At 40.3% G+C, this 72,089-nt stretch overlaps 3 protein-coding genes across 3 annotated transcripts; all 3 read right to left on the reverse strand.

Moving 5' to 3' along the window:
* Nucleotides 1-23,035: 23,035 nt before the first annotated feature.
* ORYCUNV1R1518 (vomeronasal 1 receptor oryCunV1R1518) lies at nucleotides 23,036-23,983 on the reverse strand. Its single transcript, NM_001167207.1, is given in 1 exon segment — nucleotides 23,036-23,983. A coding segment is annotated over 1 exon segment (948 nt).
* Nucleotides 23,984-40,074: 16,091 nt separating this feature from the next.
* ORYCUNV1R1515 (vomeronasal 1 receptor oryCunV1R1515) lies at nucleotides 40,075-40,980 on the reverse strand. The gene is given in 1 exon segment (NM_001167204.1): nucleotides 40,075-40,980. A coding segment is annotated over 1 exon segment (906 nt).
* Nucleotides 40,981-59,102: 18,122 nt separating this feature from the next.
* On the reverse strand, nucleotides 59,103-59,975 carry ORYCUNV1R1522 (vomeronasal 1 receptor oryCunV1R1522). The gene is given in 1 exon segment (NM_001167211.1): nucleotides 59,103-59,975. A coding segment is annotated over 1 exon segment (873 nt).
* Between the last annotated feature and the right edge of the window lie 12,114 nt (nucleotides 59,976-72,089).

Consider the following 72,089-nt stretch of genomic DNA (forward strand, 5'->3'; position numbering starts at 1 on the left):
AAGGTATAAGGTAATGCTTCATACTTCTGCATGTGGAAATTCAGTTTTCCCAGCATCGTTTGTTGAATGGACTGTCCTTGCTCCAGGAATGGGTTTTAGATCCTTGATTAAATATAAGTTGGCTGTAGATATTTAGATTGATTTATAGTGTTTCTATTCTGTTCCATTGGTCTATCCTTCTGTTTCTGTACCATTGCCATGCTGTTTTGTTTATAGCTGCCCTGTAGTATGTCTTGAAATCTGGTATTGTGATGCTTCCAGCTCTTTTTTTCTTGTACAAGATTGCTTTAGCTATTCAAGGTCTCCTGTGCCTCAATATGAATTTCAGCATCATATTTTCCAAATCTGAGAAGAATGTCTTTGATATTTTGATTGGTATCGCATGAAACTTATAAATTGCTTTTGGGAGAATGGACATTTTGATGATATTGATTCTTCTAATCCATGAACATGGAAGATTTTTCCATTTTTTGTATTCGTCTCTTTCTTTCTTTAAAGTTTTGTAATTCTCATCATAGAGATCTTTGACATTCTTGGTTAAGTTTATTCCAAGTTATTTGATTTTTTGGTAGCTATTGTGAATGGGATTGGTCTTAGTAGTTCTTTCTCAGCTGTGGCATTATCTGTGTATATAAAGGCTGTTGATTTTTGTGTATTGATTTCATATCCTGCTACTTTACCAAACTCTTCTATGAGTTCCAATAGTCTCTTAGTTGAGTTCTTTGGATACCCTAAAAAAAGAATCATATCATCTGCAAAGAGGGATAATTTGACTTCTTCCTTCCCAATTTGTAGCCCTTTGATTTCTTTTTCTTGCCTAATGGCTCTGTCTAAAACTTCCAGTACTATATTTAATATCAATGGTGAGAGTGGGAATCCATGTCTGTTACCAGATCTCAATCAGAATGCTTCCAACTTTTCCTCATTCAATAGGATGCTGTCCATGGGTTTTTCATATATTGCCTTTATTGTGTTGAAGAATATTCCTTCTATACCCAATTTGCTTATAGTTTTCATCATGAAAAGGTGTTGTATTTTATCAAATGCTTTCTCTGCATCTATTAGATACTCATATGGTGTTTTTCTTCTGCAGTTTGTTAATGTGGTGTATCACATTGACTGATTTGTGAATGTTGAACCATCCCTGCATACCAGGGAAAAATCCCACTTGGTCTGGGTGAATGATCTTTCTGTTGTGTTGTTAGATTTATTGGCTAGAATTTTATTGAGGATTTTCTTGTCTATGTTCATTAGCGAAATTGGTCTGTAATTCTCTTTCTCTGCTGCATCTTTTTTAGGTTTAGGATTTAAGGTGATGCTGGCTTCATAGAAAGAATTTAGGAGAATTCGCTATCTTTCAATTGTTTTGAGTAGCTTGAGAAGAATTTGAGATAGTTCTTTATTTTTTTTTTTATCTTTTATTTAATGAATATAAATTTCCAAAGTACGTCTCATGGGTTACAATGGCTTTCCCCCCCATACCGTCCCTCCCACCCACCACCCTCCCCTTTCCCACTCCCTCTCCCCTTCCATTCACATCAAGATTCATTTTCGATTATCTTAGTATACAGAAGATCAGCTTAGTATACCTTAAGTAAGGATTTCAACAGTTTGTTCCCACACAGAAACATAAAGTGAAAAATAATAGATGATTTTTTTAAATGATGATGAAATCAGATCAGACCTATTGTCATGTTTAATCCCAGTGAGAGTCAAGTTGGGAATTGATAGTTTCTTTTCTTTTCTTTTTTTTTTTAACAGAAGATCAGTTTAGTGTACATTAAGTAAAGATTTCAACAGTTTGCACCCCCATAGAAACACAAAGTGAAATATACTGTTTGAGTACTCGTTATAGCATTAAGCCTCAGTGTACAGCACATTAAGGACAGAGATCCTACATGAGGAGTAAGTGCACAGTGACTCCTGTTGTTGACTTTACCAATTGACACTCCTGTCTATGGCATCAGTAATCTCCCTATGCACCAGTCATGAGTTTCCAAGGCTATGGAAGCCCCTTGAGTTCTCCGACTCTTATCTTGTTTAGACAAGGTCATAGTCAAAGTGGAGGTTCTCTCCTCCCTTCAGAGAAAGGCACCTCCCTCTTTGAAGACCTGTTCTTTCCACTGGGATCTCACTCACAGAGATCTTTTTGCCAGAGTGTCTTGGCTTTCCATGCCTGAAATACTCTCATGGGCTTTTCAGCCAGATCCGAGTGCCTTTAGGGCTGATTCTGAGGCCAGAGTGCTATTTAGGACATCTGCCATTCTATGAGTCTGCTGAGTATCTCACTTCCCATGTTGGATCACTCTCCCCTTTATTTATTCTATCGGTTAGTGTTAGCAGATACTAGACTTGTTTATGTGCTCCCTTTGACTCTTAGTCCTTTCATTATGATCAATTGTGAACTGAAATTGATCACTTGGAATAGTGAGATGGCATTGGCACATGCCACCTTGATGGGATTGAATTGGAATCCCCTAGTATGTTTCCAACTCTACCAATTGGGGCAAGTCAGCCCGAGCATGCCCCAAATTATACATCTCTTCCCTCTCTTATTCCCACTTTTATGTTTAACAGGGATCACATTTCAGTTAATTTTCAACACTTAAGAATAACTGTGTGATAATTACAGAATTAAACCAGTCATATTAAGTAGAACAGACAAAAAAAAATACTATGAGGGATAATGTATTAAGTTGTCCATTAGCAGTCAGGGCTATGCTGATCAAGTCACCATTTCTCATAGTGTCCATTTCACTTCAGGAGGTTTCCTTTTTGGTGTTCAGTCAGTTGTCACCGATCAGGGAGAACATATGGTATTTGTCCCTTTGGGACTGGCTTACTTCACTCAGCATGATGTGTTCCAGATTCCTCCATTTTGTTGCAAATGACTGGATTTCGTTGTTTCTTACTGCGGTATAGTATTCTAAAGAATACATATCCCATAATTTCTTTATCCAGTCTACCATTGATGGGCATTTAGGTTGGTTCCAGGTCTTGGCTATTGTGAATTGTGCTGCACTAAACATTAGGGTGCAGACCGCTTTTTTCTTTATCAATTTAAACTCCTTTGGGTAAATTCCAAGGAGTGGGATGGCTGGGTCGAACAGTAGGGTTATATTCAGGTTTCTGAGGAATCTCCAGACTGATTTCCATAGTGGCTTAACCAGTTTGCATTCCCACCAACAGTGGGTTAGTGTCCCTTTTTCCCCACATCCTCGCCAGCATCTGTTGTTGGTAGATTTCTGTATGTGAGCCATTCTAACCGGGGTGAGGTGAAACCTCATTGTGCTTTTGATTTGCATTTCCCTGATTGCTAGTGACCTTGAACATTTTTTCATGTGCCTGTTGGCCATTTGGATTTCCTCTTTTGAAAAATGTCTATTGAAGTCCTTGGCCCATCTCTTAAGTGGGTTGTTGGTTTTGTTTTTGTGGAGTTTCTTGATCTCTTTGTAGATTCTGGTTATTAACCCTTTATCTGTTGCATAGTTTGCAAATATTTTTTCCCATTCTGTCGGTTGTCTCTTCACTCTCCTGACTGTTTCTTTTGCAGTAAAGAAACTTCTCAATTTGATGCAATCCCAATAGTTGATTTTGGCTTTGACTGTCTGTGCCTCCCGGGTCTTTTCCAGAAATTCTTTGCCTGTGCCAATATCTTGAAGAGTTTCTCCAATGTTCTCTAATAACTTAATGGTGTCAGGACGTAGATTTAGGTCTTTAATCCACGTTGAGTGGATTTTTGTGTAAGGTGTAAGGTAGGGGTCTTGCTTCATGATTCTGCACGTGGAAATCCAGTTTTCCCAGCACCATTTATTGAATAGACTGTCCTTGCTCCAGGAATTGGTTTTAGATCCTTGATCAAATATAAGTTGGCTGTAGATGTTTGGGTTGATTTCTGGTGTTTCAATTCTGTTCCATTGGTCTATCCATCTGTTTCTGTACCAGTACCATGCTGTTTTGATTACAACTGCCCTGTAGTATGTCCTGAAGTCTGGTATTGTGATGCCTCCGGCTTTGTTTTTGTTGTACAAGATTGCTTTAGCTATTCGAGGTCTCTTGTGCCTCCATATGAATTTCAGCATCATTTTTTCTAGATCTGCGAAGAATGTCTTTGGTATCTTGATTGGGATTGCATTGAATCTATAAATTGCTTTTGGGAGAATGGACATTTTGATGATATTGATTCTTCCAATCCATGAGCATGGAAGATTTTTCCATTTTTTGGTATCCTCTTCTATTTCTTTCTTTAAGGTTTTGTAATTTTCATCGTAGAGATCTTTAACGTCCTTGGTTAAGTTTATTCCAAGGTATTTGATTGTTTTTGTAGCTATTGTGAATGGGATTGATCTTAGCAGTTCTTTCTCAGTCATGGCATTACTTGTGTATACAAAGGCTGTTGATTTTTGTGCATTGATTTTATATCCTGCCACTTTGCCAAACTCCTCTATGAGTTCCAATAGTCTCTTAGTAGAGTTCTTTGGATCCTCTAAGTACAGAATCATATCGTCTGCAAAGAGGGATAGTTTGACTTCTTCCTTCTTGATTTGTATTCCTTTGATTTCTTTTTCTTGTCTGATGGCTCTGGCTAAAACTTCCAGAACTATGTTAAATAGCAGTGGTGAGAGTGGGCATCCCTGCCTGGTGCCAGATTTCAGTGGAAATGCTTCCAACTTTTCCCCATTCAATAGGATGCTGGCTGTGGGCTTTTCATGAATTGCTTTGATTATATTGAGGAATGTTCCTTCTATACCCAATTTGCTTAGAGTTTTCATCATGAAAGGGTGTTGAATTTTATCAAATGCTTTCTCTGCATCAATTGAGATAATCATATGGTTTTTCTTCTGCAGTCTGTTAATGTGGTGAATCACATTGATTGATTTGCGAATGTTGAACCATCCCTGCATACCAGGGATGAATCCCACTTGGTCTGGGTGGATGATTTTCCTGATGTGTTGTTGTACTCTATCGGCCAGAATTTTATTGAGGATTTTTGCATCTATGTTCATCAGGGATATTGGTCTGTAATTTTCTTTCAGTGCTGCATCTTTCTCTGGCTTAGGGATTAAGGTGATGCTGGCTTCATAGAAAGAATTTGGGAGGATTCCCTCTTCTTCGATTGTTCTGAATAGTTTGAGAAGAAATGGGATTAGTTCTTCTTTAAATGTCTGGTAGAATTCAGCAGTGAATCCATCTGGTCCTGGGCTTTTCTTTGTTGGGAGGGCCTTTATTACTGTTTCAATTTCTGTTTCAGTTATGGGTCTATTTAGGTTTTTGAAGTCTTCATGGTTCAATTTTGGTAGATTGCATGTGTCCAGGAATCTATCCATTTCTGATAGGTTTTCCTGTTTGCTGGCATACAGGTCCTTGTAGTAATTTCTGATGATTCTTTTTATTTCTGTGGTGTCTGTTGTTACGTTTCCTTTTTCATCTCTGATTTTATTGATTTGGGTCTTTTCTCTTCTTTTTTTAGTTAGTTGGGCCAATGGGGTGTCAATTTTGTTTATTTTTTCAAAAAACCAGCTTCTCGCTTGGCTGATTTTTTGTAATGTTTTTTTGGATTCAATCCTGTTAATTTCTTCTCTGGTTTTAATTATTTCTCTTCTCCTACTAGATTTGGGTTTGGTTTGCTGCAGTTTTTCTAGGTCCTTGAGGTGCGCTGAAAGCTCATTTATTTGGTACCTTTCCAATTTCTTGATATAGGCACCTATTGCTATAAATTTGCCTCTCAATACTGCTTTTGCTGTATCCCATAAGTTTTGATATGTTGTGTTGTTGTCTTCATTTACTTCCAGAAAGTTTTTGATTTCTCTTTTGATTTCTTGAATGACCCAGTGTTCATTCAGGAGCATGTTGTTCAGTCTCCATGTGTTTGCATACTTTCTGGGGTTTCCTGAGTTGCTAATTTCCAGCTTCATCCCTCTGTGGTCTGAGAAGCTGCATGGTATGATTCTAATTCTTTTAAATTTGCTGAGATTTGCTTTATGTCCTAGTATGTGATCAATCCTAGAGAAGGTTCCATGCGCTGCTGAGAAGAATGTGAAGTCTGTAGATGTAGGGTTGAAAGTTCTGTAGATATCTGTTAGATCCATTTGGGCAATAGTGTCAATTAAATCTGCTGTTTCCTTGTTGATCTTCTGTCCGGATGATCTGTCTATTTCTGAGAGTGGAGTATTGAAGTCCCCCAGTACTATTGTATTGGAATCTAAATCTCCCTTTAAGTCCCTTAACATATCTTTTAAATAGACCGGTGCCCTGTAATTAGGTGCATATACATTTATAATAGTTACATCTTCCTGTTGAATTGAACCCTTAATCATTATATAGTGTCCCTCTTTGTCTCTCTTAACAGTTTTTGTATTAAAGTTTATTTTGTCTGATATTAATATGGCTACACCTGCTTTTTTTTGGTTTCTGTTGGCATGGAATATCTTTTTCCAACCTTTCACTTTCAGTCTGCATGCCTCTTTGTTAGAGAGATGTGTTTCTTGTAGGCAACAAATAGTTGGGTTGTGTTCTGTGAGCCAGTCAGCTAAACGGTGTCTTTTCACTGAAGAATTCAGACCATTAATGTTCAATGTGACAATTGATACGTAGTGACTTTGCCCTGCCATTTTCCCGGAAATATTTTCTAGTATATGCTTTGAGCTTCCCATGCTCTTTTACTGGTAGGTGTTCTTCCTTTCCCTTCTTTCATATTGATGGCCGTGTTTCTGTGTTTCTGAGTGTAGCACATCTTTAAGTATCTTTTGCAGGGCCGGACGAGTGGCCACAAAGTCTTTCAATTTCTGTTTGCTATGAAAGGTCTTTATTTCACCTTCATTCACAAATGAGAGCTTGGCAGGATATAATATTCTGGGCTGGCAATTTTTCTCTCTTAGCACCTGTGCTATGTCTCGCCATTCCCTCCTAGCTTGTAGGGTTTCTGATGAGAAGTCAGCTGTGAGTCTGATTGGAGATCCTCTGAGAGTAATCTGACGTTTCTCTCTTGCACATTTTAGGATCTTTTCTTTATGTTTCACTGTGGTAAGTTTAATTACCACGTGTCGTGGTGAGGATCTCTTTTGGTCATGTTTATTGGGGGTTCTATGAGCTTCCTGTACTAGGATATCTCTGTCCTTCTCCAAACCTGGAAAGTTCTCTGCTAGTATCTCACTAAAAAGGCCTTCTAATCCTTTCTCTCTCTCCATGCCTTCAGGAACTCCTAGAACTCGAATGTTGGTTTTTTTAATAGTATCCTGTAGATTCCCAACAATATTTTTCAGGTTTCTAATTTCCTCTTCTTTTCTTTGGTTTGACTGTATGTTTTCCTGTGCTCTATCTTCTAAGTCCGATATTCTCTCTTCTGCTTCACCCATTCTGTTTTTAAGGCTTTCTAATGTGTTTGTCATTTGATCTATTGAGCTCTTCATTTCATTTTGATTTCTCTTCACTATAACACTTTCCTGTTCTACTAGTGTCTGAGTTTCATTTTGACTCTTCCTTAAAATTTCGTTTTCACGAGAGAGATTTTCAATCTTGTCCATTAAGGATTTCTGTAGTTCAAGGATTTGCTTTTGAAAACTTCTAAATGTTCTTATCATAAATTTTTTGAAATCCGTATCTTGCATTTCTTCTATCTCATCATCTTCATACTCTTGGCTTGGGGTGTTTTGCTTATTTGGAGGCATCATAGTGTCATCGTTGATCTTGCTCCCTCTATTTCTGTGTTTGTTACTCGGCATAGTTAATTCTTCTTGCGTCACTGTGCGCTTTTTTTTTCTTTTTTTTTTTTTTACTGTGTCCGTGTTAAGTGGACTGCCTGCTGTTGGAGGAGCCTTGGAGGCTTGAGATGGGTGGGGCCTGAGAGCTCTGCCTGGTTCTTCCAGGTTAAGGGTGTGCAAAGGTGACACCCTCAGGTTATGCGTGGTAAATCTCTCTCTTTTTATTTATTTATTTATTTTATTTATTCAGGGGGTAAATAACACTGCAGGGCAGGGCTGTGCAGAATTGATGGTATTTAGCTTCCAGTCTTTGGCTCCTCTGGACTCCCACTGGGTTGCCTAGGCTACTGAATTGTAGTGACTCAGTTCCTTAACTCTCCCCCACTGATATGTAAATCCAAAGAGGAGGCCTGCTCTTTGTCTCTTGGGAATTCTTCAAGTCTTGCAGGCTTGTAACCTTTGCAAGGTTAGGGGGAAGAGAAACCCCGAAGCTTTTTTTTTTCCTTCTTTCCGGTAGTGAGTTTGCTGCACTTTCTGGCCCCCCTCTAGATTCTGACCCCCGTTTCCCCACCAATGCCTCGGGTTATTGAGCTCACCTCCCCTTCCAGCGCCGATGTGTGGACTCGGAGCCCTGAGCGTCTCAAGTCTCCCCGCTGTTTTCTGTGTGGCGTGCACTCTCCTTGGAGCACTGTCGCGCAGACCCTGGGGCTTCTGCGGCTGGGTCCCGCGACTTTGCTTCCGTGTGGTGGGCGACCTTGTTCTCCCAGTAGGTCGTCCGATTCACGCCTGCTCCATTCAGAAGGGTTTCCCCTGCAATTTTTGTTTGGTTCTATTTTCTGCGGCTACCGTAACTCCCCTTTTATTAAACTAAATTTTCCCGGACTATCGGTGCGCGCCCTCACTATTCCGCCATCTTCGAGATAGTTCTTTAAATGTCTGGTAGAATTCAGCAGTGAATCCATCTGGTTCTGAGCTTTCCTTTTGGGAGGGCCTTTATTACTGATTCAATTTCTGACTTGGTTATGGGTCTGTTTAGGTTTTCCAAGTCTTCATGGTTCAATTTAGGTAGGTTGCATGTGTCCAGGAATCTATCCATTTCTGATAGATTTCCCTGATTGCTGGCATACAACTCTTTGTAGTAATTTCTGATGATTCTTTTTATTTCTGTGGTGTCTGTTGTTACATTCCCTTTTTCATCTCTGCTTTTATTGATTTGGGTATTCCCTCTCCCTTTCTTGGTTAGTTAGGCCAGTGGTGTGTCAATTTTGTTTATTTTTTCAAAAAAGCAGCTCTTCATTTTACTGATCTATTGCAACTTTTTTTGATTCAATTTTGTTGATTTCTTTTCTAATTTTAATTATTTCTCTTCTCCTACTGGTTTTGGGTTTGGTTTACTGTAGTTTTTCTAGATTCTTAAGATGTATTATAGTTCATTTATTTGGTGCCTTTCCAATTTCTTGATGTAGGCCCCTATTGCTATAAACTTTCCTCTTAACACTGCTATTGCTATATCCCGTAAGGTTTGATATGTTGTGTTGTTATCTTCATTTGCTTCCAAAAAGTTTTTGATTTCTTTTTTGGTTTCTTCTATGACCCAGTGTTCATTCAGGAGGATGTTATTCAGTCTCCATGTGTTTGCATAAGCTCTAGAGATTCCTGAATTGCTGATTTCCATCTTCATTCCATTGTGGTCCAATAAGATACATGGTATGATTTCCATTTTTTTGAATTTGCTGAGACTTGGTTTATGGCCTAGTATGTGGTCAATCCTAGAGAAAGTCCCATGCACTGCTGAGAAGAATGTGTATTCTGCAACTGTAGGATGAAAAATTCCATAGATATCTGTTACGTCCATTTGGTCCGTAGTGTTGACTAAATCTGTTGTTTCCTTGTTGATTTTTTGTCTGGTTGATCTGTCCATTGCTGAAAGTGGTGTATTGAAGTCCCCCCAGTACTATTGTATTGGAGTCTAAGTCTCCCTTTAAATCCCTTAACATATCTTTTAACTAGCCCAGTGCCCTGTAATTAGGGGCATATAAGTTTATAATAGTTACATCTGCCTGTTGAATTGCTCCCTTACTTATTATATAGTCCCCCGTTTGTCTCTTTTAACAATTTTTGTGTTTAAGTCTATTTTATCTGATAGTAAGATGGTTATGCCAGCTCTTTTTTGGTTTCTTTTTCCAACCTTTCACTTTCAGTCTGCATGCACCTTTGTTGGAAAGATGTGTTTCTTCTAAGAGGCAAATAGATGGGTTTTGTTCCTTAACCCATTCAGCCAATCTGTGTCTTTTACCTGGAGAGTTGAGGCCATTTACATTCAGTGTGATTGTTAATAAGTAGTGACTTTGCCCTCCCATTTTTCCAAAGATATTTCTAATTTATACTTTGAACTTCCTGTGATATTTTACTGAGAGATTTTCTTCCTTTACCTTCTTTTGTATTAATGGCTATGTTTCTGTATGTAACACATCTTTTGCAGGGCTGGATGAGTGGTTACAAATTCTTTCAATTTCTCTTTGTTATGAAAGGTCTTTGTGTCACCTTCATTCACAAGTGAGAGCTTTGCAGGGTATAATATTTTGGGATGAGTTTGTTTTTCTCTTATGACTTGGACTATATCTCGCCATTTTCTCCTAGCCTTTAGGGTTTCTGATGAGAATTCTTCTGTGAGTCTAATTGGAGATCCTCTGAAAGTAATCCTGCATTTTTCTCTTGCACATTTTAGAATCTTTTCTTTATGTTTCACTGTAGTGAGTTTGATTACAATGTGTCTTGGCAAGGATCTTTTCTGATCATGTCTATTGGGAGTTCTGTGTGCTTCCTGTACTTGACATCTCTTTCTTTCTCCACACCTGGGAAGTTTCCTGCTAGTATCTCACTAAAAAAGCCTTCCAATCACAGGTGGCAGGTTAACTGTGATGCTATCATAGTTTTCTTCTTCCATGGTAAGAAGCAGCCCATCTTTAAATTTATTTACATAGCAAACTTTCTAGGATATAAATTTGGAGTCATTTTCTTTCACTAAGTGGTCATCTAGAAGTACCCTTCTTAAGTTTGAACATATGGGGATGTGAGATATGAGTAATATTTCTTAGTCAATTATTTAATAATTTATAACTCACTATGATTATATTCACATAACAGTCTGCATAAATTAGTCTTGAAACTTGTGAACACCCACTAAATGTTCTCTGCATGTATGCTTTTTTTAAGTGCTTCATCTGTGCTAGAGAAAGAAAAATGAGTATTTTTTCAGCAAGTGAGTAAATTAGTAGTCTAGGCAGTTAGGTCAAGAGTGTTAATTGTGGGGCTGGTACTGTGACCTGGAAGGTTATACCTCTGCCTGCAGTGCTGGCATCCCATATGGGTTCTGGTTCAAGTCACAGCTGTTTCACTTCAGTTCGCTGCTAATGCACCTGGGAAAGGAGCAGAAGATAACCCAAGTACTTAGGCCCCTACACCCACTTGAGAGACCCAGAAGAAGCTCCTGGTTCCTGGCTACAGATCAGCCCAGCCCCAGCCATTGGGGCCATTTTGGTAGTGAATCAGCAGGTAGAAAATTTTCTCTCTTGCACACGCATTCTCGCTCACTCTCTCCCCATTCTGTCTCTGCTCACTTTGCTCTCTCTCCTGCTTTTCACATAAATAAAAAAATTTTAAAAAAGAGTGTTAATTTTCTGCTCACACTTTCTTGTAGCCCTGACAGCCATGTGGTATATCTGGTTTGATTCCTGGCTCCCAGTTTTGGCCAGGCCCATACTGGGTGTTGTGGGCATTTGAGGAGTGAAACAGTGAGTTTGAGCTCTGTCTTTCTGTTCATCAAATAAGAGAAAATCTAAAACTTACAGAATATAGAGTCAAGAAGAAATAGAAAACCAGAATATTTGGATGACCATCTAAGAAGTAATCTATATGATTTTTAAAAATCTCTTCAAAAATAGTGTTATTCACTTATGAGTTCTAAAAACTTAGAAACATATGAATATTGAAATATGATGAGCTTTGTTCTAAAGCACATAAATGACAACAGTATAATTAAGACATGAATAATGGGAGACCCGGAGGAAGTTCTTGGCTCCTGGATTCAGATCAGCACAGTTCTGGCTGTTGCAGCCATCTGGGGAATGAACCCCTCTGTCTCTACCACTCTCTGTAACTCTGTCTTTCAAATAAATAAAATAAATCTTTAAAAAAAGACATGCATAAGACAACTATACGTGTTCCTAGTTGCAAAAATCCAAATAATATGTTTGAAAAAATATCCTATCCATTGCATTTTGCCATGATTTCTCCATTTATTCGGAAGCACAGTGATTTCTGAAACTTGTTTTAGCTAAATTCAGATTCTTCCACCCCTGGGAATTATCAAGGTGAACTAAATCAAACAAACAACAGGAACCAATTATCAGGGATTTCCTAGGTGCAGGGGAAGAAATCTGTAGACATACTCCAAGGACTTGGTTCACTCATAAAATGTTGCCTGAAGAAGCAGCAGAAACCATTTATAAAGAAAACAACCTTCACTCCCCCAAAATCCCCAAAAGGAGTGGATAAAAAGTTACATCTTTAAATATGAATATACAGCAAGATTCAAATGGTATAAAGATTTATAGATAGCAACGGGATCCCTTCTCCTAATTTTTACAATGACCTTCTCTCAGTTACATAATGATCATAAAGTTAACCCTGCACTATGTATAAGAATTCAACAAATAGTGTGAAGGAAAAAACACTGTTCCTCAACAGAAGAGACAAGAGCTGCAAACAATCTTAGCATCTCAAAATGTGCATTTCACTCCAATACATTACATTTCAGGTACTCTATTAGTTACTTCAGATCAAGGAAAACATATGGTATCTGTCTTTTGGGACTGGCTTATTTCACTAAGTATAATGGTTTCAAGTTGCATCCATTGTGTTGCAAAAGACAGGATTTTTTTTATAAAGATTCATGTATTTATTTGAGAAGTAGAATTACAGAGAGAGGGAGAGACAGACAGAAATCTCTTCCATCCACTGGTCATTCCACAGATGGTCACAAAAGCTGGAGTTGGGCATATCCAAAGTTAGGAACCAGGAGCTTCTTCTGGGTCTCCCATGTGGGTACAGGGGACAAGGACTTGGGGTCATCTTCCACTGCTTTCCCAGACAATAAGCATAGAGCTAGATCAGAAAAGGATCAGCCAGGATACGAACTGATGCCCAAATGGATTGCTGGTGCCACAGGTGGAGGCTTAACCTACTATGCCACAGGGCTGGCCCTAGGATTTCATCTTTTTTAACAGCTGAGTAGTACTCCATAGTGTATGTATACCATAATTGCTTTATCCAGTCAATAGCTGATGGACATCTGGGTTGATTCCTTATCTTCTCTATTGTGAATTAAAAGCACAAATTTAAGAGCTTGTGGAGTAAACTGAGTTTATTCATAGAAAGAGCCTCTTCTGGAGTTAGATAGTGGGTTTAAACTACAGAAAACTGAAGAGAGTGGAACGGTGAGCTCCTGAAAGACTGGGACCCAACCCTCAGAATCTAATGGTGATGTGAGGTGAAACCCATCATCCTTGGGGAATCCTAGATGTGCTAGGATTCAAGCTGCAGGGTACATGGATGATGTCCCTGGGGAACAGGCTGAACAAGTCAAGTGGCTTAGAGACTTTACGACAGTGAAGATGAAAATAAGGAAAATAATGTTGGGTAAAAAGATTTTATAAAGTAAATATACTGAAAGTCTCTACACCCCAACCACTGGGAAAGCCTCAGGCCATTGCTGGTGGGTATTTAACTGCAGAGATGCAATTCGTAGACATCACAAAGGACTGGATCCTAATAACAAAGACATGAGCATGAGAAGTGGAGGGGATCTTTATGGAAGGATTTATGCACACTGGCAGACATCCCTGCATTTCATTGTTTGTTAATGAACCTCCAAGATTTCCCATCCTGTTCATCAGCTCTATTTTCTGAGCTCTTTACACAGGAGGTCTATATTTCCTGCATCCCATTCTGTAGGAATTCCTGTGTTTCATCTCCTGAGGTCACTTGATGCACATCCAACATCTAGCTGAGTCCCTGAAATATGAGACCTGGGTATTAAGATTTGTTGATTGAATAAGGAAGTTCTTATGAGCAACATGGCTCAGAAATATAAGGCAAGCCCTGAATAAAATTTTGCATTTTCTAGTAGCTACATTAAAAAGCAGAGAAAATTAGCTTTAATGATATACAACATATTAATTTCACCCAAACATTGTAACTTAAACATAGGTGTTAGGAAACTGGCACAGTTTTATCTATGGCGCAATCTATACCCTGATTTACATCCTAGGCTCTATCCCCTGCCCCCATTGATGGAAGCCAAGTGGCCACATGGCCCAACCGCTGTTGTCAAGCTCCACCCCCATCCTAAAGGGAATAACTGCTCCTGCTTCCCTGCCTGCCCTCCGGCAAAGTTTTAGAAGGGCCTGTTCCTGAACACGTGCTCTCTTGGCTCTTCTCTCCTGCTCTCTTGCCTCCTCTCATCTGCTCTCCTCTCCTCCTCTCATCTCTCTTCTCTCTGCTCTATCTTATCTCCTCACTAGCTCCTCTCCTCTGTCTCTCTCTTATACTCTCTCTCTCTTATCCTTCTTCATCCCTCCCCTCCAGTCTGCTGGGTTTTCCCCAATAAACCCTTTCCCTTACTCTGGTGTTCGGTGTGCTTTGTGATGGCTAACAATAGGCTCATTGGGAAATTAATGTATTTATATACTTTGACTCAATTTAACATTTTGAAATGTGTTTTTAATTTTTTAAAAAGATTTTATTTATTCAATTGAGAGGTAGAGTTACAAACGGAGAGGGAGAGAGAGAGAGATCTTCCATTTGTTAGTTCACTCCCCAAATGGCCGCAATGGCCAGAGCTGGGCTGATCCAAAGCCAGGATCTTCTTACAGGTCTCCACACAGATACAGGGGACCAAGGACTTGAGCCATCTTCTACTGCTTTCCCAGACCATAGTAGAGAGCTAGATTAGCATAGGAGCACCCAGGATTACAACCAGCACCCATATGGAGTGCAGGCACTGAAGGCAGAGGCTTAGCCCACTAGACCACAGTGCCAGCCCCAAAATGTGTTTGTTTTTTTTTTTAATTGACTGGATAGTTCCACTGAGACTAGCCCCATTATAGGTACTCCATGTCACCTACTGCCTTTTCCTCATAAAATATTTATGAAAACTGCTCTGTGGTAAAGGATGTTGAATCAGCCACTGAAAGCTCTTGGAAAAAAAGGCATTATCATCATTGAATGGAAATAAGTCAATTTGAGAAAATTTTCATTATTTTAATCAGCAAAAATGGGCAGAAATTTGGGTAAGCTTGTATTTTTAGCTAGTATATTGGGATGATTTGATATGAATACTACCTCTAAGTTAATTAACATAACACTCACCTTACACAGAAAGCAGGTGTATGCCACATAATATTGGAAAAACGAGCATTTAGGGAACAAAGAAGCTAAATATAAAGAAGTGTGCAAGGCAATAAAGAAGGTTGTAAATCTGTGAGAATCAACACTGAATGTGCAAACACATGAAAGGATCAGAACATGGAGGGGAATCCACCATCATAGTGACACGTAAGCAAACGCTTCCACAACTTCAGAACCACCAAGCAAAAGGTGAGACAGATAATGAAGTGTCGAGTGTGTCAGATCATTCTCTGCACTGAACTCCTTGATTAATACATGAGTCACTGTCAATGCCCTACCTCCCTTCTCAGCTGTAACATGCACCATGTAATCCACACAGCCACCGCTCTACACTGAACTGAGAACAAAGTGCCAGAGCTGAACATAACAGAACAACTTACCTTAACACAATTGTAATACATTTAAAAAGGGGAGGATATTTTACATTAACACTAACTTTTCACTATGTTGAAAAGAAAAAGTTTTTAATAAGAACAAAGTGAAAAAAAAACCTTTGAGTATTTTTAAATGCATTATGGAAATGTACAATGCAGTTAATTCTAATGAATAAAAAAGTAACCTCAAGAGAGATGGTAGCACTTCCTAAAGAGAAAACACCAATAATATCTGACTTAAAATGTTAAAAATCATAAAAACTGAGAAGTAAAAATAATTTTAAAACACAAGATCATGACTATGGCAGATTTGGAAGATTGAGACACATGGACAAATCCCCAGAAAACATGACTCATGAAAATTACATTAGAATTGTAGAAATATACCAATGTGCAAAGTTCACCATGATGAAACTGAGTTGCAGGAAAAACTATTTCACAAAGAATCCCAAAGAATTCCTAATGGTGAGGAATAAACAATGTCTGCAAACTTCCTATGGACAGAAAAAGAGCATTTTCTTAGTCACATAGTGTAGTGAGCACAACACTGATAGCAACAGCTAATAAATCAAGTCTTAAACATATAGAGATGGGACTATCTACTCCAAAGTCAAGTGGAGAATACCTACACAAATTCATTATAAAGTGGATCAGTGCTCTCCAAAATGAGTCTACCAAAGACCAAGAGAATTACCCAATTGGAAAAGTAAGGTGGGAATCATTTTACTGAAAAAACAGAGGCTCAGAAACCACTAAGACTTCTGAAGCTTCCCAGTAGTTTGCACAGCTTCAGTTCAAAGACCTTCAACTCCAGATCTTTTGCTATTATCAACATTACACAGAGGGCGGAGCCAAGATGGCAGAATAGTGAGGGCACGCACCGATAGTCTGGGAAAATTTAGTTTAATAAAAGTGGAGTTACGGTAGCCTCAGAAAAAGGATCAGGAAAAAATCACAGAGGAAACTCTTCCTGATCTAGTGGCTGTGACTTGGAGGACCTACGGGGAGAGCAGGGTCACCCACCATGTGGAAGCCGAGCCGCAGGAGCTGCAGGGTCTGTGCACCAGTGAGGGAAGGGGAGTGGATGTGACACAGACGACCAGCGGGGAGAGCAGGGATTCCCAGGGCTCTGAGTCCAAACATCGGCGCTGGAAGGGGAGGTGAGCTCAGTAACCCGAGACATTGGCGGGGACACGGCAGTCAGAATCTAGAGGGAAGTGGGCTTGAGGTGGGAAAGTTCACCAGACTGACTACAGGAGAGAAGGAAAAAAAAAAAAAAGGTTGGGGGTACTGGTACAGATGAGTTTCTCTCTCTGCCAACCTTGCAAAGATGAGCAAGAGACAAAGAGCAGGCCCCACTCTGGATATACATAACAAAAGGGTAGAGCTAAGGAACTGAGGCGCTACAATTCAGTAGCCTAGGCAACCCAGTGGGAGTCTGCAGGAGAAACTGAGCCCACACAGACTCTTTGGGTAGAAGCCAGAGATCAGAAGATAAATACCATCAATTCTGCTCAGCCATGCGGTATTACTTACCTCCTGAATAAAAAAATAAAGTAAATAAATAAATAAATAAATAAATAGAGAGAGATTTACCACACATAACCTGAGGGTGTCACCTTTGCACACCTGTAACCTGGAAGAACCAAGCAGAGCTCTCAGGCCACACCTATCTCAAACCTCCAAGGCTCCTCCAACAGCAGACAGTCCACTTAACACAGACATAGTATTAAAAAAAACTCACAGTGAGGGAAGAAGAATTAACAATGCAAAGCAAGAAACACAAAAATCGAGGGAACAAGATCAACAATGAAACTATGATGGCTCCAAATAAACAAAACACCCCAAGTCAAGATTATGAAGATGATGAGATAGAAGAAATGGAAGATACGGATTTCAAAAAATTTATGATAAGAACATTTAGAAGTTTTCAAAAGCAAATCCTTTAACTACAGAAATCCTTATTGGACAGGATTGAAAGTCTCTCTCGTGAAAATGAAATTTTAAGGAAGAATCAAAATGAAACGCAGAAACTAGTAGAACAGGAAAGTGTGATAGTGAAGAGAAATCAAAATGAAATGAAGAGCTCAATAGATCAAATGACAAACACATTAGAAAGTCTAAAAAACAGAGTCAGTGAAACAGAAGAGAGAATATTGGACTTAGAAGACAGAGCACAGGAAAACATACAGTCAAACCAAAGAAAAGAGGAGGAAATTAGAAATCTAAAAAATATTGTTGGGAATCTACAGGATACTATTTAAAAAACCAACATTTGAGTTCTAGGAGTTCCTGAAGGCATGGAGAGGGAGAAAGGATTAGAAGGCCTTTTTAGTGAGATACTAGCAGAGAACTTTCCGGGTTTGGAGAAGGACAGAGACATCCTAGTACAGGAAGCTCATAGAACCCCTAGTAAACATGACCAAAAGAGATCCTCACCACGACACGTTGTAATTAAGCTCACCACAGTGAAACATAAAGAAAAGATCCTAAAATGTGCAAGAGAGAAACGTCAGATTACTCTCAGAGGATCTCCAATTAGACTCACAGACGACTTCTTATCAGAAACACTACAGGCTAGGAGGAGAAGGCGAGACATAGCACAGGTGCTAAGAGAGAAAACCCAACTATCTGTTGCCTACAAGAAACACATCTCTCTAACAAAGATGCATGCAGACTGAAAGTGAAAGGTTGGAAAAAGATATTCCATGCCAACAGAAACCAAAAAAAGGCAGGTGTAGCCATATTAATATCAGACAAAATAAACTTTAATACAAAAACTGTTAAGAGAGACAGAGGGACACTATCTAATGATTAAGGGTTCAATTCAACAAGAAGATATAACTATTATAAATGTATATGCACCTAATAACAGGGCACCGGTCTATTTAAAAGATATGTTAAGGGACTTAAAGGGAGACTTAGATTTCAATACAGTAGTACTGGGGGACTTCAATACTCCACTCTCAGAAATAGACAGATCATCCAGGCAGAACATCAACAAGGAAACAGCAGATTTATTCGACACTATTGCCCAAATGAATCTAACAGATATCTACAGAACTTTCAATCCTACATCTAAAGACTTTACATTCTTCTCAGCAGTGCATGGAACCTTCTCCAGGATCGATCACATACTAGGCCATAAAGCAAGTCTCAGCAAATTTAAAACAATTAGAATCATACCATGCAGCTTCTCAGACCACAGCGGAATGAAGCTGGAAATTAGCAACTCAGGAAACCCTAGAAAGTATGCAAACACATGGAGACTGAACAACATGCTCCTGAAATTATGGGATATGTACTCTTTAGAATACTATACCGCAGTAAAAAAAAAAAATGAAATCCAGTCATTTGCAACAAAATGGAGGAATCTGGGACACATCATGCTGAGTGAAATAAGCCAGTCCCAAAGGGACAAATATCATGTGTTCTCCCTGATCGGTGACAACTGACTGAACACCAAAAAGGAAACCTGTTGAAGTGAAATGGACACTATGAGAAACGGTGACTTGATCAGCATAGCCCTGACTGTTAATGAACAACTTAATACGTTATCGCTCTTAGTATTTTTTTGTCTGTTCTACTTAATATGACTGGTTTAATTCTGTAATTAATACACAGTTATTCTTAAGTGTTGAAATTTAACTGAAATGTGATCCCTGTTAAACATAAAAGTGGGAATAAGAGAGGGAAGAGATGTATAATTTGGGACATGCTCAAGCTGACTTGCCCCAAATGGTAGAGTTAGAAACATACCAGGGGATTCCAATTCAATCCCATCAAGGTGGCATGTACCAATGCCATCTCACTAGTCCAAGTGATCAATTTCAGTTCACAATTGATCATAATGAAAGGACTACAAGTCAAAGGGAGCACATAAACAAGATGAGTGCCTGCTAATACTAACCGATAGAATAAATAAAGGGGAGAGTGATCCAACATGGGAAGTGAGATACACAGCAGACTCATAGAATGGCAGATGTCCTAAATAGCACTCTGGCCTCAGAATCAGCCCTAAAGGCATTCAGATCCGGCTGAAGAGCCCATGAGAATATTTCAGTTATGGAAAGCCAAGACACTCTGGCAAAAAAAAAAAAAAAAAAAAAAAAAAAAAAAAAAAAAAAAAAAACAACGCAACAACAACAACCACTAAATGAAAGATCTCTGTGAGATCCCAGTGGAAAGAACAGGTCTTCAAAGAAGGAGGTACCTTTCTCTGAAGGGAGGAGAGAAACTCCACTTTGATTATGACCTTGTCTAAGTAAGATAAGAGTCGGTGAACTCAAAAGGCTTCCATAGCCTTGGAAACTCATGACTGGAGCATAGGGAGATTACTGATGCCATAAACAGGAGTGTCAATTTGTAAAGTCAACAACAGGAGTCACTGTGCACTTACTCCTCATGTAGGATCTCTGTCCTTAATGTGCTGTACATTCAGGCTTAATGCTATAATGAGTACTCAAACAGTATATTTCACTTTGTGTTTCTATGGGGGTGCAAACTGTTGAAAGCTTTACTTAATATATACTAAACTGATCTTCCGTATATATAGAAAATTGAAAATGAATCTTGATATGAATGGTGGGGAGAGAGAGTGGGAAAGGGGATGGTTGCGGGTGGGAGGGAAGTCATTGGGGGGAGGAAGCCAATGTAATCCATAAGCTGTACTTTGGAAATCTATATTCATTAAATAAAAGTTAAAAAAAAAACATTACACAGAAGTTGAAACTTGAATTTTCTCAGTATGTGACAATTCCCTGAAGCACTTGGTGAAGTGATTGTCATCTAACTTTAGATTAGACGAGTGTCTATACTACCTCAATAGGATATTTTAATTTCTGTAAATAAAGTGTGCTTTCTCCAACATTATACTATGGAGTAGAATAAATAAAAAAGTGAAGGGTAAGGTTAGCATTATGAAGATATGTATAAGATTAACCACAGCTGTAATAGAGGAGAAAAATGGTTAAAATTTATACAACAGAGCAAAAAAGAAAGGCTTAGCATTACATGATAAAAGATGTACAAAGTCAATGTCTAACATATAATGATTATGTATTGGAAATCCTTGTTTTGAAATTGGATATGAGTAAAAATATATGCTATTTCCACTTTTATTCATCACACATTTGCAAACATCTATTTTAAAAAGATAATAATATTAGTATCATTAAAAAGAAATTAACAGTCTTTTATCTTTGAGTGAGTGAATGTTTTCAGAAAGACATTCATAGAGACAAGGACTAAATTACTTAAATGATTAAGGAAGTTTCAAGGTTACTGACAGCAAAGTCTGTATAAGTACATTTAGATTTCTAAAAAACTTAGAGGCTGATACTGCTTACATAACATAGATATATGAAAATATCATAGTTAATATAAGATAAAAAAAAACCTCTAAGGAGAAATATCAATTGATCTAAGTGTGACTGAAACCTTTTTAAATAAAAATGTGCATACATTATTTTGAAATAAGAACTAATAACTAAAAATGCAAAATGCCATAAAAACAAAAGAAAATAACACTAAAATTATAGGGGAAATTATGACATGAAATTAGAGGCATGTTCATTCCAGTGTCATAAACATCCAGGTGGGTACTGAAGCAAAGAGCAGAGCATAGGGCAGAAGCAAAGAACTCAGTGGACAGGGGCAGTGAGGGATCTGGAGAGGTTCAGAGACTGAGAAAGAAAAGAATGAAGGAGTGAAAACAACTGCAGGGATGACAAGAAACATAGTGGCAACAAAAATGACAATATACAGGTAAAGTCACAAAAAAGATGCCGGAAGGATGAATCTGAGTGAGTAGGTGCAGTTGGGAGTGGGCAGGAGGAGAGGCCTTGCCACCCTCCCACCCCAGGCTTAGGGTGCAGGATCCTTCTGGGGGCGTCCTGCACAGGCTGGGGCTGCCCAGCACTGACTGTGGATCAGGCCTGGACCAGCAGGACGTCTCCTCCCGGTGGACACCGGTCACCTTGTCACTGCTGCCGTGTTTATCGTCGTCACTTTGACACTCCCAAGAGAGCCCTTAATCTCTCTCCCAGATACACATCGAGTCTCCTGGGGGAGTGAACAGGGTTTCCTCCAGGACAGCATGAAGTCAGCGCTTGGGGCTGCAATTTACTTTCTGAGGGTGCTCAGCTGGAGAAAATTCAGGATGACACAGTCATCAGAAGTTTGGCTCCATGCATCTGGTGGCAATTGTGATCTCACTGGTGGCTTCTTCTTTGGTTGTTTTGAGGGATAGTATCCTAAGTTCATTATTTTAAAGATTTAACATTTTTTGGGCAAGTGTTGTGACAAAATGTGTTAAACTTCTGCCCACAATGCTGGCATCCCACTTCTCAGGGTTGGTTCGAGTCCTGGCTGCTCAGCTTCTGATCCAGCTCCCTTCTAATGCCCCTGGAAGGCAGTGGAGGATGTCCTAAGTACTTGGGCCCCTTCTCCCATGTGGGAGACCATGATGGAGTTCTTGGTTTCTGGCATCAGCCTGGCTTCTTTTTGCTGTTGTGGCCATTCAGCAGGTAGACCAGAAAATGGTAGATCTCTTTCTCTGTCCAACATTTTGTCACTGTGCCTTTCAAATAATGATGAGGTGGAATCCATGAGCCTTGGGGACAAAGACATGTTCATGGATTCAGGCTGCAGAGCCATGTGTGATGTCCCTAACTACTGGAACTCATCAATGACTTCAGTGGGCCACAGGCTTAAGATCGGAGAAGATGAAAATAAGGAAAAATAGTATTGAAAAAAAAAAAGACTTGCTAAGTAAAGACACTGCAAGCCAATGCACCGCAGAGCACTGGGAAAGCCTCAGGCCATTGCTGGTGAGTAGTTAAGTGCAGAGACCCATCTCAGGACATCACAGGGGACTGGACCCTGAGAAGGGGAGGGGATCATTGTGGATGGATTTATGAAGATGCAGAGTCAGCACTGTGTTTTATTGTACATTATGGATTGAACCCCCCAAGACTTCCCATCCTCTTGATCCAGCTCTATTTTCGTAGCTCTTTTTATACATATGTTTCCTGCATCACAGACATTCTTTAGGTATCTCATTAGTTCCTTTGTTTTTTGGCTATAGTTCACTGATGCTATCCATCTATGTGAGTCCTTCAAATGAATGATTTGAGAATTGTGTTTTTGTTGGATGGATTCATAGGAACAGAAATATAAAGCAAGCACATGTGGTAATTTTGTATATTCTAGTAGCTGAATTAAAAAGTACAAAACTAACAGATACAATTAGGTTTAATAATATATAACACTTTAATTTAACCTAAAATATTATAACTTAAATATATAATCAAACTTAAATATATAATCAATCAATATTTGTATATTTGTATCAAATATATTTCTAAAAGTGAATGTATATAAAAGTACTGCATAGTTAACTCAAACTAGCCCCATTTCCAGTGCCCCATGGTCACATGATTCATTTCCTCATAAAATCTATGTGGAGACCTCTCTGATGAAGATGTCAGATCAGCCACTGAAAGCTCTCCGAAGAAAGGTCATTTTCATATTTGAAAGGAAGGAGAGTAATTTGGGAATCATTTTGTTATTTTTCATCAGAAAAAAGGGACAGAGTGTCGGGTAGCATGTTGATAAAAATCCACTAATGCTCTCCAATCTTGTATTTTTCTCAGTTCTATAAAGCACAAAAAGGGTCAAAACGTTGTGTAAAAAATAGAAGAAGACAAAGCAAAATACCAGCAAAAGGATAGTGTGGGTGGCTCTGTTTTCTGGAGACGTCTGCCTGGATAGGCTGGAGCTGTGGATATGCCGGGCTCTCCTGTGGTGTCTGTAGAGGAACTCCACCATATAGAGGCTGGACATGATCATTAGTGCCACAAACAGGAGATCACGAATCACCATGGAACTTACAAATGGTCCTGGATAGCGCATGTTCATCTTCTTGCTTTGACAGTATGCATTGACATATCCCTGGCCAACCATAGTGAAATTCAATTTGGCTCCCATGGCTCTAATGACCTGGATATAGATCAGCATGTTGATGACCCAGAAGAAAAGGAAAGAGGGGAAAATCCAGGTGGACAGTTTAAACTTCAGCCTTGCCCATTTGGAATGACTGGGACTGATAGTGATGGCTTGAAATACACTCAGAAGAGAGGTGGTGCAGATGGAAAGACCCCGGGTGACTCTGTATATGTACAAAAATATTTGACAACCAATATTGTCCAAGAAACGTTTGACTCCGAATGATGACATGATTTCTGGCACTGAATGGAAAATAATGTTTAAAATATTGGCCATTGTCAGGTGCATGAAAATCCAGTCTATGGGCTTCTTCAGCTGAGGCTGGATGAGGAAGGTGTAAATATAGATCGTGAAGAGCAGTGAGTTGGCCGTGACACTGGTGGACATCTGAGCTATGAGAAAAAAGCTATAAATTGTGTCACTTGGAACCATTATCTCAGTGATGTTTTTCTAAGATTAAGTTAGGTAAGTTTGGCCTTTTCTTAAAGATATAGATTGTACTGTGAAATTATAAAAAATGGAGCCCTTTGAAGAATATGATGAGTAGCAACTTGGATTGAGAGATGGGTCCTGAAATGTTCAATTCTTCTAAGTTTCAGATACAGGGGTGGGATTTCCAGGAACTGGTTTCCAGTCATCCTTTGAACTGTGGCATGTAGAGATAGATGATAAGAAAGTAGAATTCAAATGCTTACATCCTTCACTCTTCTATTGACACAGGGACCTGTTGGCCTCTGTGAATGAAGAATTTGCATGTGATGTGTTCCTCAGAATTTTAGATTGCTTGTTATCGCTAAACCTATGTGTATAGTCACCTTTCTTAAGAATATTCCATGTCTATTGCATTAAAATAGTGTGTGTCTATGAATTGCTTTTTTAGAATTTACAATGCAGATAATTATTTCAAATAAGACACATTTTAACATGTTATTTAGACTACTTTTAAAATTAAATAATCATATGTCATGCCAATCAAAAAAGGAATTGGGGCAAGCATAGGGATGTAGCAGGTAAAGCTGCTGCCTGTGCCTCCTAAATTCCATGTAGGTGCTGGTTTGTGTCCTGGGTGCTCCACTTCCTATTTAGCTCCCTGCTAATGCACCTGAAAAGCAGCAGAAGATGGTTCAAGTGCTTGGGCTCCTGCACCCATAAGGGAAACTCAGCAGAAGCTCCTGGCCCATGGCTTTGGCCTGGCCCATCCCTGACTACTGTGGTTATTTGGGGAATTAAGCAGCAGATAAAAGATTCTATCTTTCTCTTTCTTTCTCTCTTTCCCTCTCCTTCTGCCTCTCCATATCTATTTTTGACTTTCAAATAAATCTTCTAAATATGGTAACTATTTTTAAAATATTTATTTATTTGTTTGAAAGGCAGATTTATGAGAGGCAGAGGCAGAGAGAGAGAGAGAGAGAGAGAGTCTTCAATCCACTGATTCACTACCCCAGTGGCCTCAATGGCTGGAGCTGGTCCAATCCAAAGCCAGGAGTAAGGAGCTTCTTCTCTGTCTCCCACAAGATTTCAGGGGCCTGAGACCTTGGGCCGTCTTCTAACGCTTTCCCAGGGCATAGCAGAGAGCTGGATCGGAAGTGGAGCAGCTGGCACTCGAACCAGCACCCATATGGGATGCTGGCACTGCAGGCAGTGGCTTTACTTGCAATGCCACAGTGCTAGTCCCAGTGGAAACTAATTTTTAAAACACAAAAACAAATAAAGTTTTCCACATGGGGCTTTTGCCTCTACTCATCTAACCACGGTGTTTGGAGATGTTTCTGTTAGCAAATGTGGTGCAGAGTTCCAGACAGTGTGAGTAGGGGAAGACTGATGATAAATTTCACCAGTGCACAGGACAGATCTCAAACTTTCTGTCCCCAAGAGGCAGTCACGCCATGATGGATGAACTCAGTCTAACAAGCATCCCTGTGTCTTACTCCTCAGCCATCTTGAATTTTTACCCAATGTTTTCTTACATACAATCATTATGGAAACAGTTTGTCAACACAGTGACCAGGAGTGATAACATTCATTGAGGTTGACATTCAAACAAAGTTCACACTTCATCTCTATTGAGTGGACAATGGAGTTTGCTTCTGGTATTCTCTCAGAGACTATGTCTTTGTCATGTAGGCATCACCTTCCTTCCTACACAGATCTCCAGTGAGTTTCATGTGTGTTTGTTCTATGCTGACAATGGCCATTGAGTGTCTGAACTCCTTCAACTCTATTCCCAGGTTCACCTCAGCTCTCTCTCCTGGCATCCTCTCTACTACAGCAATGGCATTCTCGTTACCAGCACAGAGGAAGGAACCTCAATGTGTAACAAACAACAATGATTCGAAAATATTCTTCCTCCATGGTCCCTTTTGTTCCTTCTAGTTTCTTTGAAATTTATGATTCATTGATTGGTTTTATTTAAAATTGTGATACCTGATATGATTGACAATTGTGGTCTATTCTATTTTGTAAAAATGCATCCTGGGGTTGGTACTAGGGGAAATGGTAAAGACTCTGGGATGCACGCACCCATATTAGGGTGCCTGGGTTCAAATCACCACTCTGCTTCTGATTCAAACTTCCTGCTTGCACATCCTGGGAGGCAGCAGATGACGGTTCCAGGGTCTTGGCTTCTGAAACCTGAATACAAAATGAGGATGCAGTTCCTGATACCTGGCTCCTCCTGACAAGGCCCCTGCTGTTTCCGATACTTGTGGAGTGAAACAGTGGGTGCACTCTCTCTCTCTCTCTGTCTCTCTCTCACTCTCATTCTCTCCCCTCCCTCCTTTATATTTCAAAAAATATGATTAATCAGTGAAGGAAGTGTTTGAAGGCATCGTATCTTTAATTTGTGGGATGATGGTTTCTGGTTCATGTTCCTGACCAATCATCGCTCATCCAGTATCACTGAAGATGGTCCACTGCATTCATAACCATCAGCCACAGCTCTTGTGCAGCTGAATTCTATGCTCATGACACATGCCTGTTTTTAGCAACTTCAAATTGTGTCATTGAGCTGAATTCCAAAAAAATCCCTTCTGTTCAGTTCTCTTTCTGCCAAGAGTGAGAGGCCCTGGCTAATAAATAGGAGGCACTTGCTTGCACACAACCATCTCCAAATCTGGACATTTAAGGAAGGTTGGATGCCATAAGTTCTGACTGTCACCAGAAGAGGCAAAGGGAAACCAACTACAATGGAGATCACACCATCTATAACTTTTATAGCTAAACATTCAAGAAAATCATAGAGAAATGCATAGTGGGTCAGAAAGCCCTTGATTGTAATGTACATTATAAAATGTTATATCAAAAACTAAAAAAGAAGGAAGGAAGGAGGAAGAGGGTATCATTATATTGTTAGAATCGTATCTATGAACTACATTGAATATTCTCTTTCTAAAAAAACCATTGAAATCAAATAAAAAGAAATTCAGGTAGACAAATGATTTCAAACATGACAGAAAAACACACTTTGAAAATGCCAAAACTGAACAACAGGTTTTCTGGGTGTAGAATCAGCACATAGGGAATTTTAAATGTCCATGTTAATATTGCCTGATACAACATTAGGAAAAGAGAGTCTTCACATGGAACAACAGAATCATTCAGGAAGAGAGAGTTAGAATGGGCATCAGAACTTGTAAAACTGTGGGAGGTGCTTAAAGTCTACAAAAGGCAACCTGAAGAACAGAGAAGCTCACCAAACCAGTTCCTGGGAGCACTCACTGGGAGGGCAGGGGGAAGCTGCTGCGAACATCCAAAGGCCAGGAGACCCTTCAAGGTTGGCTTGTATAGGGGGAACTTGTGGAAGTATCAGAGAAGCTGAGACAGTTGAAGACTCTGTAGCCACGTGCATCGGCCTAGAATGGGGGCTCGGTGGGAAGACACTTTGAAACTGTAGCCCTGGGGAGCTTCTGTGTCTGTCATGGAGTCTGATGACTTACTATTTAAAACACAAAAGGCCTATGTTGTACTCGTACCATTCTAAACTCTATGAGGATCTCTGCTGGCCAAGTCTGCACCTTGGTTCTACAGGGAAGGAGTTGCAGGAAAATATGACTGTCAGTCTTAGGAAAAAGATCATGTCCAACTAACTAAGTGGAATCACAGTTGCTCATCTTTCAATCTGACATCCTTAGATACCCCTTTTACTCTGAATTATTGCCAAGAGCAAATCCATGCTCACAAATATTATATAAATCATCCCTCGGAGAACTGAAAAAATGCAAAACTACCCCCAAAACAAAGAAAATAAAAATTTCACATGACTATGTTTGTATGCTATTCATTCTATCTATAATTGATGATATCTTGTCAATATGTATCCTTTATATAGAGCTTAAAACTGTGAACAGATGTCAGTGTTAGATACTGGGAGAAATGAAGTATAAGCAAAGGAAAATTATCATGGTATAAGAAGAGATAACATAAATGTTGATACACAGACTATACCTGGACTTGTTTTGATTTCATTATTTCTGTATATAAAAATATCTGTATGTAGATAAAGACAGACACACATAGCAAGCAAGCAAAAAGAGAGGGACACAGAGATGAAAGTAGAACTAAAATAAAAGATTCATGCAAAAATTATAAATGCAGCAGAGGATAATCTTTAGCCAACCTATTCAAAAAATTAAAAAGTAGCTTAAAATAAATGATATCAGAAATAAAATATGAGACATGGAAACTGATACTAGAGAAATACAAAGCATTATAAAACCTACTACAGACAAAGACATACAAGAGAAGACCATGAGCTAGAAGTAATGTATCAGTTCCTAAAACATACAACTACCTAGACTGAATCACAAAGGAATATCAGTAGAAGTAATGAATCAGTTCCTAGAAACGTGGAAACTACCAACATTGAATCACAAAGAAATATTAAATCTGGAAGGAAATTTACTTATATTCTTAGAATTGTATCTATGAAGTATGTTGAATATGTTAAAAACTGATTAAAAACTGAAATAAAACATATTAAAGAAGAAAATGCATAAGATGATTGCCAGTATATCGCAGGGAAAAAGGTACCCTTAACTACTGTTGGTAGTAAACCCACTATGGAAGACAGTATAGATATCTCAGAAACATGAATATAGTCCTACCATATGACCCAGCCATCCCACTCCTGTTAATTTACCCAAGGGCAATGAAATCAGCATATGAAAGAGCTATCAGTACCCGCCTGTTTATTGCAGCTCAGTTCACAATAGCAAAGACATGGAATCAACCTAAATACCTGTCAAATAAAAACTGGATAAAGAAATTATGGGATATGTACTCCATGGAATACTACACAGCAGTTAAAAAAGAAATTTGGTCATTTGCAACAAAATGCATGAATCTGGAAAACATTTAGTGAAATAAGCCAGTCTCAAAGGGACAAATATCATATATTCTTCCTGACCTGTGATAACAGAACACCTAAAAGGCAATCTGTAGAAGAAAAAATGGACACCTTGAGAAGCAATGACTTGAGCAGCCCATACCTTCACTGTTGAGGAACAGTTTTGTTTTCTGTATTTTTCATTATTCTCCTTTTCATTCATTTTATCTTATTTTCCTTACCTTTTTTTCCTTCATACTAATTGGTGAACTCTTTACTTAACATAGTTAACCACATATGTATAAAGTTAATTGAATATAGATCTCAGTTAAAAATAAGAGCCAGAATAAGAGAGGGAAATGGAAGAGGGTCAGGAGTGTGGGTGAGATGGCAGGCACAGAGGGAAGAATCACTGTGACCCTAAAGTCGTAATTGTGAAAAGTATGAAGTTTGTAATTGTAAAGCTGTATAGTTCTGCAAACATTCCTATGGACCTACTTCTAAGGGTACAGGTTAAAAACTTGCCATAGGACCTTAAATCCCCTTAAGCCCAGTGCTAAAAATAGCATTCAAAGTGTTATAGTGAGTATATGCATAGGATTAAGTGTTAAAATTAAGTGTTATTCTGGTCTGGCTGAAAAGCCCAGGGGAGAATTTCAGGCATGGAAAGCCAAGACACTGTGGCAAAAAGTGATCTGTGCACTAACTTCCTATGCAGGACCTTTACCCTCAAAGAGTGTATTAAGAGAATTATTGTAAAACTTGTTCTCAAAGAATTACATCATTTTAGTGTATTAAGTGGAGGATATTCTTATGTCACACAATTTATAGTTATATCCAAGTTGTCACAAAAGCTGTACCATTCTTGTTTTCAACTTTAAAGATAAATTTAAAAAAAAGCACATTACCATCTAGATGCAACAACTTTAACCACTCCATATCTGGACTGTTGAGGAATAGCTTTTGTGTTTTTTTTTATGTTTTTTGTTTTTAGGGTTTTTTTATTTGATTTGTTTGATTTTTTTTTCTTTCTTTTATTTTTCCCCCTTATACAAATTCCTAAACTCATTGCCCAGAATATAATTAATTTCCTATGTATGAAGTTAAATGAAAATATATATTAATAATAAACAAGACTGAAGCTCTCTGCTGTGGCCCAGGAAGGCAGTGGAGGATGACCCAAGTGCTTGGGTCCTGCACCTGCATGGGACACCGGGAAGAAGCACCTGGCTCCTGGCTTCGGATCGCCACAGCGCACCAGCTGCAGCACGCCAGCCATAGCAGCCATTTGGGGGGTGAACCAAGAGAAAAGGAAGACCTTTCTCTTTGTCTCTCTCTCTCACTAACTCTGCCTGTCACAATAATAATAATAATAATAATAATAATAATAATAAACAAAAATCTTTACTTAAAATATACTAAATCAATCTTCTGTATATAAAGATAATTGAAAATGAATCTTGATGTGAATGGAATGGGAGAGGGAATGGGAGATGGGAGGAGTGCGAGTGGGAGGGCAGTTATGGGGCGGGGGGAAGCCATTGTAATCCATAAACTGTACTTTGGAAATTTATATTTACTAAATAAAAGTTTAAAAAAGAAAAAAAATACTGGAACAGGAGAGAGAAGAGGAAGAGGGGTGGGAGTGGGGGTCAGAGGGTGGGTATTGTGGGAAGAATTATATTTCTAAAGTTGTATACATGAAATGTATGCAAATCAAAAAATAAAATAAATGTATAAAAATATAATGTCTCCTCTTAAGAAAATCCCAGAAACAGATGGCTTTACTATTGAATTCTATAAAACATTAAAAGATAAGGTAATAAATATCCTTCTCAACATCACCAAAACATGAAGAAGGAGACTATTTCCTAACTCATTTTAGAAGGACTATATTACCCGACTTTTTAAAATAAAAAGGGCAAAGAAACCATGAGAAAAGAAAATTACATGCTAATATTTCTGATAAACATGGCATCAAAATAAAGTGACAAATTATGTATACAAGAAAACTGCAGAATAAATGGATTTCACCTCATGTAATCAGGACATCTCTGGGATGTAAAGATAGTTATACACACACAAGTATAGAAAAGTCCTCGACAGCACTGAATATCCTCTCATGGTAAAAAAAGGCCTCAAAAACTAAGTAGATGAATGGAACTGAATATAATTAATGCCACATGTGACAAGTTCACAGTTAAAACAGACTCAATGATGTAAAGATGACAGCTTCCCCTGTAAGATACAGCTCAAGATGTCTACCATTGCCACTCCTAGCTGTAGGAATTAGACAGAAAAATGAATCATTTTAATAGCATTAAAATAGCCATAATATTTACAGTGATCTGTGAGTTCAAGGCATCCCTACCCAAATCACAGAAACTGACAAAGCTGTCCTGAATGCATGCGCAAGACAAGAGGCAAAAAAAAAAAAACACCTAAATGAAAGATCTCTGCAAGTGAGATCCCAGTAGAAAAAATGGGCCATCAAGGCCGGCGCCGTGGCTCAATAGGCTAATCCTCCACCTTGCGGTGCCGGCACACCAGGTTCTAGTCCCGGTCGGGGCGCCAGATTCTGTCCCGGTTGCCCCTCTTCCAGGCCAGCTCTCTGCTATGGCCAGGGAGTGCAGTGGAGGATGGCCCAGGTGCTTGGGCCCTGCACCCCATGGGAGACCAGGAAAAGCACCTGGATCCTGGCTCCTGCCATCGGATCAGCGCGGTGCGCTGGCTGCAGCGGCGGCCATTGGAGGGTGAACCAACGGCAAAGGAAGACCTTTTTCTCTCTGTCTCTCTCTCTCACTGTCCACTCTGCCTGTCAAAAATAAAAAAAAAATAAAAAGAAAAAAAAAAGAAAAAAAAAAGAAAAAATGGGCCATCAAAGAAGGAGGTACCTTTCTCTGAAGGGAGGAGAAAAGTTCTACTTTGACTATGACCTTGTCAAAATAAGATTGAAGTCAGCGAACTCAAAATGCTTCCATTGCCTTGGCAACTCATGACTAGAGCCTAGGAAGATTACTGACACCATAAACAAGAGTGTCAAATTGTTAAGTCAACAACAGGAGTCACTGTGTACTTACTTCTTATGTAGGATCTCTGTCCTTAATGTGTTGTCCAATGTGAATTAATGCTATAACTAGTACTCAAATAGTATTTTACACTTTATGTTCTTTGTGGGTGCAAACTGATGAAATCTTTACTTAATATATACTAAATCTATCTGTGTATAAAGATAATTGAAAATGAATCTTGATGTGAATGGAATGGGAGAGGGAGCGGAAGATGGGAGGGGTGCGGGTGGGAGGGAAGTTATGGGGGGGAAAAGCCATTGTAATCCATAAACTGTACTTTGGAAATTTATATTTACTAAATAAAAGTTTTAAAAAAAGAAAAATGTGTAAAATAACTGATGCTGAAAACTGGGTATCCATATTGAATCACTATTTAACTACATTCACAAAAATCAACTGAAATAGGATTAAAGACATAGATGCACCCTGACACCAGAAAACTCCTAGGTGAAACCCTAAGGAAAAAGAATCACTGACTTGGATCTAGGCAATGCTTACTTGGTTATGACTCTGAAATCACTGAAAAAAAGAAAATATATAAAATGGGACAACATCCAAATACCAAGTTTTTGCAGAGAAAAAGGAAATAATCAACAAAATGAGAATAATGTCTATGGACTATGAGAAAAGATGTGCAAATCATACAATAGACAGGGCAAAGGACCTGAATACACATTCTAAAGACATATAAATGGTCAATGTTATATGAAAAGTGGCCACAAGTATTTGCAAAGAAGGCAAATCTTAAATCATCCTGAGATAAATGTCAAAATCACACAGAGACATCACCTGCCAGTGATGGATGACCACTATCATAGTGCCAAAGGAATTTTTATTCACTATTGGTATAAAATGAAAAAATTCTTATAAGAAATGAATGGAGTTTCCTCAAAAAGTTAAAATAGAACAGCACGTGAACTGACAGTGCAACAACTGGATAAGTATCTAATAGACCTGAAGTCAATATGTGAATGAGATATATGCATCCATCTCAGTGCAGCATAACTCATAAAAGTCAAGATGTGGACACAGCCTTAGTGTCCATCAACAGGGAAATAAATGGATGAAGGGAGTTTCATTCAGCAACAAAAAAATCCATGGATTCATGACAACATGGATGAACCTACAGACTTTATGTTAAGTAAAATAATCAAAACACAGAAAGGCAAATGGTATATGATCTCACTTGTATGTGAAATATAAATACCTAAGATAGAGAACTACAAGTCATGGTGACTGGCAGGGGAGAGAGATGGAGAGCTGTTAGTGAAAAGGTACAAGCTTTGTTGTAAGAAGATAAATTCTGGTTATGTAATTTAATATGGGATGACTATTAATAATGTATTATATAACTAATAATGTGTTTTATAATTGAAATATGATAACATCATCTATCTTACTAACATCCTGTCACCAGACACAAAAAAGTTCTGATATAAGGTGAATAGTATGCTACTTAGCCTGCCTATAGTACTCATTTCAAATGTGAATAAAGGGGCCAGCACTGTGGTATACTAGGCTAGGCCTCCCCCTGGAATCAACATCCCATTCAGGCCCCAGTTTGTGTCCCAGCTGCTTTTTGTCTAATTAAGTTCTCTGTGTATGGTCTGGGAAGCAGTTGAATATAGTGCAAATGCCTGGGCTCCCACATGGGAGACTCAACAAAACCTCCTGGCTCCTTGTTTAGATTGGCCCATTCCAACCATTTGGGGAGTGAATTGCAGATAGAAGACCTCTCTCTGTCTCTCCAACTACTGTATGCAAAATCTTTAAATAAATACCACATTCTAAGCATGTGCTGTCTGGTACTTTAACAATGTAAATACAGAAGCACATCTAGTCCAAAAGTCTGGCACCTGATATATAGGGCCAATGTTAATCTGCAGACCTAGTGAGTGTCCACATTTATATGAGAGGAACTAAATTCAAGAGGATTACAATGTTTCTGCAAGACACATGTCCAATAAAGAAGAATGACCAGGATTCAAAATAAAGGAAGATGACAAGCTACAAACTAAGCAACAGAAAGCAGGTGCATGCAAAATAATATTGGAAAAACTAACAATTAGGGAACAGATAAGCTGGATATGATAAAGCCTACTTTGAAAAGATCAAAGTTGTTAAGTTTGTGAACACAAAACAACAGCAACGTTTAGTGTAAAGACGTAAAAGGATAAGAAGACCTAGGAGAAGCAACCATTGTAGTAAGAGAGGGAACCAAAGGCTTTCAGAGACTCCAGAACCACCAGAAACCGTGAGTCAGACAATGAGGAAGCTGAGCACGTCAGTTCATTCTCTGCACCCACCGCCTTGCCCAACACAGCAGTCACTGACAAATGCCCAACCTCCATTCTCAACTGTAACATCACCATGTTATCAATGCAGCCACAACTTACTGAACCCAGTGAGAACAAAGTGCAAGAGTTGAATGTAACAGAACATGTATCTTAACACAATTATAATCAATTACAACAAGGAAAGGCTATTTTTCATTAACACTGATTTCTCACTATGTTCAAAAGATAAACATATCTTAGTAAGAACAAAGTGAAAAAATCCATATGTATTGTGAAACGAATTATGGAAACATAAACTCAAAATTCAGGTTATTTCTGAAGAATAACAAAGTTAATGAACTTTTAGAAGGAGAGTACCACTTCCTAAAGGGAAGACACCAATCACACCAGACTTAAGAAAAACCATTTTCACAAAGATTTCCAACAAATGCTTCCATGGTTAGGAAAAAAAAAATTCAATAAACTCTTCCTGAAGAGAGAAAAAGAGCATTCTGTTGATACATTATGATTAATAAATAAGGCTGAAGTAATTAATAAACAGTGTTGAAAAGCATAATAATGAGACTACCTACTCCAAATATCAAATGGAAAATAACCTACACGAATTGATTGTAAATGAATTCAGTGTTCTCCAAAATGAGTGCAGCAACTGACCAGGAGATCACCTACATATGAAGGGTAAAGGGAACATTATAACGGTTACATGTAAAATTCACCATAGTTGTAGATTAAAGGAGAAGAATGGGTTAGCACTTCAGTTGATACATAAAATACTGTGATAAATTCTATTCCTATAAATGGCTAAAAATTATATAGCAAAAGAAAGGCTTAAAATTCTCTGATAAAAATACTACAACGTTAACACTATCATATAATGGCTAAATATCACCATGTTTTTGCTTTGAGACAAATAAATAAAATAGCTGCCATTTCTACTTCTATTCATCATGATTTTTTCAGGGGTGTCTTTTAAGAAACTGAATAAACTCAATGTCACTACAAAGAAACGCAGTCATATCACTGATGGATTATTTATTTTAGGAGACATTCACAGAGACATTGGCTAAATTACTGAAAGATTTGATGAGTTTTCAAGGTTACTGAGAGCGAAGTCAGAATAAAAACCATCTGAATTTCTAACATAAATTGCTCTGTTTAATATATCAAAAACATAGGATAAATGTCACAATATGTGATAAAATCTCTAATCAGAAATGATGACATAAATTGACTACACCCTTTTTAAGTACAATGGGTATACATTAATTTGAAATAAGAAGTAATGACTAGAAATGGATGATGGCATAAAAACAAATGAAAATAACAAAAAGTAGGAAAGGAGTTTTTAAAATGAAATTAGAAGCACATTTATTCCAGTGTCCTAAACATCCAGATAGGCACTGAAAAGAGCAGAGCATAGGGCAAAAGCAAAGAACACTCAGTGGCCAAGGGCGGTGAGAGATGTGGAGAGGTTCAGACAATGGGGAAAGAAAAGAATGAAGCACGAGAAAACAAATAGTGAGATGAAAGAAAAAACTGTCAACAAGAACAAGAACATAAAGGTAAACGTCACAGAAACATGGAGAATGCATCTGAAGACAACAAAAAGGAGTTGGTGTGAGCAGGCATACTGGGGAGCAGGCAGGTGGGAGAGGCCTCGCCGCCCTCCCGCCCCAGGCTGAGGGTGCAGGGTCCTTACTAGGTGCATCCTGGACAGGCTGGGGCTGCACTGCACTGACTGTGGATCAGGACCAGGCTGGCAGGACGTCTCATCCCTGTGGACATTGGTCACTTTTGTCGCCTGCTACATCCACGGCCTTATTTATCGTCGTCACTTTGAGGAACCCAGGAGAGCCCCAAATCGCCCTCCCAGAGGCACAATGAGTCTCCTGTGAAGCGCATGGGGTTTCCTCCCTGGCAGCGCGAAGTCGGTGCTTGGGGCTGCGTTTTCCCCAGCTGAGCAGTGTCAGAAAGTAAACTTCAGGACGACACACATCATCAGAAGTTCGTCTCCAACAGCTGCTGGCAATCCTGAGCTCACTAGTGGCTTCTTAATTTTCTTATTCAAGACCTGAAGTTTGACTTTATTTTTCCTTTAAATTTGTGGCTATTTTCTAAGAGTTTCTGTTTTTACCTCTCAATCCTACTAATGTCCTTTAGGGGAAATCACTTTGTTATTACTATATATTTAAACATTTGTTTGTTTGAAAGGCAGAATGAGAGTGAGACAGAGACAGAATATCTTCTATCTGCTGGTTCTTTCCCCAGATTGTCAAAATGACTAAAGCTGCTCCAGGCTGAAGCCAGGAGCCGGGAATTCCAGTTATGAAACTGTGTGGGCCCAGGTGCAGCTTTCTTAGGCACCCCATAAGGAAGCTGCTTTGACCGAGGGGCAGCTGACACTCCACGGGTGGGCTGGCTTACAAGTGGGAGGTTACCCTGCTACATATTGCCGGTCCCTGCTGTACTTGTTCTAGTATCATTGGTTTCTTAAAGGTGCTCATTCAATCCTCACACTTATTTACATAATGGACTTTATAAGAAGGAATTTTAGTTCACTTTTCTCTGTTATCTAGAAATACTATTCTCAAGGTTGAATGTGTTTGGATAAGGGCTATAAGTACTGTTTCCTATTCAATAATTTATTTGTGGGCTGGCATGTTGTGTACAGATAAAATTGACGCCTGTGATGCCAGCATTCTCTATGGGTGCCTGTTTATTCCAAATGCTCCACTTCCAATCCCACTCCCTGCTGATGTGACTGGGAAAGCAGCAGAAAATGGCCCAAGTGCTGGAGCCATTGTACCCACTTGGGAGACGTGGAAAAAGCTCCTGTCTCCTAGCTTCAGAAAGGCCCACCTCTAGCCATTGGATCCATTTAGGGAGTAAACCTGCAGGTGGAAAACCTATCATTCTGTAACTGTGCATTTCAAATAAATAAATATTTTTTTAAAAAATGATTTACTTTTAGTCTGTAACTCATTATGACTGTACAAAGACCACACGTGTCTAAATGAATTAAATTCTTAATTCCTACACACACTCCCTGTGTGTTCACTGCACAGTTGCTTTTACCAAGTGCCTCCACAGCTGGGGAAAGAAACATAAGGATTTTGTGTAACTGTGAAAATTACTGTTCTATGCCATAAGTCAAGGGTGTTCAATGTCTTTATTCACATTTTTGTCACCCTGCTGTTGTTCTGGGATTTGCTAATGTTAATGACTAAAGTACACTGATAAGATTCCTATGGTTTGCAATATTTCCACTTTTAATCATTCTATTTATTTACACCACTTATTAAAATGCTATTAATTTGCATATAGAAATATAAAATTTGTATTAAGATAACCTCTGGCAGCTAATATGAATGCAAAAAAATATGTAGGCATGAAGTGGTCACTCTAGGATATGATTGTGAGTTTCAGCCCGTGTGTACACTCCACTGGAACTGTGGCCTTCTTACATGTCTTTTAAAAGATTGTATTTATTTGAAAGTTACAGTTACAGAGAGGAAGAGGCAGAGAGAGAGCAGAGCTTTCATCAGCTGGTTCCCTTCCCAAATGGCCCAGGCAGGTCTCGGGCAGGCCAAAGCAAGGAGCCTGGAGGAAATGTCGGGGACAGTTTCTCTCAAAGGGAATTCTTGTGACTGTTGGCTTTCTAGTGTAAATACCTGTGTAGGATGTTTATTGTTTCCAGCAAGCTGCAGAGACGACCTCCCCAAACCTGGTAACAGAGAGGACTTCCCGGCTGCCTCAGCACAGGGCCCAGAAGCCTCTGCACCCGGGCTCCATCTATGACGTCACTTCCCCGCGCCCTCAGGGCGGTGCCTCCTGAGCGGCTCCACAGCCTGAGCACCAGCCAGCAGACCCGGAATTGCGATGTCACCTCTGCGTGGCCAAGCGCCTGAGCGGGAGACCCCTCAACTTTCTTACAGCCTACACAGACCCAGGACAGAGGCGCTCTTACACAGACTACCTCCGAGAGGTCGCAGGGCACGTAAGACCACCTCATGGATGAACTGGCAACAGCACAAGACCAGACAAGGACGGGGCGTGGTGGAGACTGGGGTCGTGAGGGATGGGGGCAGCGGCGCTGTTCTGCTTCTGGATCTGGGTGCTGCTTCATGGGGTCCACTGCGAAAATCCGTGGAACAGGAAATTTCGGAGAATTTGCTGAACTTCAACATTCAAAACTACTTCTGAAGGAGAGGAGAGGCGGTCACAAAACTAGAATTGGATTTGGTAATTCAAGGAAAAGACTATTTTAAACTGCACTGATCAACTAAATGAAACCATGACGAGGGCAGAGGGGGACGTGGAGAGCCGTCCAGGAGGCAGTCACATCTGCTCAGGACCAGAGAAATCCCGGAGCGGAAAGAGGCAATGGTGGAGGTCAGACCACCACTAAGCGCTGGACTAGTTCTTAGTTGAAGGTCGCTGAGGGGTATTTCCAAATGTCACCCTGACACAACAGGATAAAGCACAGATTTTATGAGCTTCTGTAATAAACTGAGTTTCTTCACAGGAAGAGCCTCTTTCTGGCGTTAGATAATGGGTTGGAACCACAGAAAACTGAAGAGAGTGGAACTGTGAGCTCCTGAAAAGACTGGGATCCAACCCTCGGAATCTAACGGAAATGTAAGGTGAAATCCATCAGCCTTGGGGACAAAGACATGTGCTAGGATTCAAGCTGCAGAGCACGTGTTGATGTCCCTGAGGAACAGAACGGAACAGCAAGTTAAGTGGGTTAGAGACTTTAAGACAGGGAAGATGAAATTGGGAAAAAATTATATTTATTCAAAAGATTTTATGAAGTAAATACACTGAAAGTCTCTACAACCCAACCACTGGGAAAGCCTTAGGCCATTGCTGGTGGGTATTTAACTGCAGCACACAACTCCTGGACAGCACAAGGGACTGGATCCTAATAACACAGATATGAGCATGAGAAGGGGAGGGGATCTTATGGAAGGATTTATGCACATACTGGGGGACACCCCTGCATTTCATTGTCTGTTAAACAATGAACCTCCTGGATTTCCCATCTTCATCACCTCTGTTTTCTGAGCTCTTTACACAGGGACATTTATGTTTCCTGCATCCCATTCTTTAGGAATTCCTGTGTTTTATCTCCTGAGGTCACTTGATGCACATCCAACCTCTAGCCAAGTCCCTGAAAAATGAGACCTGGATGTTAAAATTTTGTAAGTGAATATGGAAGTTCTTACAAGCAGCACAGCTGAACAGATATGAGGCAAGCGCCAAATACGATTTTGCATTTTTCTAGTAGGTGCATTAAAAGCAGAAGTAAGTAGCTTTAATAATAGACAATACATTAATTAAACCCAAAGTATAACTTAAATATGTATACCATTTGAAAATTTATATATTGATTCAATTTAACATTTTAACTTATATTTAATAAATATAGATTTCCAAAGTACAACTTATGGATTACAATGGTTCCCCCCCCATAACTTCCCTCCCACCGGAAACCCTCCCATCTCCCACTCCCTCTCCCATTCCATTCACATCACGATTCATTTTCAATTCTCTTTACATACAGAAGATCAATTTAGTATATATTAAGTAAAGATTTCAACAGTTGCACCCATACAGAAACATAAAGTGTAAAATACTGTTTGAGTACTAGTTCTAGCATTAATTCACATTGAACAATTTAACATTTCAAAATGTGTTTTTTAAATGAGCCAAATACTTCAATTGAGATTACTTCCATGGTCACCTGCCTTTGTTTCCTCATAAAATCTCTGCGGTAAATGATGTCAGATCAACCAAGGAAAGCTCTTGGAGAAAAAGGCATTCTCATCATTAAAGGGAAGAAGTCCATTTGGGAATATTTTTGTTATTTTTCATCAGCAAAAATGGGCAGAATGTTGGGTAGCATGATGATAATATTCCAGTAATGCCCACCATCCTTGAGTCTTTCTCAGGTCTGTAAAATGCGTAAATGTCCATAAAGTTGTGGCAACAGTAAAAGAACACAAAACAAAATGCCAGCAAAAGGATAGTGTGGGTGGCTCTGTTTTCTGGAGATGTCTGCCTGGAAAGGCTGGAGCTGTGGATGTGCTGGGCTCTCCTTTGGTGTCTGTACAGGAGGCCCACCATGTAGAGGCTGGACACAATCATCAGTGCCACAAACAGGACATCATGAGTCACAATGACACTTATAAATGACCCTTTATGGCGATCTCCAGACTGCCTGGTTTGACAGTATGCATGAACAAATCCATGTCCAACAACAGTGAAATTCCATTTGGCTCTTACAGTTTCAATGATGTGGATGTAGATCAGCATGTTGATGATCCAGAAGAAAAGGAAAGAGGGGAAAACCCAGGTAGACAACTTAGATTTCAGCCTTGCCCATTTAGAATAACTGGGAGTGATAGTGATGGCTTGAAAAGCACTCAGGAGAGAGGTGGTGCAGATGGAGAGACCCCGGGCAACTCTGTAGATGTAAAAAACAGTTTGACAGCCAGCATTATTTAAGAAATGTTTAACTCCAATGGATGACATGATGTCTGGTATTGACTGGAACACAATGGTTACCATATTGACCCCTGTCAGGTGCATGAAAATGGAATCTATGGGCTTCTTCAGCTGAGGCTGGATTAGGAAGGCATAAACATAGATTATGAAGAGAAATAAGTTGGCCATGACACCAATAAAGATCTGAGCTATGAGAAAAACACTCAAAATTTTGTCACCTGGAAACATGTCAATGACCTTTCAGTTACATAAGTTTGCATCCACTGAAAAATAAATAGATTGTACTGTGACATTTTTTTTACAGGCAGAGTGGGCAGTGAGAGAGACAGACAGACAGAAAGGTCTTCCTTTTCCATTGGTTCTCCTCCCAATGGCCACTGCACCCGGCGCACTGCACTGATCCGAAGCCAGGAGCCAGGTGCTTCTCCCAGTCTCCCATGTGGGTACAGGGCCCCAGGACTTGGGCCATCCTTCACTACCTTCCCAGACCACAGCAGAGAGCTGGCCTGGAAGAGGAGCAACCAGGACAGAATCCGATGCCCCTACTGGAACTAGAACCCAGTGTGCAGGTGCTGCAGGTGGAGGAATAGCCTACTGAGGCACGGCTCTGGCCATGACATGATGTTTTTAACAAGGAACCTTTGAAGAATGTGAAGACTGACAGTTCAGTATTAGGGACAGAAAGACAAATGTTCAAATTTTCTTTCAGACTTGTCTCTGCAACTTCCAGGAACTGAGTAATGGGCAGTGTTTGAAACTTAGACTACAGAAATAAGTGATATGAAGAAGGTGAAACCAGATGTTCACGTCCTACATTCCTATTAGGGCATACTGGCATCTGTGAATGACAAATTACATTAAAAGTGATTTTTGTCTTCAGAGTATTAGATTACTTCTTACCTCTGATGATATGTGTATATCCTATCCATTCTAAAGAACACTACATTTCTGATACATGTACAGTACTATGAATACCTGAACTTCTTTTTTACAATTTAGATTGCAGACACAATTCTTTCAAGACAGAAATCATTTAACCACTCACATATTATGACACTCTAAATATATAATTCATTTTTAAAATACAGTAGGAAGTAGCAAGAGTTTTCAAGTGCAGCTATTTTTCCTCCCCTCATCCAACCAGCAGTGGTTGGAGACATGTTTGGTCTCACACTTGGTGCAGCGCTCCTGTCACTTAGTGGGTAGAGGCCAAGATTGCTATTAAATTTCTCACCACACACTAAGTTTCCCACAATGCACAGGATAGCTCAAGCCACAGAACTTTTGGGCCCCATGAAGTCACATGACAGTTGATGAGCCCAATCTAGCAAATCATCACTGAGTTTTTCTCTCTGCAGCACATCTAAAATCAATATTTTCACCAAACATCTTTTGAACACTTTTAAGGGAAACAGAGTGAGTTGGTTCACAAATATAGTGAGAATAGGAATGGTATGGCAGTCACTGAGGGTGACTTCTAAATTAATAACTTTAAAATCTATGTTTGTTGGTCTTTGGAGTTGTTTCCTATATCATTCTCTCAGAGACACTCTTCTCAATTGTCTTTGTCATGCACACATTACCATTCTTTTCTATATAGATTTCTAGTTATGATCTCACTTCTATATGGACTATAAAAGATCAAAGTTTGAGAAACAGAGGAAAGGTGATTCTCAGGAATGATGAGGTAGGGGAGAGTGATGTTAGTGAAAGGGCACAAACTTACAGTTAGCAAATGAATACTTTCTGGATAGCTGCTGCAATATGAGTTGAACAACTTGATAATAATGTACTATATTATTTAAATTTGCTCACAACAAAACTCTTACAATGCTCCCACTAACATATAAGGTTTCTATGGAAGGTGAATGACATGCTAATGAACTTAGTTGTAGTACTCATATCAAGTGTATGTCAAGTAATCCCAATATTTTAGCTATCAAATAGGCTTTCATCTACCAATTATACCACCACAAAACTGAAAACAGGCTAAATCACAAAGTTACAGAGAGAATGCAAGAGTCAAAAATACCACATCCCAAGTATGTGCCGTCCAATGCATCTATATAAATACAAATGCACAGTCCAAAAGTAATTGAATGGGGCATGATACATAGGGCCAATGTTGACCTCTAGACATAAGTGTGTCCCTTAAATGTTAGATGCAAGAAACTTCATAACCATTACAACATTTGTAGAAGAAACATGTCCAATAAAGAAGAAAGACAAAGTCCAAAATAAAGGAATATAACAAAATACAAACCTTGCAACAGAAAGCAGGTGCATGCCAAATAACACTGGAAAACAAACATTTATGGAACAAAAGAGCTGGATATAATGAAGTGCACATGACAATAACAAAGGTTGTAAATCTGTGAGAATCAACACTAAACATGCAAAAACATGAAAGGATCAGAACATGGAGGGGAATCCACCATTGTAGTAAGACACGTAAGCAAAGGCAATGCAATTTCAGAACCACCAAGCAAAGGGGGCGTCAGACAATGAAGTTGAGCAGCTCAGTTCACCCTCTGCACGCAATGCCTTGACCAACACATGCATCTCTATCAAATGCCCAACCTCCATTTTCACTAGAATGTGCACCATGTTATCTATGCAGCCATACAGCAAACACTGAACCGAATGAGAATACAGTACAAGGGTTTAACTGGGCAGAATAATGTATGATAGCAGAATTATAATGAATTCTAAAGAGGAAAGGATATTTTATATTATCATTGATTTTTCACTAAGTTCAAAAAATTTCTTAGTAAGAACAAAGGGAAAAAACCTTTGAGTACTGTGAAATGCATTATGGAAACATAAAGTCAAAATGTAGTTATTCTGAAGAATAACAAAATTACCAAACCTCTAGAGAGATGGTAGCACTTCCTAAAGAGAAGACACCAATAATATCTGACTTAAAATGTTAAAAATCAAAACTGAGAACTTAAAAATATTTTAAAAGATGATATTGTGACTATTGCAATAAATTTGGAAAGTTGAGATATATGGACAAATCCCCAGAAAACATGACTCACCAAAAATACATCAGAATTATAGAAAGTCACCAGTGTGCAAAGTTCCTCATGACAAAACTGAGTTGCAGGAAAAAATATCATTCCAACAAGCATCCCAATGATTGCCTCTATGATGAGGAATAAACAATGTCTAAAAACTTTTCCTATGGACAGAAAAAAGAGCATTCCCTTAATCACATAATGTAGTGAGCACAACACTGATAGCAACAGCTAATAAATCAAGTCTTAAGTGTACAGAATTTGGACTACCTACTCCAGTAGTCAAATGGAGAATAACCTACACAAATTCATTATAAAGTGAATCAGTGCTCTCCAAAATGAGTCTACCAAAGGTCAAGAGAATTACCCAATTGGAAGGCTAAGGTGGGAATCATTTTACTAACAAATGGAGGCTCAGAAACCACGAAGACCTCTGAAGCATCCCAGTAGTTTGCACATCCTCAACTTGAAAACCTTCAACTCCAGATGTTTTGCTATTATCAACATTATACAGAAGTTGAAACTTGAATTTCCTCAGTATGTGACAATTCCCTGAAGCACTTGGTGAAGTGATTGTCATCTAACTTTAGCAGATTAGGCGCGTGTTTATACTACCTCAATAGGATATTTTTTTATTTGAAAGAAAGAGTTACAAAGAGAGGTAGAGACAGAGAGGTCTTCCATCTGCTGGTTCCCTCCCCAAATGGCCACAACAGCTGGAGCTGTGCTGATCCGGAGCCAGGAGCCAGGAGCTTCTTCCAGGTCTCCCACATGGGTGCAGGGGCCAATGACATGGGTCATCTTCCACTGCTTTCCCAGACCACAGCAGAGAGCTGGACCAGAAGAGGAGCAGCCAGGACTAGAACCGGCACCCATATGGGATGCTGGGGCTTCAGGCCAGGGTTTTAACCCACTGCACCATGGTGCAAACCCCAGGATATTTTTTCTTTATTTGATAGAGTTAGACAGTGAGAGAGAGAGAGAGACAGAGAGAAAGGTCCTCCTTCCATTGCTTCAGCCCCCGAAATGGCTGCAACAGTTGGCACTGTGCCAATCCAAAGCCAGGAACCAGGTTCTTCTTCCTGGTCTCCCATGTGTGTATAGGAGCCCAAGTACTTGGGCCATCCTCCACTGCCCTCCTGGGCCACAGCAGAGAGCTGGAATGGAAGAGGAGCAACCAGGACTAGAACCCGGCACCCATATGGGATGCCAGTTCCGCAGGTGGAGGATTCACCAAGTGAGCCACAGTGCCAGCCCGGGATATTCTAATTTCTGTAATAAAGTGTGCTTTCTGAATGCCTTCTCCTACATTATACCATGGAGTAGAATAAAGAAAAAAGGGAAGGGTAAGGTTAACATTATGAAGATATGTGTAAGATCAACCACAGCTGTAACAGAGGAGAAAAATGGTTAAAGTTTATATAACAGAGCAAAAAGAAAGGCTTAGCATTACATGATAAAAGATCTACAGTTCAATGCTAACATATAATGATTACATATTGAAAATCCTTGATTTGAATTGGATATGAGAATAAATATCTTTTGTCCAATTTATTCATCACAAGTTTGCAAGGGTCTATCTTAAAAAGAATAATATACAAAGAAATCAACAGTCTTTTACCATTTAGTAATTGTTTAAGAAAGATATTCAGGGCCAGCCTTGTGGAACAACAGGTTAACGCCCTGGACTGAAGTGGCAGCATCCCATATGGGCACCAGTTCTAGTCTCAGCTGCTCCTCTTCTGATCCAGCTCTCTGCTGTGGCCTGGGATAGCAGTGGAGATGGCTCGAGTCCTTGGGCCCCTGCCTCCATGTGGGAGACCCAGAGGAAGCTCCTGGCTCCTGGCTTCAGATCAGCACAGCTCCAGCACTTGCACCCATCTAGGGAGTGAACCACCAGATGGAAGACCTCTCTCTCTGTCTCTGCCTCTCTTTGTAACTCTGTCTTTCAAATAAATAAAATAACTTTTTTTGAAAAATTCAAGATATTCATAGAGACATTGACTAAATTATTTAAGTTATTTAAGGAAGTTTCAAGGTTACCATGAACTTTTATATTTCTAAAATATTAAAGGCTGATACTACTTACATAACAGATATATGGAAACATAATAGTTAATATATTATAAGATAAAAAAACCTCTAACTAGCAATGATATCAACTGATCTAAGTGTGACTGAAGCCTTTAAAATAAAAAGGTGTATACATTAATTTAAAACAAGTAATAACTGAAAATGGAATGATGCCATAAAAAAGAATATAACATTAAAATAAAAAATTATAATATGAAATTAGAGGCACATTCATTCCAGTGTCATAAACATTCAGGTAGGTACTGAAGCAAAGAGCAGAGCATAGGGCAGAAGCAAAGAGCACTCAGTGGATGGGGGTAGTGAGGGATCTGGAGAGGTTCAGAGACTGAGAAAGAAGAGAATGAAGGAGTGAAAACAAATGGAGAGATGACAAGAAACAGTGGCAACAAAAATAAGAACACACAGGTAAACTCCACAGAAAAATGCTGGGAGGATGAAACATTGAAAGGGAGCTGGTGTGAGCAGATGGGAGAGACCTCGCCATCCTCCCGCCCCAGGCTGGGGGTGCAGGGTCCTTACTTGGGGCGTCCTGCACAGGCTGGGATGCCCGGCAAGGACTGTGGATCGGGCCTGGGCCAGAAGAACGTCTCTTCCCGGTGGACACCGGTCACCTTATCACCTGCTGCCTCCACCACCTTGTTTATCATTGTCATTTTGACACCCCTGAGAGTCCCAAATCACCCTCCCAGATGCAAAATGAATCATGCACATAGAATTTCAGTGTCTGGGGTGGCATTTTCCCAAGCTGAATGTCAGAAAGTAAACTTCAGGATGACACACATCATCAGAAGTTCATCTCCACGCAGTTGGTGGCAATCATGTCTCACCAGTGGTTTCCTAATTTTCTTAGTCAAGACCTGATTCTGACTTTATTTTCCCTTTCCAAGCTGTGATCATTTTCTATGAAATTCTGTTTTTATCTTTATCAAGCATAGTAACGTCTTACGGAAAGTTAGTGTTATTCTTTTTTAAACATTTATTTATTTATTTTTATTTGAAAGGCAGAATAAAAGGGAAAGAGGGACCTTTCATCTGCTGGTTCATTCCCCAAGCTGCCAAAATGACTTGAGGATGGGCCAGACTGAAGCCAGGAGCCAGGAATTCCATCTTTGAGCAACTGCTGGGGCCCAGGTGCTTGGGTCCTCCTCTGCTGCTTTCTCAGCCACCCACAAGTAAGCTGCTTTGAGTTTGGGCAGCTGACACTCTGTGGGGATGCTGACTTACAAGAGGAAGGTTAAACTGCTGCACTGAATACTGGCCCCTCCTGAACTTGTTCTAGTATCATTGTTTTCCTATAGGGTTCTATTTCAAGGGTTGACAAGATGCCACCCTCCCTCCCACCAGAGACCCCAGCACAGAAACCACGCTCAACCTCCCCCAGACTCCTACCAAAACAGCTGGCAGATAACCTGCATGGAGCAGCCTGTGAAACAGCTAAGAGGAAAGTTCCCAGTGGCTTCTGAAAAGCCTCCCTTCCCACCCGCAGCAAGTTCCTGCCTCAGCCAGATACAAACCCAGCCCCACACGTGCCCTCACACAGCCTCTGTGAGAACAGACTCTCCTCCCTCTTTGCTACACTAAAAGCAACCTGTCTGTTGATGTAGGTCTCTGTCTCCTTTTCCATCTCTTTTCTGGGGGCTACAAAAAGCCAGAACCATGACATACTCAAACCTAACAACACTTCTTTACATAATGGATTGTATAGGAAGGAATTTATTTACTTTTCTCTAAATGGTTACCTAGAAATACTATTATTAAGTATGAACATTTTGGGATGTGAATTATGAGTGACTTCTTATTTAATTACTTAGTGTGGTGTTGGTGCTGTGGCATGGGAGGTAACTTTGCTACATGTGGTGCCAGCATCCCACATGGGCACTGGTTCCAGTTCCCACTGTCCCACTCTCCATCCATCTCCCTGCTGGTGTGCCTGGGAAAGCAGGGGATGATGGCCCAAGGGCATGGACTCCTGCACCCATGTGGGAGGTGGGGAAGAAGCTCCAGGCTCTTGGCTTAGGCCTGGCACAGCCCAGGCCATTGTGGCCATTTGGGGAGTGAACCAGAAGGTTAACTGTCTGTGTGTCCCTCACTCCCTCTGTAACTCTGCCTTAAAGTAACTTTTTAAAAAGTTATTTCTAGTCCATAACTCATTATTTTTGTACTCATAAAACATGTGTCTAAATGAATTAAATTCTTGAAATCTGTGGACACTCACTCTGTGTTCACTGTACAGTTGCTGATATCAGGGGCCTCATATGTGCTGGGAAAAGAAACATGAGGATTTTGAGTAACTGTGGGAATTGCTGTTCTATGCAGTTAGGTAAAGGTGTTAAATGTCTTGTAGAAACTGATACATTGTTACAACCTCTTTACAAAATGAAAAAAATACTATTCTTCAGATTGAATGTTTTGGGATGTGAGATATGGATAAGTTTTCTTATTCAATTATTTATTGTGGCATGGAAGGTAACTTTGCTACATGTGGTACCAGCATCCCACAGGGGCACTGGTTCCAGTTCCCACTGTCCCACTTTCCATCCATCTCCCTGCTGATACACCTGGGAAACAGGGAATGATGGCCCAAGGGCATGGGCTCCTGCACCCATGTGGGAGATGTGGAAGAAGCTCCAAGCTCCTGGCTTTGACCTGGCACAGCCCTGTCCATTGTGGCAGTTTGGGGAGTGAACCAGAAGATGGAATACCTCTCTTTGTCTGTCCCTCACTCTTTCTGTAACTCTGCCTTTCAAGTAACTTTTTTTAAAGTTACTTATTTCTAGTCCATAACTCATTATTTTTGTACTCAGATAACATGTGTCTAAATGAATTAAATTCTTGAATGCTGTGGACACTCACTCTGTGTTCACTGTACGGTTCCTTTTATCTGGTGCCTCATGTGTGCTGTGAAAAGAAACGTGAGGCTTTTGAGTAACTGGAAATTGCTGTTCTATGCAGTTAGGTCAAAGGTGTTAAATGTCTTGTTGAAACTGATACCACTGCTGTTGTTCTGGGCTTTCTGTTAATGAGTAAGAATGCTGATAAGATTCCTCCCATGGTGTGGGATTTTTTCCACTATTTTTAAAATTTTATTGATTTATACCACTTATCAAAATTTTATGAATCTGCATATGCAGATAATATTGGTATCATTATAAAGATAATCTCTGAAAAGTGGCAGCTAATATAGAATTAAAGAATGTGTAGGAAAGAAATGGTCACTTTGGGATATGATTGTTGGTTTCATCCCATGTTTATACTTAATCCAACTGTGTTTTATTTATTTCTTTATTTGGAATTCAGAGTTAGAGAAAGGGAGATGCAGGGGCAAACAGAGAGAGTGGTGCTCCATTTGCTGGTTCACTCCCCAAAAGGCCGCAAAGTCCAGGGCTGGGCCAGGCCGAAGTGAGGAGTCAGGAGCTTCAAGTAGGTCCCTCGTGTGGGTGCAGTGACCAAACACATGGGCTATATTCTGCTGCTTTTCCCAGGCTCATTAGTAGGGAGCTGGATCTGAAGTGGAGCAGCCACTACTCAAACTGGCACCCACGTAGGATGTGGGTGCTGCAGGCCACTACTTAACCTGCTACAGTATGACAACACCAACCCACATCTTCCCACTTTGTACATTCCTATATTCACATAGTCACCAAGATTTATTTTAATTCACAATGTGTGTGGTAGACAACAGCCAGTTGCCAGGGAAGGGGTGGGGAAAATGCTCCTACTTGGCAAATACAAATATACCTAAAGCACAATTTGTACCTAATGCAAAACTGACAGGGGTGGGATTTTGGCCTGGCAGTGAAGATGACAACCAGGATGCAGACATCCTGTAACCAAGTGTCTAAGTCCAATCCCAGCTCTGGGGCTTCCAATAATGGGCTCAGCCTGATGCAAAAACCTTGAGGGAGCAGCTGATGACTCAACTAAATGGGTTTCTGCCTCCCATGTAGAAGACCTGGCTGCAGTGGGCATTTGCAGGAGAGCACAATCAGGTAGTAGTATTTGTATGTCTGCTTATCTGGATGTCTGTCTATCCTCAAAAAAAAGGAAGAAAAATTAAAACTTATAAAATATGCAGTTAAGAGAAAAACAAAAGCAATCATCACAATTGTTTAAAATACCTCAAAACTAATGATTTCTTCTTGTACGAGTTCTAAAACACACAGAGACAGAATCACTTGAATACTGCAAAAACCCCTCCAGAACCAGAAACATAGGAAACATTCAGTGAACCATGATGAAGGACCTCAAGAGCTTTGCTTGAAGTCCATCAATGACATCAGTAGAAAGGAGACTTGTGTAAGGCAAGGACTCATGATTCTGATTGTAAAAGTCCAAACAAGGTGTGTGGAAGAAACATCCTGTAGGTGGCATTTTACTAGGATTTTACCATCTGTTCTGGAAGCACAATGCATTCTGAACCTGGTTTGGCTGAATTCAGATTCTGCCACTTTGGGGATGATCAGACAAATGGCACCACACACAATCAGGGAACCAATGTTCATGGGTTGCAGGAGGGCTGGGGAAGAAGTCCTCAGATTTGCACTGCATGTGACCTGGTTCACTCATCACCTGTCACCTGAGGAAGGTGAGTCAGAAAATACTCAAAATGCAAACCACCTTTGCCCCCAAAAATTCCTAAAGCAGTGCCATAAAATGTTATATATTCAAAAGGTATGGCAGTTTCTAGGTGTCAATACAACACATGTGTGTGTGTATGTGTGTGTGTATATGTGTGTGTGTGAGAAACAGACTGAGTACTACCATGAAATGAAAACGCTGAAGGCCCAGTGCACGTGTGACTGTATCTGGAGATAAGGGCAAACCCAGGCAAACACAGTGCTTCTGTTTTGCTTCTGTCACTTCCAAGTGAAAGAAACGGCCAGATCATGCTTTGATATGTCAGATGCAGCCTGACAAAGCCTCCCTTCTAAATTGGGAGACAAAAAACACAATGGTTACACCTGTGAGCTCCCTGTTGTTCACAAGCTACTAATAGCTCTAAGCCCAATTCTGATTTATAGTGCTCAACGCTGGCAACAAGGCATGTGAAACCATTTCATATTTGTAAAATGGAATACATAGAGGATATTAAATATGAGTACATATGGAGAGAGAGCTGAGATAAAGAAAACAGATTGGTGCTGAAAAAAAGCCAGGGATGACTACAGGAGGGGAGAAGAGAGAATGGGAAGAAAACGGTCTAATCCTAAATCCATGCCATCCACCATGACAGGAAATGAAAGTGGAACAGACCGAAACAACAGAGAATGAAAAGTGAGAAAAAGTCACGTCCCCTCTCTGACCTGTCCGATGCTTTTGCATGTCCAGCACACAGACACACATAGGACATATGTGCTGAGAAGGGGAGGGATGCACAGGCCAGGTTATCTAAGGGGGTGCCACGGTTTACAGGCTCACAGCAGAGATGAGGCTGCAAGAACAACTGCCAGGGTTTTCTAAGAGTCGGCTCCCAAAACAAGTTAAGACACAAAGGCTCAAGGAAAGGCAGGCAGGGGACGGCCTGGTGCCACCTCCCCAGCAGGAAGCCGCTGCTCCTGCAGGACCTTCAGACAGAACCAGCTTTGGGAGACCAGAATCCTGGGCACTGAGAGGCCTATTCTGATAATATTATAAGGTCTGAAGCTGCTGTGAGCAAAGAAACCAGACTCAGTGTGCGAGGGAAACCTCCACAGTCCATGAAGGTGCGATAGAAACCAGGTTTCTTTGGTGCAGAAGCCTCTGAAACCCGTGCATACCTTTTCCCCCATCAAAAAGTTCACAGGAAAAAAACAAAGCCAAGACTAAGTGAATTTTGGTGCCAAAAAACACTGTGAAATCTGTGTACACTAGAGGCCTGCAAGAGGTTGGTGAAGAACACATGGTATAAACAAAATCATGTCTGGGTTCCCCACATCTGCACCAACGTGAACTTGGTTTTCATTCTACTTTCTATCAGACTTTTGAAGACTGCTCCTTGATTACATCAATGGACAGAGACTGACAGGGATATAGGAGAATCCACCACAGTAGTGGCAGATTTTAACAGTTGCTGTACCCAAGAAAACTGGCCACGAGGTCGGAATGGTCATCTCCCCAGCACGATCCAGTCAGTGGGTGGGACAACACCCATGGCAGCCACCCAGCGCCCCTCTCTGAAGCACATCAGAGCCATTTGGAAATGCGCGGTCCCACTGACACCAAGGGCGGGAGTTTCACTCACAGAATACTCTCCCTCAGGGTGATGCTAATGAGTTGTGAGGCAGGCTGAAACTTTAAAGAAAGGGGGTATCTTAATACATTTCCAGCAGAGGCACTTTGGAATCATCAGGGAGTGGGGAAAGATCCCACAACCCAGAAGTCCATCGTGGCACACCCACTGTGGACATCAGTGTGGCTGTCAGCTAAGTCACATGGTGACCTCAGGACAGGAACAGTGAGGTGGCAGCAGCTGCAGCCCAGCAGGTTTCTCCACACTCCTATTGCCCCACCCCATATGGGCCTACTGCCAGGGACCGAGTTGCCCACCCGACCCCCAGTCTGATGCAGCTTTCTGACACAGAAACAACCACAGATCATGGTTCCACCAATAAATCTGGAAATGTAGGAGACATGCACAAATTTCAGAATATTTACACACCCAGAGATCAGGAGAGTATTAAACTAGAAACTATGATAAAATGGGGTCATCAGAGAACTCCCTGGGAAGACTGGGCCTAAGCAATCTTCAGTGGTGAAACTGCCAGTCACAAATAACACACACAGGCTCCTGAGGGTGGCGGAATCCTTGCAACCCCGGGAGCAAACACAGCAGGGAAGGATGAGAAGGACAAACCCAGACCATCTGCTGCAGGAGCCAAGTGGAAACCAACCAACCATAAATAGCTGCACAGTGCATTCCACAATACTTAAGCGATCATGCTGTTAATCCAAAAAGTCATGCCAAAGACACAAAGTGATTTTAACACATTTTTAAAAGTTTAAAGAAATCCTTATATCCAGTAATGTTGTTCTAGCAAAACTTGTATTGTGTGCTGACATTAAAAGAGCAGCAGTTTGGTACGGATCCGATTTTTGCCTAGATTGCAATCTTTCACTGTTTTGTCATGAGACTCATGGAACTTCCTGGATGTATCTTCTGTGAAACACACTCAATGCTCATGAGGTTTAATGACTCCCATATTCACACAGTCACCCAGAGTTATTTCAGTTCACACGTGTGTGGTGTATGACAGCCAGCTGCCATGGAAGGGTTGAGGCGATGTTCCCACTTGGTAAATACAAAACACCAAAACCAAAATTTGTACCTAATGCAAAACTGACATGGGTGGGTGTGTGGCCTGGCAGTGAAGATGTCACTTGGGATACAGACATCCTGTAGCCAAGGGTCTAAGTCCAAATCCCAGCTCTGGGCCTCCAATTATGGATTCAGCCTGATGCACACACTGGACAGAGCAGCTGATGACTCAAGTAAATGGGTTTTGCCACCCACGTAGGAGACCTGGCCTGATTCCTGGATCCCACCTTCAGCCAGGCCCAGTAACCGGGTGTTGTGTGCATTTGGGGGAAGAGAACCTGTAGGTAGGACTATTATTTTATATTAAAATATAAAATACAGAGTGAAAAAGAGATAAACAGAAGAGTTGAACAACCATCTAAGAAGCAATCAACACAATTCTTTAAAATACCTCGAAAACTAATGATTTATTCTTCTGCTTAGAGACAGAATCACCTGAATACTGCAAAAACCCTTACAGACCCAGAAACACAGGAAACATTCAGTGAACCACGATGAAGGACCTCAAGTGCTTTGTTTGAAGGCCATCAATGACATCAGTAGAAAGAATTGTGTTAAGGCAAGTACTCATGACTCTAGTTGCAAAAATCCAGACAAGGTTTGGGAAAGAAACCTCCTGTAGTTGGCATTTTACTAGGATTTTCCCATTTGTTTTTGAAGCACAATGCATTCTGAACCTGCTTGTGCTGAATTCAGATTCTGCCGCTTTCTGGGTAATTAGACAAATGGCCCCAGACACAAACAAAGGGAACCAAAGTTCATGGGTTTCAAGGGGGTGGGGTAAGAAGTCCCCAGATTTGCACTGAATGCGACCTGGTTCACTCATCATCTGTCACCTGAGGAAGATGAGACAGAAACCACTGAAAAAGCAAACAACTTTCCCCTCCCCCAAAAGAACTCCTAAAGGAGTGGCATAAAATGTTATATATTTTTAATGTATCATGTAGCATGATAAATATCATATGGTATCTCTAATCTGTGGTTACTAATAGAGTACCACAGATATATGTAATCTATCATTGCAAAACTGACACATTGAGATGTGATGACTTTCAACAGCCCTTCCTTTTTTTTCTTTTCAACTTTTATTTAATAAATATAAATTTCCAAAGTACAACTTTTGAATTATAGGAGCTTTTCCCACGATAAACTCCTACCCACCCGCAACCATCTCATCTCCCACACCCTCTCTCATCCCCCACACCCTCTCTCATCCCATTGTTCATCACAATTCATTTTCAATTATCCTTATGTACAGAAGACCAACTTAGTATATACTAAGTAAAGATTTCAACAGACCGAACCCACAAAGACACACAAAGTATAGAGTACTGTTTCCTTTGACTGTGGAGGAACGTTTTTCCTGTTTGCTTGCATTTATTATTTTCTTGTTTTTCCTTCATACTAACCTGTGAACTCTCTTCTTAGTGTAGGGTTAATCTTATGAGTATAAAAATTAACTGAAAATTGATCTCTGTAAAAAAAATAATAATGGGAAAGCAAGAGGGAGGAAGAAGAAAGGTAGGAGTAGGGTGGGAGTGAGGTGTGTGTGGGGGGAAGAATCACCATGTTCCCAAATCTGCACATAGTAAAGCATGAAGAAGGCCACCAGCAGCCAGGGGGAGAGCACTCCCATGGCCCGGCCATGCAGGTGCCCTCATCCCAGATGCCAGCCCCACAAGCCTGAGAAAATCAATGTCTGCCCTCTCAGCCTCCAAGTCCACCAGCTTCTGTCAAAATGGCAGCCTGGAAAGCACCTGTGTATGTGCAGGGCACGCATGCAGAAATTTCAGTGAGGTTACCCTCACCCAGGGATTTCCTATGAATATTAGCTCTGTGTTGGAAATACCTGTGGATTGTTCATGGTTTTTACCAAGGACAGAGGTGGTCTCAGCAATCCCAGGGACAAACAGACCTTCCTCAATGTCTCAGCTGGCATCCAGCAGTGACAACATCCTGGCCTGTCCATGATGTCACTGCTCTGCCTTGGGGCAGAGCCTCCTGAGAGGCTCAGGGGCAGGAGCATCAGGCGGCCACTGAAAGTGCGATTTCACCTGAGCCGTCAGTGGCCTCAGAACTCTCTCAGCAGCTACTTCAAAACAGGAGAGAGCCACAGCAACTGCATGATTTCCTCTGCGAATTCATGGGCCACTCAGTAGCAATGCCTAGGACCAATGGGCGTGAGTGGGAGACCTGAGAGGCAGGGTGGTGGGGTTGTTGGTCCAGAGTAGACACAACGGGGTGCAGCCAGGGAAGGGTGAGGGCAGCTGTGCTGGTCTGGATCTGGGTGCTGGGGCCTGGGTATGGCCACAGTGAACATTCATGGAGCAAGATAAACTGCTGAGTATTGTGCTACTTTAAAAAATAACATCTAGAATAAAAAGGGGGAGAGAACGATCCATCATGGGAAGCGGGATACACAGCTGACTCATAGAATGGCAGGTGTCCTAAACAGCACTCTGGCCTCAGAATCAGCCCTTAAGGCATTCAGATCTGGCTGAAGAGCCCATGAGAATATTTTAGGCATGGAATGCCAAGACACACTGGCAAAAAAAAAAAAAAAAGACCTGAATGAAAGATCTCTGCTAATGAGATCCCAGTAGAAAGAACGGGCCATCAAAGAAGGAGGTACCTTTCTCCAAAGGGAGGAGAGAACTTCCACTTTGACTATGATCCTGTAGGAATAAGATCGAAGTTGGTGAACCCAAAAGGCTTCCATAGCCTTGGCAACTCATGACTAGAGCCTAGGGAGATTACTGACGCCATAAACAAGAATGTCAAATTGTTCAGTCAACAACAGGAGTCACTGTGTACTTACTCCTCATATAGGATCTCTGTCCTTAATGTGTTGTCCAATGTGAAGTAATGCTATAATTAGTACTGAAACAGTATTTTACACTTTATGTTCTGTGTGGGTGCAAACTGATGAAATCTTTACTTAATATATATTAAATCGATCTTCTGTATATAAAGATAATTGAAAATGAATCTTGATGTGAATGGAATGGGAGAGGGAGCGGGAGATGGGAGGGGTGCGGGTGGGAGGGAAGTTATAGGGGAAAAGCCATTGTAATCCATAAACTGTACTTTGGAAATTTATATTCACTAAATAAAAGTTTTTTAAAAAATAACATCTAGAAAATGCATTGGGGGCCTACACAGTGGAAGAGCTGGTAAGGCTGTTGCCTACAACACTGGCATCCCATATGGGCACTGCTTCAAGTCCCAGCTGCTCCACTTCTGATCCAGCTCCCTGCTAATGCACCTGGGAAAGCAGCAGAAGATGACCCATGTCCTTGGGCTCCTGCACCCACATGGAGACCTGGATTAAGCTCCTGGCTTCAACCTGGGCCAGCCTTGACAATTGTAGCCACTGGGGAGTGAAGCAACAGAGGGAAGATCACTCTCAGTCTCTGCCTCTGCCTCTCCTTCTGTTACTTTCAAATAAATAAATAATATTAAAAATAAAGTACTTTTGAAGAAGATAGCCAATCATAAGACATGAATTAAATTTGGAAATACAAGGAAAAAATTTTAAACTCCATTGATCACAAAGATGAAACCATGATGGGGAGGAGGGCAGAGCAGGAGTTGGAGAGCTGTCCACAGGCATCCATGGCCACCCATGAAGAGCAACACTTCCTGAGGGGAAACAAAGAACTAGGGGAGGAAAGACAGCCATGAAGTAATGAAGCAGTGTTTAAGTAGAAGGCCTCTGAGGTGTATTTCCAGATGTCACCATTAAAATAAAGAACAATTTTTAAAACCTCATGGAGAAAACTGAGGTTCTGCCTGGGAAGAGCCTCCTTCTGGCATTAGATAATGTGTTTGAACCACAGAACACTGAAGAGAGGGTAAAAGGGAGCTCTTGTAAGATTGGGATCGAAGCCCTGAAGTCTTTGGACAGGCAAAGTAGAATTCCTTAGTCTGGGGAACAAAGATATGTGCAAAGGTTCAAGCTACAGTCAGTGTGATGTCCCTTTGGTCTGGAACTGAACAATCTGCTCAGGTGAACAGAGAATTTAAGATGTGAGAGATGAAACTGAGAAAAAACTGATGTTGGCTGAAAGGTTTTGTAAAGTAAATATACTGTAAGCCAATGCACCATGCACAATGGGGAAGAATCAGGCCCCTGCTGATGAGTATTTAAATGTAGAGACACTTTTCACTGATAGCCAATGGATTGGATCCAAATAATAAATACATCAGTGTAAAAGGGGAGGTGATCATTATGGATGCATTTATTTAGATGCTGGGAGATGCCCCTGCATCGTACTATATATTAAGGATTGAATCTCCCACAGTTTCCCAAACTCTTTTTTTTTTTTTATCTTTTATTTAATGAATATAAATTTCCAAAGTACGACTCATGGGTTACAATGCCTTCCCCCCCATACCGTCCCTCCCACCAACAACCCTCCCCTTTCCCACTCCCTCTCCCCTTCCATTCACATCAAGATTCATTTTCGATTATCTTAATATACAGAAGATCAGCTTAGTATACCTTAAGTAAGGATTTCAACAGTTTGCTCCCACACAGAAACATAAAGTGAAAAATAATAGATGATTTTTTTTAAATGATGATGAAATCAGATCAGACCTATTGTCATGTTTAATCCCAGTGAGAGTCAAGTTGGGAATTGATAATTTCTTTCTTTTTTTTTTTTTTTTTTTTTACAGAAGATCAGTTTAGTGTACATTAAGTAAAGATTTCAGTCATTTGCACCCCCATAGAAACACAAAGTGAAATATACTGTTTGAGTACTCGTTATAGCATTAAGCCTCAGTGTACAGCACGTTAAGGACCGAGATCCTACATGAGGAGTAAGTGCACAGTGACTCCTGTTGTTGACTTTACCAATTGACACTCCTGTTTATGGCATCAGTAATCTCCCTATGCACCAGTTATGAGTTTCCAAGGCTATGGAAGCCCCTTGAGTTCTCCGACTCTTATCTTGTTTAGACACGGTCATAGTCAAAGTGGAGGTTCTCTCCTCCCTTCAGAGAAAGGCACCTCCCTCTTTGAAGACCTGTTCTTTCCACTGGGATCTCACTCACAGAGATCTTTTTGCCAGAGTGTCTTAGTTTCCCAAACTCTTATTCAGCTCTATTTTCCAGCTATTCAAAATACAACTATTTTTCCAGCATCACAGACATTCTTGAGTGCCCTTTTTGCTTCACTTTATCTTTTGGTCACTGGGGCACATCCAACCTCTAGGTGAGTTCTGAAAATATGCAAGGTCAGTGTTATTTATTGAATGGATAAGGGAAGTCATTATGATCAGCACAGTTTAACAGAAATATAAGGCAAGCTGAAATGTAATTTTGTATTTTCCAGTAGCTCCATTCAAAGGCCCAAAAGCAAGCAGATTAAGTTAGGTTAATGATATACAACACAATCATTTAACCCAAAATGTTGCTTAGTAAGTAATCAATATAAAGATTAATACATTTTGGGGCTGGTGCTATGGTGCAGTAGGTTAATGCACTGGCATCCCATATGGGTGCTGGTTCTAGTCCCGGCTGCTCCTCTTCCCATCCAGCTTTCTGCTATGGTCTGGGATAGCAGTAGAAGATGGCCCAAGTCCTTGGGCCCTTGCACCCATGTGGGAGACCTGAAAGAAGCTCCTGGCTCCTGGCTTTGGATTGTCACAGTTCCAGCCATTGCAGCCATCTGGGGAGTGAACTGACAAATGGAAGACCTCTCTGTCTCTACCTCTCTCTGCAACTCTTTCAAGTATATAAAATAAATCTTTTAAAAAAAGATTAATACATTTGATTCACATTAACATATCAAAACATGAATTATTTTAAATGGACTACCTAGTTCAACTCAAACTAGCCCCATTTCCAGTGCCCCATGGCTTGTGGCTTCTTTTCCTCATATAAAACTTGATGGAGACTCCTCTGTTGAAGATGATGTCAGATCAGCCACTGAAAGCTCATGGACAAAAGGTCATTCTCATATTTGAAAGGATGGAAGTCAGTTTGACAATAATTTTGTTATTTTTCATCAGAAAAAAGGGGCAAAATGTTGGGTAGCATGATGATAAAATTCCACCAACACCCTCCAACCTTGCATTTTTCTCAGATGCATAAAATCCATAAAGGGTCAAACAGTTGTTTGACAAATAAAAGAACACAAAGCAAAATACCATCCAAAGGATTGTGTGGGTGGCTTTGATTTCTGGAGACATCTTGGAAGAGAGACTGAAGTTGTGAATGTGTTGGGCCTTCCTGCGGTGTCTGTAGAGGATCCACACCATGTAGAGGCTGGACCAGATCATCAGTGCCAGGAACACTACATCATGAATCACTATGATACTTATAAATGACCTTGATTCATACTCTCCGAGCTCCCGGGTTTGACAGTGTGCATTTACATATCCCTGACCAACTACAGTGAAATTCAATTTGGCTCTTACACTTTCAATGACGTGGATGTAGATCAGCATGTTGATGACCCAAAAAAAGAGTAAAGATGGGAAAATCCACTTGGAGAGTTTAGATTTCAGTCTTGCCCATTTAGAATGACTGGGACTGACAGTGATGGCCTGAAATACACTTAGGAGAAAGGTAGTACATATGGAAAGACCTCGAATCACTCTGGATACATACAGAAATGTTTGACAACCAATATCATCAAAGAAATTTTTGACTCCAAAGGATGACATGAGTTCTGGTATTGATGGGATTATAATGGTTGAAATATTGACCACTGTCAGGTGCATGAAAATCCAATCTATGGGTTTCTTCAGATGAGGCTCAATTAGGAATGTATATGTGTATATAATGAAGAGCAGTGAGTTTGCCATGACACCAATACAAATCTGACATATTAGAATAAAGCTATAAATTGCGTCACTTGTAAACATTATCTCAAGCATGTTTAGATGTTTTAATTAGATTAATTTGGCTTCCTCTAAAAATACATAGACTGTATTGTGAAATTATAAAAAATGGAATCTGTTGAAGAATATGATGATTAGCAGATCTGAGATACAGGTGGTGAAATGTTCAAATCTTCTATATTTTAGGCCCAACTATGCTATTTCCAGGGCCTGGTCTTGAGGCATCCTTTGACCTCAGAGTACAGTTATGTGTGATATGAAGACAGTGGACATCAAATGCTCACATCCTACATCCTTGTCTATGGAATGAGGATGTCTTGGCCTGTGGAAATGAAGAATCTGCATGCGATTTTTTTCTTCAGAGTACTAGAGTCCTTAGTATCTCTAAACCTAAGTGCACAGTCTCACCTTTCTGAAGAGTATCTAATGCATGAAGAGTAGTGTGTGTGTGTGTTTGAACTGCTTTTTTAGAATTTACACTGCAGTGGGCTGGCTGGCGTTAGCGTATCCTGTAAAGAAGCTGCCTGCAGTAACGGCATCCCATATGGGAACAGGTTCAAATCCTGCTGCTCCTCTTTGGATCCAGCTCTACTATGGCCTGGGAAAGCAGTAGAAGATGGCCCAAATCTTAGGCCCCTGCACCCATGTGGGAGACCTGAAAGAAGCTCCTGGCCCCTGGCTTTCGATTGGCACAGCTCCAGATGTTGCCACCAGTGGAGTGTGAACCAGCAAATGGAAGACCTCTCTATCTCTCTATCTGTATCTCTTTATCTCTATGTGTAACTCTGACTTTCAAATAAATAAATAAATAAATCTTAAAAGGAAAACCCAAGGAATGAAGCCATGATATCCCCCAGATTTTCTTTAAAAAAAAAACAAACAAATTTTACACTGTACACACAATTCTTTCAAACAAGGAACATTTGTAACATTTAGTTTCAGGGTAGTTTTAAACACTCATGTATTATGCCAATCAAAATAGAATTAATTAATTTTTAGATATGAAAAGGAATAACAGGTTGCCAAGTGAGGATTTTGCCTCTCCTCATCTCCCCACAGTGTTTGGAGCCATTTTTGTTTGCAAACATGCTGCAGAGCTCCTGAAACACAGTGGGTGGAAGCTGGGAATGTAGCTAAATTTTCCACAACACCCTCAAACTTTCTGGACCCCAGAGGCAGTCACACCCATGGTTGATGAACACAGTCTAACAATGCATCCCTGTGTTTTTCTCCCTACAGCACATCTAAAATTTTGGCTCAAAAAGTTTTTATGCATTTGTAATAGAGACAGATCTAGTTGGCTCACAAACAGTGAAAACAGGAAGGGTATGACAGTTATTGAGGTTGACGTTCAAATGAATAAAGTTAATGCTTCATCTCTGGTTATTAGACTGAGTCTTGCTTATGTCAGTCTCTCAGAGACAATGTCTTTGTCATGTACAGCATCACATACCTTCCTGCACAGATCACTATGAATTTCATACGTGTCTCCTCTAGACTGACCATATTCATAGAGTATCTGACTTCCTAAGCTCCATTACCAGCTTCACTTCAACTCTCTCTTCTATCATCATCTCTATTAAAGTGGTGGCATTCTCATCATATAACATAAGAAATAATATCCAATATTTCAGGAACATCATCTATATTAGAGTATCTTCCTCCATTCTTCCATTTGTTCCTTCAAATTTCTTTGTAATTTAGGATTATATTAGTTGGAATTACTTGAAATTATGACACCTGATATGGTCAACAATGTTAACTACTCTTAATTTTTAAAAATGCATCCTGGAGTGTGCATTAGGAGGAATGGAAAGACTCTGGGATTCCCAAAATCTATTTCAGAGCACCCTGGTTAGAATCTTGACTCTACTTTGAATCAGCCTTCCTGCTAATGCATATTCTAGGAGGCAGCAGTTGATGGTTTGAGGGACATAGCCCATGACACTCATATGGAAGATGTATATGATAGTCCTGATTCCTGACTGGCCAGCTCTGACTGTTTCAGGTACATAGGAACAAATCCACTGGATTAGTTTGCACTTGACTGCTCTCTCTTGCTCACTCTGTATAGTGTTTGTGTGTACATGTGTGTCTGCCTTCTCCCTCTGTCACCCTCTCAAAAAATAAATATACAAAGACAGTTTTTAATGCATCCTATCTTTAATACACAGGACGACAATTTCTGGTTCACCTTCAGGCTCTCAGACCATTCATTCCTTGTCTATTATCACAATAATGGCCTGTCACCAGAGCTCCTTCTTCAGTAAAATTCTCTGCTCACTCCAAATACCTGAGTTCACAATTTAAAGTCTCTCAGAATTCTATCATCGAGCTGAACTCCCAAAATTCTCTTCAGTACTTATGTGCTTGAGATCTCTTTCTGCCAAGCGTGAGAGGTCTCGGCTTACTTACCTGTCTCTCATCTCAACTGAACACACCCAGCGTCAGCTCTGCACAGCTTATGATGAGTGTATGCCATCAGGACCTTACTGTGACTCAAAAATGGAAAAGGAAACTAGGATGTGGCAGGCAATCTCTGTACCCTTCACAGCTCAATGTGTGGTTGCAGTTGACCTTCAATAAAACAAAATCACAAAAAGAAATTCTGACACACAAGTACTTGCAAAACATGACAGAGACACACCTCCCACATGCCAAAAGAAGACAGCAAGTTGTCCAGGTAGAGTCATCATGGAGGGAATTTAAAATAGCCATGTTAAGTTACATCAATTACACTAATAAAAAACATGAGAAATGGAATCTTTAAGGAAGAGGGAGTCAGAATGGACAGCAGAGCTTATGAAAAGGTGGGAGGAGCTTCAAGGTCTAGAAAGGGCACCCAGGAGGACAGAGCAGGTCACCAAACACAGCTCTGTGGAGCACTCAATGGGAGGGCAGTGGGGAGCTGCTGGGAACATCCACAGGCCCTGGGTGGTTGATCAAGGTTGGTCTGTACAGGGGAACCTGCAGAAGTGTCAGAGTAGCACCAACACTGAGGGAACTGCAGCCCTGGGCACATGCATGGCCCTGGGGGCCCTGGGGGAAGACGAGTGGAAAGCTGTAGCCCATGGGGAGCTACACTGAGTCTGATGACTTAATATTAAATGAAAGAAGTCCAAAGTTCAACTGCTACCATTCCAAATTCTAGTAGGATCTCTTTTGGCTGAGTCTGCTGAAGGGCTTTACAAGGAAGGGAAGGAAGAAGTTTCTGGGGAAATGTGGCTCTCAGTCTTAGGAACAAGGAAGTGTCCAACTGAGGGACTGAGGCCAAGGTCAATCTGCTCACCCATCAGCTCACACCTTTTTATGCTCTCTTACTTGGCATTGCTGGCAAGAGCAAAATCATATCACAAATATTATACACAGCCATCCCTCAGAGCATGGGAAATCTGCAAAAACAACTCCACAACAGGAGGTAATACAAAATCACATGATTGCATTTCTGTGCTATCCATTCTTTTTACAATGTCTTATAGCTGTAAACTAAATTCTGTTATATAGGGTTTTTAATTTAACAGATATAGTGCTAGATATTAGGAGATATGAACTACAAACAAAGCAAAATTCTTAATCTTTACTGATAGTTAATACAAGGAAAGAAAGACTGGCAGATCAACAAATAGACCTGTTTCTAATTCACTTTGTCTATATAAACAAATAACTAAATATATATTCATTTGTCTGTATATATAAATAGATATGCACAAACATACACAACCAAACAAGAATGAGAGAGGAAGTTGTACTAAAATAAAAATGCAAAATATGTAGGAATGATGAAGCAGAAGCAAACAGTTATTTAGACTATTCAAAAACAAAAGAGTAGACTAAATAAATGAGAATAGAAATAGAAGAGGAGGCCGGCGCCATGGCTCAATAGGCTAATCCTCTGCCTGTGGCACCGGCACATCGGGTTCTAGTCCCGGTCGGGGCGCCAGATTCTGTCCCAGTTGCCCCTCTTCCAGGCCAGCTCTCTGCTGTGCAGAGAGTACACAGCAGTGGGAGTGCAGTGGAGGATGGCCCAAGTGATTGGGCCCTGCACCCACATGGGAGACCAGAAGAAGCACCTGGCTCCTGGCTTCGGATCAGCACAGTACTCCGGCCACAGCGGCCATTGGGGGGTGAACCAACAGAAAAAGGAAGACCTTCCTCTCTGTCTCTCTCTCTCACTGTCCACTCTTCCTGTAAAAAAATAAAAAATAAAATAAAAAAAGAAGAGGAAACACTGCAACTGATACCACAGAAATACAAAGGCTCATAACAGCTTACTAAAGCGAATGCTATATGAGCAAACAGAATAAATTAGAAGAAATACAATCCACATAGACTGATACATAAAGAAATATTTTATCTGAACAGAAGAGACTCAGGTAAGAATACTGAAATGTCTCCTATTAAAAAATTCCAGAATAAGCTTCCTTCACTATTGAATTCTACTGAACACTTAAAGAGCAGATAATATTCTCAAAGTTCTCCAAAACATGAAGACAAGGACTATATTACCCTGGTTTTTTTTTTTTTTTCAACAAAAAAATCCAGATGACCACAAGGTGAGATCAGAAAATTACAGGCCAAGGCCAGCGCTGCGGCTCAATAGGCTAATCCTCTGCCTGCGGCGCTGGCACACCGGGTTCTAGTCCCGGTCGGGGTGCCGGATTCTGTCCCAGTTGCCCCTCTTCCAGGCCAGCTCTCTGCTGTGGCCAGGGAAGGCAGTGGAGGATGGCCCAAGTGCTTGGGCCCTGCACCCCATGGGAGACCAGGATAAGCACCTGGTTCCTGCCTTCGGATCAGCGCAGTGCGCCGGCCGCAGCGCACCAGCCGCGGCAGCCATTGGAGGGTGAACCAACGGCAAAGGAAGACATTTATCTCTGCCTCTCCCTCTCTCTCACTGTCCACTCTGCCTGTCAAAAAAAAAAAAGAAAGAAAATTACAGGCCAATATCTCTAATGAACATTGCAGAAAAATACCCCATAAAATACTTGGAAGGTGAAGTCAATTACACAATAAAAGCATCATTCTTTATAAATACCAGGACCTCCCAGGGATGCAAGATGGTTCCACATAACAAATAAATCTGGGGCTGGCTCCATGGCTCACTTGGTTAATCCTCCACCTGAGGTGGCGGCATCCCATATGGGTGCCAGGTTCTAGTCCCAGTTGGTCCTCCTCCAGTCCAGCTTTCTGCTGTGCCCCGGGAGGGTAGTGGAGGATGGCCCCAGCGCTTGGGCCCCTGCACCCTCATGGGAGACCAGGAGGAAGCACCTGGCTCCTGGCTTCACCTCAGCGTAGCTCTGGCTGTGACAGCCATTTGGGGGGTGAACCAATGGAAGGAAGACTTTTCTCTCGTCTCTGTCTCTGTCAATGTCTCTCTCTCTCACTGTCTAACTCTGTCAAATAAAAAATACAAATAAATAAATGTGATACAGCACGTTAACAGAATGAAAAATTAAAACAATATGATCACCTCAATAGATGCAGAAAAGCACTTGAGAGCAATGAACATACTATCGTGTTAAAAAAAAAAATGGGGCCAGTGCTGTGGCAGGAAAAGCCACCACCTGCAATGCCAGCACCCAATATGGGTGCCAGTTCAAGTCCCGGCTGTTCTTCTCCTTATTCAGCTCTCTGCTGTAGCCTGGAAAAGTAGAAGAAGATGGCCCAAGTGTTTGGGCCCTTGTATGCAAGTGGGTGACTCATAAGAAGCTCCTGGCTCCTGGCTTCAGAATGGCCCAGCTCTGGCCATTGAGGCCATCTGGGGGTGAACCAGCACATGGAAGGCCTTTCTCTCTGTCTCTCCCTTTTTCTATATGTAACTCTACCTCTCAAAGAAATAAATACATCTCTTTTTACTTAAAAAAAAAAAGGTCTCAACAAACTAAGTATAGATTAATGAACCTTAGTATAATGAATGGCTTAGCTTAACTGACAGTTCACAGCTAATCAGAGTCAACAATGAGAAGATGCAGACTTCCCCTCTAAGAGCAGGGTCAAGGATGCCCACTCCTGCCACTTACACACAATGTAGTCCTTGAAGTCAGAATCGAAGAAACAAAGCAGGAAAGTGAATCATTCATATTGTTAAAATATCCATGCTATTGGTAGTGATCTATGGATTCAAGGCAATCCCTATCTAAATTCCAACAAAATTCTTCACAGAAACTGAAAAAAATCTATCCTAAAATTCATATGGCAGGGCTGACACTGTGGCATAGTGGGTAAAGCCACTGCCTGCAGTGCCGCCACCCCATATAGGCTCTGGTTCAAGTCCTGGCTGCTCCACTTCCAATCTAGCTCTCTGGTATGGCATGGGAAAGCAATAGAAGATGGCCCAAATCCCTGAGCCCCTGCACCCACATGAGACACCCAAAAGAAGCTCCTGGCTCCTGGCTTTGGCTCAGTGCAGCTCTAGCCATTGTAGCCAACTGGTCAGTGAACCAGCAGATAGAAGTACCACCCCCCCCATGTGTGTAACTCTGACTTTCAAATAAATAAATAAATCTTTAAAAAATTGATATGGACACAAGATACTGGACTAGATGAACCGATCTTGTAAGAACCAAGTTAGAACATCAGATGCCCTGATATCAAAATATATCAGAGAATTGTACTCACCTAAACAGTATGGAACAAAACTAGGAAAAGACTCAGTGACCAATGGAACAAAGATACAAGGACTAAATCCTCATATATGTGGTAAGCTAATCTTTGATCAAGACACCAAGACTATACAATGGTGATAGGACACTGTAAAACCACTGATATTGATATAATTGGATATCTATATGCAGAAAAATGACACTGAGTCACTTCACAACATGCACAAAAATCAACTCAAATAGGAGTAAAGATAGTAATGTAAGGCCTGACACTGGAACATTCATAAAAGATCTCTCTATCTCTAATTTATAAAATATATCCTTTTACAAAAAAGAAAGAAGTCTTTTATGTACCTGGGCAAAGATTATTTGGTTATGACTGAAATCACTGACAACAAAATAGACAATATATAAGCTGCACTACACCAAACATAAAACTTCCACACAGAAAAGGAGATAATGAACAACATGAAGGTCTGCCCATAAACTAGCAGAGAACATGTGCAAACTGTGTAATGAACAGGGCAAAGGGTCTGAGAAGACACTGTTCTAAAGAAGACACACAAATAGCCAGCGCTCTATGTAAAGGTGGCCAAAAGTATTTGAAAAGACACTCAATACCTCTTAAAATCAAGATATAACAAATAAAATCACAAAGGGACACCACCTCACAGCAATGGATGGCCACTATCAATGACAAAAGAGAGGGTGAGCACTGGTTAGAATATGAGAAAAAGGAATTCTTGTACATTGTTGGGAATAAAATACAACAATCCTCATGGGAAGTTGTGTGGAGTTTCCTCAAAAATTAAAAGCAGAACTACCTTATTATATGGAAGTCCAACAACTGGACAAATATCTAATAGAAATACAATTAATATTTTAAAGGCATATGCACACAAAGATAGTGCTGCATAATTCATAGAAGCCAAGATATGGACATAGCCTTAGTATCTATCAACAGGTGAATGGGTGAAAAAATATGCATACAAAAGGAATTTTATTCATTCATAAAAAAGAAAAATCCAGCCATTCATGATGACATGAATGAACCTAGAGAACATCATGTTAGGTAAAAGAATCAAAGCACAGACAGACAAAGCCTGTACGATGTGGGATATAAAATACCAGTCAGCAAAATAAAGGAGATCGTGATTACCAGGAGCTGGGAGATGGGGGTGTGAGATGGAGAGGTGTTAGTGAAAGGGTAGAGTTATCAGATGAATAAATTCTAGATAGCTAAAAATAACATGGGCTGAATATAGTTGATAATACTGTATTGTATAATTCGATTTTGCTAACATCATAGGTCTTACAACCTCCCAGCCTGCAAACAAAAGGTTTCTGTGTCAAGTAATTAACTCACTTAAGTTAATTAACTTAGAGGTAGTATTCATATCAAATCATCCCAATAATACTAGCTGAAAATACAAGCTTTTATTTGTCGATTATACTTCCATAAAGCTGAAAAAGTTGATGAAAAATGGACTAATCCACCAAGAAATGCAGAGAATGCAAGAGTCAAAAATAGCACATCCCAGCTATGCACTGTCCATGGCATTCACCCTGTAAATAAAAAGGCACATGATAGTCCAAAAGTGACTGAACAGGACATGATATATGGGGCCAATATTACTCTGTAGACATATGGAGTATCCATGTAAAAATGAGATGAACTAAATTTCAAGACAAAGAACATGTCTTCCAAATTAATTGGAATTAGGAAGAAAGAGAAAGTTTCAAAATAAAGAAAAGGAAGATGGGAGTCAGCACTATGGCAAAGCTGGTAAAGCTGCCACCTGCAGTGCCAGCTGCCATATAGACATGGGCTGGAGACCCAGCTGCTCCATCCCATTCCAGCTCTCTGCTGTGGCCTGGGAAAGCAGTAAAAGATGGCCCAAGTGCTTGGGGCCGTGCACCTGCATGGGAGACCCAGAAGATCTCTTGGCACCTGACTTTGAATCAGCCCAGCTCCAGCCATTGTGGTGAATTGGAGAGTGAATCAGTGGATGGGAACTCTCTCTCTCTCTCTCTCTCTCTCTCTCTGCCTCTGCCTCTGCCTCTGCCTCTCTGTAACTCTGCCTTTCAAATACATGAATAAATCGTTTAACTTTAATTTAATGAATATAAATTTCCAAAGTACAGCTTATGGAGTACAATGGCCTTCCCCACACAACTTCCCTCCCACCCGCAACCGTCCCCTTTCCCTCTCCCTCTCCCCTTCCATTCACATCAAGATTCATTTTCAATTCTCTTTATATACAGAAGATCAGTTTAGCATATATTAAGTAAAGATTTTAACAGTTTGCACCTACATAGAAACACAAAGTGAACAATACGGTTTGAGTACTAGTTATAGCATTAAATCACAATGTACAGCACATTAAGGACAGAGATCCTACATGAGGAATAAGTGCACAGTGACTCCTTTTGTTGACTTAACAATTTGACACTCTTGTTTATGGCATCAGTAATCACCCTAGGCTCTTGTCATGAGTTGCCAAGGCTATTCAAATACATGAATAAATCTTTAAAAAAAAAGAGAAGAAAAGGAAGATGTAGGCTACCAACCAAGTAACGCAAAGCAGGTGCACACAGAATATTGGGTGAAACCAACATTTAGGTAACAGAATAGCTGGATATAATGAAATCCATTTTGATAAAAATAAAAAAATGTAAATGTGTAAATACAAAACAACAGCATCAATATTTAATGTAAAAACACAAGAAATGATTTAAAAAAAAAAACAGGAAAATCTGCCATTGTAGTAGCATATTTAATCAAAGTCCTTCAGTAACCATGGAACCAGCAAATGGCCAGACTACAAAAAATTTGAGCACGTGAATTCATCTACTGCACCTAATGTTTTGACCAACACACAAGTCACTGTCAAATGCCGGACTCCCCTTCTCTTCTATCATTTGCACCATGTAATTAATGCAGCCATACAGCAAACACTGAAGTGAATGAGAACAAGACTTTAGAGTTGAACTTAACAGAACAAGTTATCTTACTGATTTTTAACAGATTTCTCACTATGTTCAGAAGAAAGTATTTTGTAGTAAGAACAAAGTGGAAAAACTATGATTATTGTGAAATAAAGACAAAATGCATTGTGGAAAATAAATACAAAATGCCATTTTTTCTAAAGACTAACAAAATTAATCACCCTCTAGAGAGATGGTTGTGCTTCCTAAAGAGAAGATACCAATAATAGCAGACTTCAAATGTTAAAAACACAACTAAGAACTTGCATTTTCTAAAAATGATATCATGACTATGCTAATAAACGTTGGAGGCTGGAACACACTGTCAAATTCTCAGAAAACTTAACTCACCAGAAAAACACGAGAACTGTGGAAAGTCACAAATGTGCAAAGCTTCTGAGGATGAAACTGAGTAGCAGGAAAAAATCATTCCACAAGGAATTCCAGAGAATGCTTCAATGGTGTGGGACAAAAAAAATCTGTAAACACTGCCTAGGGAGAAAAGGGAGCACTCTGTCAATCACAGTGCGGGAAAACCAAATAAACCTGGTGTGAGAAGTATGATGCTGAGGCCATCTAGTTCAGGAAGAAAATGAAATCAATCCCATAATTTGTTTGTAGAAATGAACCCAATACTCTCCAAGTGGAGTCTAGCAATAACCAAAAGAATCACCCCAGGAAATGGTTAAGACAGATGTCACTTGGCAAAAAAGAAAGGTTTAACACTGCACAATAAATTAGCTACATATCAATATTACCCCAGAATCATTAATTATCGAAAGTTTTTGTGTTGAGATTGGATATAAATAAAACATCTCCTATCTCCACTTGTCTTCCTCATGCCTTTGGAAGGGTCTATTTTAAGAAAGAATAAAATTAACATTACACAGGAATAAGCAGATTGTATCCAGAACACTTATGTGATTTCAGAAATTCATATAATCATTGGCTAAATTACCTTAAAGATTTGACAAAAATTTTTTTAGATTTATTTTCCTTATTTCAAAAGTAGAGTTCCAGAAAGAGAGTGACAGAGAGAGTGGTCTTCCACCAGCTGGTTTCCTCCCTAAAATGCTTCAACAGCTGGAATTGGTTAAGCTGAAGCCAGGAGCCAAGAAATTCACCGAGGTCTACTACACCAGTACAGACCCCAAGCACTTGGGCTACCTTCTGCACCAACAAGGAGCTGGACCAGGAGTGCAGCAGCTGGATGCAAACCAGCACCCATATAAGATGCACCATAATGCCGGTTCTGACTTGAGGAATTTTCAAGGTTACTGAGAACAAAGACAGTTAAAAAAGCATTTGATGTTCTAAAGAAAATTAGATTGATACTGTTTAACACAAACATGATAAACGTCAGAATTGGGATGAAAAAATATCTAATTGGAAATGATGACATAAGTTTATCTGAATATGAATCCCTTTAAAATTAAAATGTGGATCCATTCACTTGATAGAGAAGTAACAAAATGGAATGATGCAGTAAACACAGAGAACAGAACAGAATGGGAAGTAACAAGATGGAATTCCAGGTACAGAACTTGCAATGGAATAAATACCACTGAGGTGTTCAGCAAAGAGGAGCCCATAGCAGAAAAGCAAAGAATACTCGGTGGACACAGGACAACGAGCGATCTGGAGAGCTTCAGAGACCCTGGTATAAAGAAGGAAGAAGTGAAGACAAAGAAAATGATGAAAAAGAGAAACAACAGGATATAGGAAAAAAATGTTAGCAAGATATATTAAAAAAACAACAGGGAGACACTGGAACAGACACAGAGCACGAGGTGGGCATGAGGAGAGGCCTCCCTGCTTTCCTGTCACCAGGCTAGGGGTGCAGGGTCCTTACTGGGGGCATCTCAGACAGGCTGGGTCTGTGTGGCACTGACTGGATCAGGCCTGGGCCGGTGGGATGTCTCCTCCTGGTGGACACCGGTCATCTTGTCACTGCTGCCTCCAGGGCCTTGTTTATTATCATCACTTTGATGCCCTTGGTAGAGGCCCAAATCACCCTTCCAGATGAACAGTCTCCTGGGGAGCGCACAGGGTTACCTCAGGGGCAGCACAAAGTCAGTGCTTGGGGCTGCATTTTCCCCAGCTGAGCAGCGTCAGAAAGTAAACTTCAGGATGACACACATAATCAGAAGTTCGTCTCCAACAGCTGGTGACAATCCTGACCTCACTAGTGACTTCTTAATATTCTCATTCAAGACCTGAAGTTTGACTTTATTTTCCCTTTAAATTTGGGGTTATTTTCTAAGAGTTTCTCTTTTTACCTCTCAATCCTACTAATGTCTTTTTGGGGAATCACTTTGTTATTACTATATATTTAAACATTTGTTTGTTTGAAAGGCAGAATGAGAGAGAGAGAGAGAGAGAGAGAGAGAGAGAAAGAATATCTTCTATCTGCTGGTTCTTTCCCCAGATTGTCAAAATGACTGAGGCTGCTCCATGCTGAAGCCAGGAGCCAGGAATCCCATTTGTGAAA

Source organism: Oryctolagus cuniculus, chromosome 18 (assembly GCF_051225735.1).
Source record: "Oryctolagus cuniculus isolate XC-2025 breed Fujian yellow rabbit chromosome 18, ASM5122573v1, whole genome shotgun sequence".
NCBI lineage: Eukaryota > Metazoa > Chordata > Mammalia > Lagomorpha > Leporidae > Oryctolagus > Oryctolagus cuniculus.